The sequence below is a fragment of the Eleutherodactylus coqui genome, chromosome 8 (genome assembly GCF_035609145.1).
Source record: "Eleutherodactylus coqui strain aEleCoq1 chromosome 8, aEleCoq1.hap1, whole genome shotgun sequence".
Classification (NCBI taxonomy): domain Eukaryota; kingdom Metazoa; phylum Chordata; class Amphibia; order Anura; family Eleutherodactylidae; genus Eleutherodactylus; species Eleutherodactylus coqui.
In genome coordinates this window covers 99,931,189-100,003,277 of record NC_089844.1, presented here as the reverse complement: position 1 = coordinate 100,003,277, position 72,089 = coordinate 99,931,189, and the positions used below count along the sequence as shown (strand labels likewise).

The 72,089-nt window shown below is 45.5% G+C and overlaps 2 protein-coding genes across 6 annotated transcripts in view; one reads left to right on the top strand and one right to left on the bottom strand.

The window, feature by feature from the left end:
* Window positions 1-13,318: 13,318 nt before the first annotated feature.
* NPRL3 (NPR3 like, GATOR1 complex subunit) lies at window positions 13,319-64,341 on the top strand. Of its 5 annotated transcripts, none has more exons than XM_066576128.1 (15): window positions 13,319-13,418; window positions 14,296-14,425; window positions 17,447-17,516; window positions 20,421-20,459; window positions 25,289-25,418; window positions 26,207-26,281; window positions 30,345-30,498; window positions 32,659-32,740; window positions 36,414-36,551; window positions 45,605-45,761; window positions 47,918-48,024; window positions 50,400-50,529; window positions 52,371-52,560; window positions 55,327-55,519; window positions 64,099-64,341. In XM_066576128.1, exons 1-15 carry the CDS (start codon window positions 13,335-13,337, stop codon window positions 64,262-64,264), a joined length of 1,845 nt encoding a protein of 614 aa, XP_066432225.1. In that variant the 5' UTR covers window positions 13,319-13,334; the 3' UTR covers window positions 64,265-64,341. The 5 variants fall into 5 exon arrangements, with proteins under 5 accessions (XP_066432225.1, XP_066432223.1, XP_066432222.1 ...); XM_066576126.1 differs by lacking the exon at window positions 13,319-13,418 and adding an exon at window positions 13,439-13,640; XM_066576125.1 differs by lacking the exon at window positions 13,319-13,418 and having other exon boundaries at window positions 13,697-14,425; window positions 32,662-32,740.
* A 6,922-nt stretch (window positions 64,342-71,263) lies between these two features.
* The window catches only part of MPG (N-methylpurine DNA glycosylase), a 12,135-nt gene continuing 11,309 nt past the window's right edge, over window positions 71,264-72,089 (bottom strand). Inside the window, exon 4 of the mRNA XM_066576123.1 lies at window positions 71,264-72,089. This exon is cut by the window's right edge and continues 674 nt beyond it. The gene's annotated coding sequence lies outside the window, so the exon portion shown is untranslated.

Genomic DNA, 72,089 nt, shown 5'->3' with positions numbered 1-72,089 from the left:
TACCTGCTCTCCAAGAGTTATAATAACTCTGCTACCTTCACGTTCTGTGACACATTAGCAGGGACACAGCACAGTTATTAAACTTAGATAATTCATTCACTAGAGGCAGTGGGGCCTTTCGTTTTCCAAAAAGGGCAAAAATTATATTTGGCCTGCAGTCTTGCGCCAATTTATTTCCTGCCTGTGAAATCAAATCACTGGTAATACAGCATGCTGAGGGGTAGGGGTAGGCCTAGAGGACGTGGACGCGGCCGAGGACGCGGAGGGCCAAGTCAGGGTGTGGGCACAGCCCGAGCTCCTGATCCCGGTGTGTCGCAGCCGACTGCTGCGCGATTAGGAGAGAGGCACGTTTCTGGCGTCCCCACATTCATCGCCCAATTAATGGGTCCATGCGGGAGACGGTTATTAGAAAATGAGCAGTGTGAGCAGGTCCTGTCCTGGATGGCAGAAAGTGCTTCGAGCAACCTATCGTCTACCCGCAGTTCTGCGCCGTCCACTGCTGCCAATCCGAATCCTCTGTCTGCTGCTCCTCCTTCCTCCCAGCCTCCTCACTCCACTACAATAACACCTGCTCAGGAGCGGGAACACTCCCAGGAACTGTTCTCGGGCCCCTGCTTAGATTGGGCAGCAGCGGTTCCTCTCCCACCAGAGGAGTTTATCGTCACTGATGCCCAACCATTCGAAAGTTCCCGGGGTCCGGGGGAAGAGGCTGGGGACTTCCGCCAACTGTCTCAACAACTTTCTGTGGGTGAGGAGGACGATGACGATCAGACACAGTTGTCTTGCAGTGAGGTAGTAGTAAGGGCAGTAAGTCCGAGGGAGCAGCGCACAGAGGATTCGGAGGAAGAGCAGCAGGACGATGAGGTGACTGACCCCACCTGGTGTGCAACGCTTACTCAGGAGGACAGGTCTTCAGAGGGGGAGTCAAGGGCATCAGCAGGGCAGGTTGCAAGAGGCAGTGCGGTGGCCAGGGGTAGAGGCAGGGCCAGACCGAATAATCCACCAAGTGTTTCCCAAAGCGCCCCCTCGCGCCATGCCACCCTGCAGAGGCCGAGGTGCTCTAAGGTCTGGCAGTTTTTCACAGAGACGCCTGACGACCGACGAACAGTGGTGTGCAAAGCTCAGCCGGGGAGCCAACACCAACAGCCTCACCACCACCACCATGCGCAGACATATGATGGCCAAGCACCCCACAAGGTGGGACGAAGGCCGTTCAACGCCTCCGGTTTGCACCCCTGCCTCTCCCCCTGTGCCCCAACCTGCCACTGAGATGCAACCCCCCTCTCAGGACACAGGCACTACCGCCTCATGGCCTGCACCCACACCCTCATCTCCGCTGTCCTCGGCCCCATCCAGCAGTGTAGTTCAGCGCACCGTTCAGCCGTCGCTTGCGCAAGTGTTCGAGCGCAAGCGCAAGTACGCCGCCACGCACCCGCACGCTCAAACGTTAACCGTCCGCATAGCAAAATTCATCAGCCTTGAGATGCTGCCGTATAGGGTTGTGGAAACTGAGTCCTTCAAAAGTATCATGGAGGCGGCGGCCCCGCGCTACTCAGTTCCCAGTCGCCACTACTTTTCCCCATGTGCCGTCCCAGCCCTGCACGACCACGTCTCCCGCAACATTGTGCGCGCCCTCACCAACGCGGTTACTGCCACGGTCCACTTAACTACGGACACGTGGACAAGCACAGGCGGGCAGGGCCACTATATCTCCCTGACGGCACATTGGGTGAATTTAGTGGAGGCTGGGACAGAGTCAGAGCCTGGGACCGCTCACGTCCTACCCACCCCCAGAATTGCGGGCCCCAGCTCGGTGCTGGTATCTGCGGAGGTGTATGCTTCCTCCACTAAAGCACCCTCCTCCTCCTCCTCCTCTGTCTCGCAATCAAGATGTGTTAGCAGCAGCATGTCGCCAGCAGTCGGTGTCGCGCGGTGTGGCAGCACAGCGGTGGGCAAGCGTCAGCAGGCCGTGCTGAAACTACTCAGCTTAGGCGATAAGAGGCACACGGCCCACGAACTGCTGCAGGGTCTGACAGAGCAGACCGACCGCTGGCTTGCGCCGCTGAGCCTCCAACCGGGCATGGTCGTGTGTGACAACGGGCGTAACCTGGTGGCGGCTCTGCAGCTCGGCAGCCTCACGCACGTGCCATGCCTGGCCCACGTCTTTAATTTGGTGGTTCAGCGGTTTCTGAAAAGCTACCCACGCTTGTCAGACCTGCTCGTAAAGGCGCGCCGGCTCTGCGCACATTTCCGCAAGTCCCACACGGACGCTGCCACCCTGCACACCCTGCAACATCACTTTAAGCTGCCAGTGCACCGACTGCTGTGCGACGTGCCCACACGGTGGAACTCTACGCTCCACATGTTGGCCAGGCTCTATGAACAACGTAGAGCTATAGTCGACTACCAACTCCAACATGGGCGGCGCAGTGGGAGTCAGCCTCCTCAATTCCTTTCAGAAGAGTGGGCCTGGTTGGCAGACATCTGCCATGTCCTTGGTAATTTTGAGGAGTCTACCCAGGTGGTGAGCGGCGATGCTACAATCATTAGCGTCACCATTCCTCTGCTATGCATCTTGAGAAATTCCCTGCAAACCATAAAGGCAGCTGCTTTGTGCTCGGAAACGGGGGCGGGGGAAGACAGTATGCCGCTGGATAGTCAGGGCACCCTCCTGTCTATTTCTCAGCGCGTACAGAAGGAGGAGGAGGAGCATGAGGAGGATGAGGAGGAGGGGGAAGAGACAGCTTGGCCCGCTGCTGACGGTACACCGGCTGATTGCCTGTCATCCTTTCAGCGTGTATGGCCTGAGGAGGAGGAGGAGGAGGAGGAGGAGGAGGAGGATCCTGAAAGTGATCTTCCTAGTGAAGACAGCCATGTGTTGCGTACAGGTACCCTGGCACACATGGCTGACTTCATGTTAGGATGCCTTTCTCGTGACCCTCGCGTTGCACGCATTCTGGCCACGACGGATTACTGGGTGTACACACTGCTCGATCCACGGTATAAGGAGAACCTGCCCACTCTGATTCCCGAAGAGGAAAGGGGTTCGAGAGTGTTGCTATACCACAGGACCCTTGCGGACAAGCTGATGGTAAAATTCCCAGCCGACAGCGCTAGTGGCAGAAGGCGCAGTACCGAGGGCAAGGTAGCAGGGGATGTGCGTAGATCGAGCAGCATGTACATCCCAGGCAGTGCAACAGTCTTTAAGGGCCTGGCCAGCTTTATGGCTCCCCACCAAGACTGTGTCACCGCTCCCCAGTCACGGCTGAGTCGGCGGGAGCACTGTAAAAGGATGGTGAGGGAGTACGTAGCGGATCGCACGACCATCCTTGGTGACGCCTCTGCCCCCTACAACTACTGGGTGTCGAAGCTGGACATGTGGCCTGAACTAGCGCTCTATGCCCTGGAGGTGCTTGCTTGTCCTGCGGCTAGCGTCTTGTCGGAGAGGGTGTTTAGTGCGGCTGGGGGAATCATCACAGATAAGCGTAGCCGCTTGTCAACCGACAGTGCCGACAGGCTAACACTCATCAAGATGAACAAAGGCTGGATTTCCCCAGACTTCTGTTCTCCACCAGCGGACAGCAGCGATACGTAAGCAATACGTAGGCTGCACCCGCGGATGGAAGCTACGTTCTCTCTCACCATCCAAAACGGGGACATTTCTGCTTCATCAATCTGTGTCGAATATTCCTCCTCCTCCTCCTCCTGCTCCTCCTCCTGAAACCTCACGTAATCACGCTGAACGGGCAATTTTTCTTAGGGCCACAAGGCTCACTCAAATAATTTTTCAGAACAATTTTTATAAGTTTCAATGCGCTTAAAAGCATTGGAACTTTAACTTGAACCAATTTTTCGTTACACTGGGCTGCCTCCAGGCCTAGTTACCACTTAAGCCACATTAACCAAAGCGATTAATGGGTTTCACCTGCCCTCTTGGCTGGCCATGGCCAATTTTTGGGATGTACATTAGTACTGTTGATACAGCAATTTTTGTGGGCCCTCGCCTACAGTGTAATCAAATTAATTTTTAGCCCACCTGCATTACAGCTGACGTTACCTCAGCTGTGTTGGGCAATGCAATGGGATATTTTTATGTACCGCTGGTGGGTTCCAGGGAGCCACCCATGCTGTAGGTGCACACTGAGTTTTTAATACATCTGTACACTTCTAAAGAACCCATCTGACTGGGGCATGCAGTGTGGGCCGAAGCCCACCTGTATTACGCACGACATTACTACCTCAGCTGTGTTGGGCAATGCAATGGGATATTTCTATGTACCGCCGGTGGCTTCCTGGCACCCACCCAGGCAGTGGGTCCACAGGGAGTTTAACCTACATGTGTCCACTTGTAAAGAACCCCAGTCTGACTGGGGCATGCAGTGTGGGCCGAAGCCCACCTGCATTAAGCACGACATTACTACCTCAGCTGTGTTGGGCAATGCAATGGGATATTTTTATGTACCGCCGGTGGGTTCCAGGGAGCCACCCATGCTGTAGGTGCACACTGAGTTTTTAATACATCTGTACACTTCTAAAGAACCCGTCTGACTGGGGCATGCAGTGTGGGCCGAAGCCCACCTGTATTACGCACGACATTACTACCTCAGCTGTGTTGGGCAATGCAATGGGATATTTCTATGTACCGCCGGTGGCTTCCTGGCACCCACCCAGGCAGTGGGTCCACAGGGAGTTTAACCTACATGTGTCCACTTGTAAAGAACCCCAGTCTGACTGGGGCATGCAGTGTGGGCCGAAACCCACCTGCATTAACCCTTTCCAGTCCACTGTGTGACCTGTGAAGACATTAGGGTTTAAGGCTGTACAGCTCCGTTGTTGGTAGACGTCCGTCGGGGTTCTCTTACTGTATATTGCCAGCCTCTCTGCTGTCGGAGCCTATCCTACGTGTCAGCTCATGCAGTACTGGCTTTAGCCAGCATATAGCGCCGTTGTATAACAGCAGAAAAAGAGTAAGCCCCCTAGGAAAACCATATACAAATTGGATTGGAAAGGGTTAAGCACAACATTACTACCTCAGCTGTGTTGGGCAATGCAATGGGATATTTCTATGTACCGCCGGTGGCTTCCTGGCACCCACCCATGCTGTAGGTGCACACGGAGTTTTTACTACATCTGTACACTTATAAAGAACCCCAGTCAGACTGGGGCATGCAGTGTGGGCCGAAGCCCACCTGCATTAAGCACGACATTACTACCTCAGCTGTGTTGGGCAATGCAATGGGATATTTCTGTGTACCGCCGGTGGGTTCCAGGGAGCCACCCATGCTGTGGGTCGACAGGGACTTCACAATAGGGAGTTGTACCTGCCTGTGTCTATGAATTAAAAAGCCCGGTCTGACTGGGGCATGCAGACACCTTGACAGAATGAATAGTGTGTGGCACATAGGTTCCCCATTGCTATGCCCACGTGTGCAGCTCCTTATGGCGGTGGCACAGGATTCTATTTCTCATTGCTTCTGTACAGCATTATGGGCTATCGCTCCGCCACTTTTAAAGAGGGTCGCTGCCTAGCCGTGCCAACCTCTGCAGTGTGTGCCTGCGGTCCCTCGTCATGGCAGACGCAATTCTAAATAGACATGAGCGTGGTGTGGCATGAGGGCAGCTGAAGGCTGCCCAGGGACACTTTGGTGTGCGCTGTGGGGGGGAGGGGGGGCGGTTGGGCAGCATGTAACCCAGGAGAATTGTCAGTGGAGTGTCATGCAGGCAGTGATTGTGCTTTGTTGGAGGTAGTGTGGTGCTTAGCAAAGGTATGCCATGCTAATGAGGGCTTTTCAGAAGTAAAAGTTGTTGGGAGGGGGGGGGGGCCCACTCTTGCCGGTATTGTGGCTTAATAGTGGGACCTGGGAACTTGAGATGCAGCCCAACATGTAGCCCCTCGCCTGCCCTATCCGTTTCTGTGTCGTTCCCATCACTTTGTTGAATTGCCCATATTTTCACACATGAAAACCTTAGCGAGCATCGGCGAAATACAAAAATGCTCTGGTCGCCCATTGACTTCAATGGGGTTCGTTGTTCGAAACGAACCCTCGAGCATCCCGGGAAGTTCGTTCCGAATAACGAACACCCGAACATTTTGGTGTTCGCTCATCTCTAGTCATGACGTTTTGGGGTAGTAGACTGGTTATGTTGTCAAGATTCCGAGGGCACGGTACTTCAGTGGAATTCATTGAGCATGGATGGGAGGCTATGTTCTCTTCTTATTTCTACATGGATGTTCTAAGGAAAGTTAGCATAGATGTTGTGTAGAGATGAGCGAACGTGCTCGGCCACGCCCCTTTTTCGCCCGAATACCGCGATTTCCGAGTACTTCCGTACTCGGGCGAAAAAATTCGGGGGGCGCCGTGGCGGCACGGGGGGTAGCAGTGGGGAGTGGGGGGGGAGGGAGAGAGAGAGGGCTCCCCCCTGTTCCCCGCTGCTACCCCCCGCACCGCCACGCCTCTCCCCGCCCCCCGGCGCCCCCCGAATCTTTTCACCCGAGTACTGAAGTACTCGAAAATGGCGGTACTCGGTTGCGTAAGTACTCGAAACGAGTACGTTCGCTCATCTCTAATGCTGTGATTAGACAGCAGGGGGTGCAATCAGCGTTTTCCACAGGAGCAGACAGGGATATTCAACACATAGCAATGAAAGATTAGCAGTAAAGTGCTTGAAGGATACACTTTAAGGCAGCTCTTCACACAATATGCATTTTGTGCCGAAGACAAAAATGTATTATGGACTAGGTATAGTTTTAAATCACATAAGCAAATCTCCTACTAGTCCCTGCTGTACGGAGGAGGTGCAGTACAGCACTATTCAGCTGTAGTTCCTAATGCGACACTATGTAGGGAAAAACAGGCAAGTGGCTTCAGTGCAGAATCAGCACTGCGTCCCCTTTTATCTCAGGATAGGTGGGGTTCCTATCCTGAGATAAAAGTTAGGATAAGCTTACACTTAGGTGAGATGGAATACTCTTTAATTACCCCCAATAGGTCATTTCCAGAACCTACAACAGATATCACATTCATACATCACATTTGCAAGAACATGGGGCACATCCAACCATTACATTCTGCCTGTGTTAACTAACTAAACCAACTGTGCTGCACTAGTACTTATTGATTGGTGGTGGGCTCAACACCGGGACCCCTGCTAATCAAAACTTATAAGATGTCACTATGACATGTCAGAAGTTTTGTTTAACCTCTTTAAAGTTTGGCTTATTTTGGGCATTAGATACTAAGCACTTTTTAAAACATTTTTACCTTGTCACATTCCAAGAGCCATAACTTTTTTTTGCCCGTTTGATGTAGTTATATGAGGGCTTGCCTGCATTTTAATGGAATTCAGCGATGGAGGCTCCAAATGAAACCTTCAATACTGAACAAGTTCTTATTTATTTTGGGAACTTTTAAAAATTACCAAACGCAATTAAACTTTATCTCTCTTCTAACTGTAAAGTTCCATTAGGGGACTTCACCATAATCATTCAATGGTTAAAACCACATTGGGTCGCATTTACCGAAGACCAGCCAGCATTTTATATGCTAGCTATATAGCAGTGTGCCATAGAATAAAATCTACATATAGAAAGCAAGAAAAATATGGAAATGGTGCTCAGAACATAGGTCAAACTGTAGGCAATCAAAGATGAGTAAAACCCACTAGCTTGGTTGCGGGAAGAGAGGGAGACCAACTCTAACACTTACCCCATGATGGCTATGAAAGTTTCAATAGATGGCCATCAGGGGGTGAGCGTTAGGCTAGGTCCCTCTCTTCCAAGTAAGTGGGTTTTACGCTTTACATCTTTGATTATCTACAATTTGACCTGTGTCCTGAGCGCCATTTCCATATGTTTTTGCTTTTTACGTACAGTATGTCTGTTGCAACCCAACCGGAGGTTTGGTGTATAGGTCTAAAGGCGGCATCGGTAATGGGAAGTGATAACAGTCTGCTGATAATTGCCCCTCATGGGTGTATTGTTTAGCTCTCTTGCACTGCGTGCGGATCTCTGTCCTTTATACTGATTTATTATGTGCTCTATTCTCTATTTTAGTAGCACATGACCTACTTTTTTATTATTTTAGAGTCGAATCTACGACAGCCATAAGCTGGTGTAGAGCAGTGCTATAATTTATGGTGTAAATTGTTGTAAATGTGTTAAGCCAAGGGTGGCCACATCCTTTTCCTTTTAGGAAAAATGGTAAGGATGGCAGAAAAGGGCAATAATCACAAATCTTTGCTTAAGTATGGCTTCAGAAAAATGTGTGTCTTTTTAACGCCACAATTCCGACAGAAATGCCTTTATAAATTCCTCCTGCAGTATTCTGAAGCATTATTGCCTATCAGTGTTGACAAGCTATCTATAAGGCCCTGCCTTTAGCATGGTCTAATGTGCTAATACCTATGGCAGGCCCGGGGGGGCTTTGTTAGGCCCTTGGCTACCATGATAACTCATTGGCAACTGTTTCTTGTTGACTCCATAGCAACAGACTACAAACCATCAACATTTTGCTAAGGGGATTGTTAAAATGACTATATCATGCATAATAGTTCACATAATCTCAGATGGGTCAATAATATGATGCATTTGGGACATCAGACAATTGGTATAGTTTTGGGTCTATTTAATGGTCTAGTTGTAAGCTCAATACTGGGGCACGGGTCGCATCCCGCTGCGAGAATTCTCATAGCGGGATCTGACCTGGCCATCTGCAGGCAGTCAATGAGTGTGTTTAGCAGTTTCACAGTTAAGCCTCATTTACATGGGATTGCTGATTCACATAGTATTTGCCATAAACCAAAATGGCCTTTACCATGTTTTATATATGGAGGTTTTACGTGGATTAGGTCCATTGGAGTGTTGGGATTTGGCTGATTCACATAAAAATGACTATTTCCCGTACCTGAAAAGGACCTTTCCCATGTGTTATAAGCCAAAAAGATTGCATGCACATTAGGTGTTTTTGAGTGACGGGATCTAGCCGATTCGCATAGAAATGACTATTTCCCGCACCGCAGAAGGATCTTTTCCATGTGTAATACATGGAGAATATTTCATACTGATTAGGTCTTATAGAGTGATGGGATCTACTCGACTCACTTAGAAATGACTATTCTCCACACTTCAGCAGCACCTTGTGAATTAAGATGTTCTTTTATGCATGAAGCATTGATGTACTGTCCCTTTTCTTATACAATACGCAGGTTGAGTGGTTATCGCTTTTCTGCGTATATCTCTTTCAGCGCCATTGAAATGGAGTTCCGACTGCACATGTTCGGGCAGTGCTCTATTTGCTCTGATGTCACTGCAGGGGAAGAAGCAACTTTTACAGTGACAGGTGGTGGGAGTGAACCCAGGACCCCCAATCTCAAGATTGGTGGGGTCTCAGTGGTGAGACCCCCATTGTTCAGGAAGTTATCTCCTATCCTGCGAACAAGGGATAACTTGTGATCTTGGTGCAACCCCTTTAATCTCGCACTGTGCGCTATGCTTTAGGTTTTGTAGCTTCCATGCTTCCCAGTAGCATGCACACAGGCAAATTGCTATATAGAGAAGCTTGCACAGGTGCAAGATACCGATGACCAACCACTCACACCACATATTAGGAGGGCTGGCTGCTTAGTACTATACGTCAACACCGATACATGTAGTGTCATGCAGGCTTACAGCCTATTAGTAAGACTCAATCAACTTAAGCCCGATGGGCTGCACTTCACTTCACAAGTGAACCACCCTGGTACTCACACCCCAGGCTCTATCAGGTATGTGAACATACAGAAGTATGTAGTTATTTTAAAAACGATATAATCTTAGACATTTTTCAGGCAATTTGAATTGATGACCTATCCTCAGGAAAGGAACCCCACAGATCAGCTATTCTGGCGCTCGCTGTCAACTTCAAAACACTCAAGGTATGGAGCAGAAGCAGATTGCTCCAACCCATGTAGTGACCGATGTTCGTAACTGCAGTCTGGGGTCCCATTAAAATCAATGACAGCTGCACCTGCAGTTCCCAGTGTCGACCACTACACAGGGATTGGAGCAATCTGCTTCCACTCTGTACCTTATGTATTTTTCCAATGACAGCTGGCATCGGAACAGCTGATCAACTTGGGTCCTGCGTGACAGATCCCAGCCGATCAACTATTGACCATATGCCAAGGATAGATCATTGATAAAAAAATTGCATGGAAACCCCCGAAATACCAAAGCGTGTCAGACTAACACACATGTAAGGACCTTTGTATGCCATGTAGTAGCAGACGTCTTCCGAGTGCACGGCCAGTGACATGCCACCATATTTCGACCACAGTTTTACATCCGTAATAGGGAACCGTGTCCTGTCCCAGCCGCAGAGCTTCCTGACCCCAATCTGTCAGCATCATAGATAATAGGGTGAGGAAACCCCATGGCCAGTCCAGGACATATTTCCATATTACAGATTCAAGACTGCGGTGGGAATCTAGTGGTGTGTCATCGACCTATAGAGGAAGCACCAAAAATCTTCCAAGTCCTGGAAGCACTGGAGCCACAATGCTTTCTTGTCGATTTCAACCTAGAAGAGATCAATGCAATCAGAAATGTAATTCCTGGTCAGAAACTAGATATCTGAAGAGTTCCATATTAGATCCATATGAATACAAGTGTAGCCGCAAATTACTTATATCGATTCATTTTACCCTTCATATCCTTTTAAAGGATATTTCTGAAACTACAATATTTATGGCCTATCCTTAGCATAAGGATCTTCCGCACCCCCGAAGATCAATTGGTCCACCTGTGACAAGATCATAGGATGCTGATGGGTAGCCATGGGAGAATTGGGCATAGCGAAGGTCAGGCCTGGTATATGGATTCAGGCCTATAAAGTCATGCCTGTGGCAGAGCATACTAGGCTAACAATGAAAGCTAGATATACTACAACATAGAAATATTGTAATATATTGTACAAGTGATATGGAGTTCAAATTCCCAACTTGGACTTAAAAACAAACAAAAAAAAAGTTATATTTTAACTAATATTAAAGGTTCAAAAATTCCAGCTTTTCCGTAAAATTATCAAAAACCATAAAACTTGGAATTGCCACATCCGTAAAAGTTCAAAACATTAAAATATTGTATTATTGATGCACAATTCTAGTATGGTGCATTTTTCTCTGACAGAGCCCACTGTGTGGAATAAATGATGCATTATTTTAATAAATTGGACTTATACAGACGTGGCGATACGAAATATATACGTATTTTTTATAATCATAAGTATGGAAAAGGTGTTTATGTTTTTTTAATTATTACAAAAAAAATATTAAGTTGACACTTTTTTTGACCCCACAAGGGTCTTGAACTTGCAGTCGTTTGATTGCATATACACTATATTGTAGCATTCAGTATTGCAGTATAGTTTATTTTTGCAGGTATTTTATCTTGAGAAAAAAAATGGTAACCCTGGCGCCCTAACAAGGTCACAGGCAGCCATGACACCCACCATCTGTAATCGTATTGCAGCTGAGCTGTTCATGTATCAAATGCCACTTTCAGAAAGGATATTGGCATTTAAATGGTCAACAGCCACGATCTGAGAGCTCTCCGGCCAACATCTACCACGTATGGAGTGGACTCGGCTACCAAAACCGGTGACTGGCTGCTGTGATCACATGTTGTTGGCATGACCACAGAAGCCTTTTAAACAAGGGAGCAGTGGAGAAGCAGTGCGGGATTCAACCGGTAAGTAACCCATACTTTATTATTTTGCATCAATATCTGATCAAGTAGTGGCCGACCTCCAGCACCTCCACCAATCAGCTGTTTGCTTCTGATTAAGATCCTGTTTATACCCAGAATGCCGGACTTGTTGTAGCAGCCAATCTGAGTACTGCAGTGCTGTCCCACTGAAGTGAATGAAATGAGACCAGAGAAAGATCATAGGAAAGCAGGCAGTCGGCCACCGCCGATCACACATTGATGACCTATCCTCAGTATAGGTGATTAGTTGCGCTAAGCCACTTGGGATCCTGTAGAACAGCTGTCTGAAGTGACAGCACTACTTGAGTGAGCGCCACTATCACTTCACTGAAGACCAGGCAGTAGTGCTGTATATTTCATAGTGGCAGTAGCTGGTATAGCAGCTCAATCCCATTTACTTGTATGGGACTCAGCCGCTCTTAGCCAATGAGAATGATGAAAGTGTTGTCAAACGAATGAGAACCAACACCACAGCATTCCCCATGTGGTGGGAAGCTGGTGAGCAGACACAACTGCCTCTAGTGTACCCCCACACCGCTCCCCAGCATTCTACCATTCCCCAGTGCACCCCCACACTGCTCCCCAGCATTCTACCATTTTCCAGTGCACCCCCACACCGCTCCCCAGCATTCTACCATTCCCCAGTGCATCCCCACACTGCTCCCCAGCATTCTACCATTTTCCAGTGCACCCCCACACTGCTCCCCAGAATTCTACCATTTTCCAGTGCACCCCCACAATGCTCCTCAGCATTCTACTTTTCCCCATGGACCTTCAATGTACCCCCACACTGCTCCCCAGCATTCTACCATTCCCCACGGACTTCCAGTGTATCCCCCACACAGTCCCCAGCATTCCATTCCCCAGTGCACCCCCGCACTGCTCCATAGCATCCCACCATTCCCCATTGTACCCCCACACTGCTTCCCAACATTCTACTATTCTCCGTGCACCCCTACACTGCTCCCCAGCATTCTACCATTCTCCGTGCACCCCCACACTGCTCCCCAGCATTCTACCATTTTCTGCGCACCCCCACACTGCTCCCCAGCATTCTACCATTCCCCATGGACCTCCAGTGCACCCCTACACTGCTCCCCAGCATTCTGCCATTTTCTGTGCCCCCCCACACTGCTCCCCAGAATTCTACCATTCCCCATGACTTCGTGTATCCCCCAAACAGTCCATAGCATGCCACCATTCCCCAGTGCACCCCACACTGCTCCCCAACATTCTACCATTCCCCACGGCCTGCAGTGCACCCCCACTCCGCTCTCCAGCATCCCCCTATTAAGTTGTACCTCCACCCCAATATCCCACGGACCCACGTGCTTTTAATGCACCCCCACCAGCTCTCCATATGCCTCCTATGCACCCCACAAGCATCACTCAGACCCCCCTGTGTGCTTCTCATTTCACCCGTTGACTCGCCTCCTGTGCCCCACAGACATCACTGTTCCCCCGGCTCTCCCTGCGCCCCACGTGTTGTTCTAAACAAGCTCCTTCCGTGCGCCCCCACAGGCTCTATAATAAGCCTGACAGTAGACGCCCGCAGCTCCCTCTGTCTGCACTCCTACTACAGGAAGCACTCATGGCCTCAGAGCCCACCCTCGTCAGGGAGTCATGTGACTGGAGGATGTCACCTGACCTGCTGACGTCAGAGACTCCTTACCAGGTATGGCACTGGCCGTTACCGTCTTGTATCCCCGTGGTCCGCCGGTGCAGCGCCCGTGCACGCTCCGGGCAGCCTGCCGCCAGTGTGTACTGCGAGCTGCGGCTATATATGTCACCTAGCTGGAGTGCAGACCTGCCAGCACTGTGCTCGTCATTGGAAACAGTCAACAAGCCTGCAGGCAGACAGATCCCTCCACGTGCAATGATGTCCTTCAACAAAAGTGTTGGTTTCTGCAAATTTAAAGGCTGTCATTCAGTGTAAACCAAACCAGGGACAGCATGAGGATTTGTTGGCGTCTCATCCGTGTTATGCGGGCTTACAAATCGTTGTTCGCACGGCGTTCCATATAAACCGCCATCGTTTAGTCGATCACTAGTGAATGCAAACGAGTGGGCCAACAAAATGTAAAGGGTTTAGCGACCGTCGTCATAGCAACTAATTTATCATTCCTAGTTAAAGGAGCCTTACTCGCTTTAACTAGTATTTGTGTTGTCCGTGGCAACCAATCAGATTCCAGCTTTCCTCGGGGCATCTGGTTGCTATGAGCAACACTAACCCTGTTAGCATAGACATTACACTTCAGGCATCTTGGGTGCAAAGCAACAATACCGGATCTTCTTTTTCGAGGCCATGATTGGTGGCCACGGGCAACCTCTACCTCCAAGTGTGATCCGTACTTCATCCTCTCTCGCTCACTGAGCTGCTATTGGGTCCTAACCCTACACTGATGATAGCCGTCTTCTCAGGTGACCGGCGGGCGTCCCAGCGGTGTTACGCTGTAGGGTCCTGGCGGTTGGTGGCCGTGTTGTCCGTGTGTGATGGACTGTGTAACCAAGTGGGAAGTTGTAAACCTTGTGATTACTTCCTTATATTGCAGGGAGCGAGGAGGATGGGGGAGAACAGCAGCCCTATCAGCGTCATCCTGGTGAGTTCGGGGAGCCGAGGGAACAAGCTGCTCTTCCGATACCCCTTCCAGAGAGTCCCGGAGGCCCAGTCCTTGCAGACCAGTAAGTAGTCCTACACACTAATGGGTTTCCGAGATAACCGTTTTATCTAAAAGCAGCTCCCCTGTGGCCATAACATAAGCTTGTACTCTCCCCCGCCGTCTCCCTGGTAACGTATTGTTTACGGGCTGCAGTCAGCCTGTGACGGCCCGTTGACCCGCCGTCGATCCCTGAGCCCTCATTGGCTGTAGCAGCAGGTTTACGGAATGTCACTAGCTGACTGCAGCCTGTAAGCAATACCTCCCCAGGGACCCGAAGCCATCGGAGGAGGACATGTAGGGAGGGGGGAGTACAAGGTTTGGTTATATTGTGACCACAGGGGAGCTATTTGTAGACAAAACTGTTATCTCAGACAACCCCTGTAACCCTCCAGGTTTCTTTTTTGACGTTTTGCACCTCTCGTAGCCACTTTCAATATATGCTGTCCCATATAAGTGTATTGCAGATGTACTTTTGCGTCCGCAACCAGACAAGTGTCCTGACCATGGCTGTACTGATGATGTGAGTTTGGTTCAGGGCATCTATGGTTGAGCACGGACAATGGCCACAAAAGTGAGCCCATAATGTGCTCCTCTGATACCGGTCATATACACATAAGAGCTAAATGATAACGTTACATTCATACTAAGCCCCCAAGCATTGTGTGGTAGGCCAAAAGACTTGTGTCCATCTAGTTCAGCCTATTACCCCACTGCTATGTCAATCCAGAGGAAGGCAAAAAAGCCATAATGAGGTAGAAGACAATTTTCCTCATTTAGGGGAAAAAATTCCTTCCTGACTCCAATCTGACAATCGGCATAATCCCTGGATTACCCACCCGTAATCACTAATAACTTCAGAAGGGTCGGTAATGTTGTTGCACTGAAGAAAGGCGTCCAGGCCCCTCTTAAACTTTTATTGAGTTTGTTATCACCACATCCTCAGGCAGAGAGTTCCACAGTCTCACTGCTCTTACAGTAAAGAATCTCCTTCTATGATGTGGAAACCTACTTTCCTCTAGACGTAGAGGATGCCCTCTTGTTACAGTCAGTCCTGGGTATAAACAGATCATGGGAGCGATTTCTGTGTTGTCCCTTGATATATGTATACATAGTTATTAGGTCGCCCCTAAACTGTTTTCTAAACTAAATAACCCCAATTTTGATAACCTCTCTGGGTATTTTAGTCCGCCCATTACATTTATTACTTTAGTTGCCTGCCTTTGTACCCGCACAAGCTGTCTTATGTCCTTCATGAGTACCGGTGCCCCAAACTGTACACAATATTCCATGTGTGGTCTGACCAGTCGTTTGTAAAGAGGAAGCACAATGTTCTCGTCATGTGCCCCTAGACCTCTTTTGATCCACCCCATGATCCTATTCGCCTTGGCAGCAGCTGCCTGACACTGGTTGCTCAAGTTAAGCTTACAGTTAACTAAAACCCTCAAGTCCTTTTCCATGTGGGTGTTACCCAGTGGTTTCCCTTTTAGCCTGTAATGGTGACACGTATTTCATTTGCCACTTTTCTGTCCCCAATTTATCCAGATCCTTTTGCAGCTGTATTCTGGCCTCTTGTGTTAATTTCTTTACATATTTTTGTGTCATTTGCCAATATTGATATCTTACTGTGCAATCCTTCTACCACGGCATTAATGAATATATTAAAAAGAATAGGGCCCAGTACTGCCCCCTGTGGTACCCCACTATTAACGGTGACCCAATCAGAGTATGTATGTATGCTTTATAACCACCCTCTGCTTTCTATCACTGATCAGTTACTTACCCACTTACACACATTCTCACCCAGACCAAGCATTCTCATGTTATATACCAACCTTTGATGCAGCACAGTATCAAAGGCTTTGGAAAAGTCCAGATACACAAGATCAATGACTCCTTAAACCGGTCTAGAACTTACCTCCTCATAGAAGCTGATCAGGTTGGTTTGACAGGAGCGATCTCTCATAAACCCATGCTGCTACAGAGTTATACAGCCATTTTCCTTGAGGTCCTCCAGGAAAGCATCTCTTAGAAACCCTTCAAACATTTTACCCACAATAGTAGTTAGACTTACCGGCCTGTAGTTTCCAGGTCAACTTTTTTTTTTTTTTACTCCTTTTTGAATATTTGCACCACATTGGCTATGCATCAATCCAGTGGAACAGACCCCATCGCTATAGAGTCATTAAATAGAAGAAACAATGGTCTGTGCATCACATTACTTAATTCCCTCAGACCTTGGGGTGTAGCAATCGGGCCTGTGTATAGTTTTTGAAAGTAGACACCTGGAATATTGTCAAAGTGTCACTCAGCACTTCATGCATTCTGGCACCTTTGTGGAATTCTGTGGCAAAGTGGAATTTATTTCTAGGAATGCATAAAAATTCATTTTTGTGGCTCAAGCAGAAAATTACATGAACAATACCTCCTAAAAATAAGTTACGCCTATGTTTGTATGCACATATCTTCATAAAGTCTCCAGCAACTCAGTCATATTGTATTTGGAATATAGATGAGCGAGCACGCTCATTTAAGGCAGTTACTCGAGTAACTGCATACCGGTCCGAGCAGATTCAGGTGGGTAGTGGAGTGGGGGGGGGGGGGAGTGAGAGAGATCTCTTTCCCCCACACTAACCCCCGTCACCCCCTGCTCATCCCCCCCCCCCCCCCCCCCCACTCCACTAAGGGAGGCCAAAGCTGTAAGTAATGACAACCTGTGGCGCCCTTCAGGGTTTTGGCTGAACAGGATGAAGTCTAACTGGGGTGTGAGTGGAGATTAAAAAAACCAGAATTCATGAAACAGAGATTACTCTCCTTTAAAAAGTGAGTACACTCCCGACGCCTATAGACCTGCTGTTCACATCTGGCGGATTTTCAGTGGATCCACAGCACATTTCACTTACTCACTTGGAGGGCTGAAATCTGCGTGGATCCGCATCATAGAGTGCAGATTTTGTCAGTGTTTTGGATCAGTAATACTTTGATTCTGAAGACGTAGCGTTTGTTTCATATCTGTTCCCATATGCTTCTCCGTATATTCTTTTAGATAATCCAAGAAGCTGCTATGCTTTAAATAACACTGGAGACATCGCAGAAGATCCTGATGGAGATTCCAAGTATGATATTAATGCTACATTTGTCACATGTATTTACTTTCTACCTTAGATTTAACAACTTTTTATCATATATAAAGCACAACACACAATAAATATACATTTGGTAAGTTTCTAATATCCCTATTGGGATAGTGTGACAGTAGCCTAAAAGGGGGGCGGTGAGCCATTACAGTGAGCCTCTATCATTAATGCACCATCAGTAGTCATGGAAGAAGTTAGGGTGGTGGCTGTACAGTATGTACTTCCTTTCTAGTTTCTTACATCTTCAGTTAGAATGTAGAATAACCATAAATTTGCTGACTGCTCCCCTTTTTCTATAAAATATGGGACTATTCGGGTCATCAGTGTACCTCAAAATGGATCTATTTTAAAAGAATTGGGCAAAGAGAATAAAAGAACTGCTGCTATAACCAGTAAACCGAGAAAACTAGTGGTAGTCAGACAGACTTGTTTATAGCAGGAAATAGAAGTATATATTCTATCAATAATACTGAATTTTCAGAAAGCTTAGTATACAGTAATGCCATTGTTGGTAAGAAATGCTGACTGACCCATTAGAATCTAGGATCCATGTCCGACCTCAGCTGATGTGGACAGACCTCTTTGGCGCTGCTTGGAGCTAAACATCTTCTCTAGGTATAGTACAAGTGTCCATATGAAATGACATGATGTACATCCTTACTAGAGATGAGCGAGCGCGCTCGTTTAAGGCTGATGCTCGAGCAAGCATCGGTCTTGTCGAGTAACTGATTACTTGTCTGAGCACCATGCGGGGCGGAGCGGCGAGGAGTGGTTTGCAGGTGAAGTTCTCTTGTGCTTTCATTTTGCCGTTTCAGCAAGAATACTTTCACAAATTGTAGCATTGTCTTTTTTTGACCAGATTTTTCATAAAGCTATGGCAAAAAAACCCAGCAATTTCGAGAAAGTGCTACATTTTTGCCACAGTTTTAAGAAAATTGTGGCATAAAACAGCGATGCAATGTTTGTGTGAATTGCCCCTACCAGTTGTGTATGTTCTAACTTGAGATGCTGAATGCATGCATGTTTTTGACTTCAGTGGGATTTAAAAGCTTCCGTCTGACAAGATCCCTTTGCTGGGAAATGACTTTTATTATTCTTCATTTTCATTATTGAATGTGTAATCCTCTGAGGATGCAAGGTAAACAGAATATGATGAAGCGTCATACAGCTCCGCAGGTGGATGCCGAGGAATAGAACATCCAGTGTAGCTGTAGTGTATTTTACACGATGAGCACATTTACTGATAGAAAGCAAAACAAGAAACGGGGTAGTTGAAATAAAAAAAAAACCTGACCTGAGAGGAGAGGCGCTGTAAACTCATGAAGTGCCCATAAAACATGGCAGAGACCACGGGGCAGTGGCTCTTGGCTGATCAGTACCAAGGAGAGAACCGGAATCGCAAGTTATGCTTTATCCACAGGATAATCAGTGAGGGTCTTACCGATTAAACCCCTGCCGATCTCGAATACCAGGAACACATGTCCACCTCTGCCTGTCACAATGGGGTTGCTTCTCCCCCCACATTAACGTCAGAATGAATTGAGCGTTTGCTAAATATCCGGTCGACGCTCCATTCACTTTAATGGGCTTTCGGATTTACCCAATTGCTTGCCACTCAGCTATCTCCAGCAGTCGCATTGAAAATGAATGGAATACCAGCATGCTTATGCGACCAGTGCTCCATTCAGTTTCCTCCACACTGCATGGGGGAGCAGTAACCCTGCAGAGAGAAGGATAGGGGAAATAGGACCCCCGTTCTCAAGATCGGTGGAGGTCTCAGCAGTAAGACTCCCACCGATCAGCAAGTTATGCCCCATGCTGTGGATAGAGAGTTGACTTACGACTCTGATACAAGCCTTTACCAGAGGGCAGCCACACAGCTCTTGTGCCGGCTTATCTTTTAGGGAACAAAAGGATTGGGCATTGAAATTCAATGTCCCCAATCCTTTACCTGGACATCATCTGTCGGGGGAAAGTTGAGCCTCCCGCATGCACAACAAAAAAAATCATTCAAATCTGCAGTTATCAACAGGTGCTTTCAAAATCGTTGCATGTCCTATTCTGGTCCATATCATGGACGGGAGTAAGACATGCAATGCCCACTGCCCCTGGCACTCGGATGTGTGCTGTCCTATGCAAGTTGTGCCCAAGAATCTTGAGCACAATTCGCACACTGCCTTATGGAGTGGCGAGAATCTTCCAGATATATTCTGTTTGGCAGATCTCTGTGGAAGATAATCCCATCTGCTAAGAAAAGTCCAACAGATAATTTCCCCAAGAACAGATAGCTGATGGCATTTACCAACCTACTGTATATAGATCTAGAGCGTTGGGGCATCTGCTGACATAAACCTATTGTCTGTGGGTGGCATTATAGTATATAAATGTCACAGATCCACACCACCGCCTGGTTGGCACACTTATTTGTAAGTCAGCATATGGCACATTTGTGTATGATTAATACCTTCTTTTTTTGGTTCTCGATGCTTTCTGCACGTTCTGCAAGGTGAGCCAGTGTCTAATACTTTTTGCCTACACTGCAGATTAGGTGAGCTCTACACACAGACTTCTGAGATATATGCCTCCCTTATATCTCCTTCCAGCACTTCATGCCTTGTTTCCATTAAAATTCCATTGTGTTGCACACCACCACTAATGAGAAGAGCTACGAAATTGCATCAAGTAGTGTCTAAAAATGGAAGGTTGCTTGTAAACTACACTTTGCTGCTTAATGTGTTATACCGCGGCGGATATGTGCTAAGTCTGTGTGTAGTCTCTGCCTACAAGTTGTCATATAATGTGCTATGTCCTGTAGTTGTGCAGCGTTTACTGTCATGTTGTGTCTCCCGTTTTCTCTGTTGATGGCTCCCGTTCCTATTCCAGAGAGCCATGTCCTCTAACCGATGAGCAGTTGGTTGCGGGGTAAGACTAGAGATTCTAAACAATCCCATCTTGTTTAGAATGTGCCTCTTCCTATATGTGCTGGTGTATGTATCACCTAGTAAATAGCTGTAATATCCACATTTCTTAATGGACTTCTCTAATCGTCTACTAACACATCTTGGCACAGATCTATGCTTTACTGAATTCCAAGAAATTCTTTTACTTCACATTTGTCTTGGCGTGAACTGTTCAAATCCTAAGCGAAACTGCACAAGGAGTATATAGAATAAGCATTGTAAGGATGAATGAGGATGATGTACCACTATAAGAAAACGGGGAATGAGAGGAAACCTCTGGTTTCAAGTGGTAAGCCAATGTTCCCCATCGATTGCTCTTTGGCTCCCTCCATGTGACACCCCACCTGGTTGCAACCATTGTGTGTTATTGTGGCCATGTAGGTCATAACATTCTTGGCATCTGGGTCAAAACCATATTTCTGGCATTTAAAGGAGTATTCCCATCTCCGTTTTTGATGGCTGGGATCAGAATATCCAAGTCTGCGTGCCAGCCACCCCATCCAGGAATTACGGAAACAGCTGCAGCTAGTGCCTTACGGCGGTTGTGCTACACGGTTTCCAAAACTCCCTTTTACTTCTATGGGAATTACGGAAACCGTATAAGACAGCCCCACGCGGCTGTTCATATAATCCCAATCACCCCTTATTGGCACCCATACAGGTGGGATGGGGGTGTGGGTCTCAAGGTGGCTGTTCTGTAAGTACGTGAAGACATGCCATACCCGCCTCAGATGAGTATACCCCTTTAGCAGTAGGGTAAGAACCATATCACTTGGTTATATTTTTAATAGCAGCCTTCTCTTTCAGTATACAGTGTGGCATTGCCTGCCATATTTTAAAGTGGCTTACAAGGTACACAAGTTTGCAGAGCTCTCTTCTAAACCATTGTTTAGTAGCATCGTGTTTTGTTTTAGGAGTGATGTACAGGATAATTGTATTAAAGTAGTATATATATCTCAGACTCGCATCTATGTCAAGAATAGGAGACCCCCCCCCCCCCCCAAATCCCGCTCCAGCTTTAATACTTGGCCGCACAATTCAAGTGGAGACTGAATAGAAAGGTCCTGTTTTCTATGAGATTTCCTGAATCTGTTGAGCAAGAATGGCCTCTGCTCCATTCTTTGCCTGGATGCGGTGGCACCTCACCACTTGGGATTGGGGTCGGGAGCACGAGATTTGGCACCCACACATATAAGGCAATGTCTGAGATGGGAATACGTCTTTAATCAGACGTGAATGTATATGTTGGGGAGCTGAATATACACTGCTTGCTACTATGTTTTATACCAGAGAATAGTACATGGACACGGCAGGGAAATCACATTCCCTGCTGACTTGTCAACAGTGAACAGTTGTACCTGAGTCTTTAGGTGCCCATACACTTTTAGTTGCAGCTTGTCGAACGTTTGTTTGGCCGACAACGGTTTCCTCCAACTTTGCCCAACACATGAACGCACATTTGAGCGGACTGTCACAAGTGCACAGTGGAGAAAGCTGTGGCGTTGGCCAAAGGATCAATGGGTTTGGACAACTGCAGTCTAATGTGTATGAGGGTATTATGTCTCTTATGGCAGAAAATGGACTTCCCAGCATGGCATTCACCTGGCAGAGAACCCGAAACAACCAGATCATATTTACTGCCATTGCTAAACCAGTCTGTCATCAGATCACTCCCATTCATAATGGAGCAAATCTGCTAATAGCCATGTATTGGGGAATTGGAGTATATGCAGTCTTTCTATATATCTATATAGAAGTATAGAAGGCAATACCAATATCATTGAGCAAGAAGTTAGATGGACATGTAGTTGGACACCCGGCTATCTCTCCTGACTCCCCCATAGACATGCATGACTTGAAGTGTAGAATAGAGTAAGCCGCTGCCACTGTTCCCCCTTAATTATAAAATGATGATTCATATGAATAACTGGAATTTCTTGAATTGTTAGGAAAATGTTCATTGATGGCTATTGTGCCATCGGAGTTACCGGTGTGTTTAATCTGTCCCGTACGACAGATTAAACACGCTGGTCGGCCTGGGAAAGTAGGGTTATTAAGAACATTTTTTGTATTATAATTTGCAGTATTCTTCAATGGCCAGAGAATACATTAACAATCACGGACAGAGTACCTTTATTTTACCCATTGACTGCTGATTGCCCTGGTAAGGTGGCAGAGTATATAGAGTCCCACTGATCAGTCCTTACATTGCAGTAATAAATGCAGCCGTGAGATATGTGACTCTAGAGATAAATGGGTAGTGCAGGCTACACCCTGCCGGGGGTTACTAGATATGCACCTACAGCTTTATCTCTGGAAGCAGGTCCCTGTGCTATCACGGACATCAGGCTCTTGCCATTCTCTTGTCTGAGCACTGTATACTTCCTTAATCTTGATTATGTTGTAGGGGTTTCTTTTGATGCCTAGCATGTGCCTACTGTTAATATAAAAAGTTATATTTAAGTAATGGGCTTACACGAGGGTGCCGAGATCTGTAGTTAATGGCCAAGGCTGATCGGTGCAAACAGATGTCTATGGTAGAAAATGGGGAAAGGATTTTACCAAAACATTCCAACAATTTAGGCCATTTAAAATTTCTGTTCCGGTGTTCATTGAACAGAAGAATGGGAAAAAAAACAGCGTGGAAACCAGCGGCGCCTTGCGGAACCAGTTGACTGCAATGGGTTCTGTCTGGTTTTCGCCATGGTTTTCATCAAGAAACCGCATAACATTAACATACCGGCAGAAACATTTCTGACCCAAAATATTACAGATTAGCACTGTGAATAGAGCCTGAGAGGGCCCTTTAACACAGGATGATTGTCAGGTGCCGGAGCCCCGACCGTTATCCCAGCGGTAATCGATCCTGCGCTTTCACACATGACCTGTAACCACTTAGTGGAGCATGCCAGACATCTCTTCTGGGAGGCCACCTCCATTCACAGTAAACAGGCAGTCATTCATAGATGTACAACTGCCTGTTTACAGTTCAGTTTTCATGTCTACTTAATGAACGATCAGCATTCATACTGAACGATTGTCATGCTGACTCCTATGATTCAGCAAGAACTGAACAATTATTATCCAAGGAGTTATTTCTACTTCACATTAAAATTGCTTATTTTTGTAGATGTCTTGTCTTCCTGCTTCTACATGACCCTTCAGTGGATACACCTTGCTGGACGTACAAATAAGAGAAGGTACCTTTACATGGGACGACTGTTGGGCGCTTTACACATGAGAGTCGATCTTTGAACAAATGAGTTCCCACCCGTCCGGCTCCATTCTCAGTGAACAGGCAGTCGTTCATACTTGGCGCAACGGACTACCTGTTTACACGGCTCGACAGTTGCTTGGTTTTTAGTTCTGCTAAAAGCCAATTGACTCTTGAAAAGTGACCGATTTGTTGCTCAGTGCCCTGTCAGCAGCTGCTTGTATACGGGATGACTATTGCCTGCTTCCAGCTGTAATTCGTGTGATAATCGCCCTGTGTAAAGGTACCTGTAGCTGTCTGCCAGCCCTGCATACTCAGTAGGGAGAGAGACAAGCGGCTTATCTCAAGTGAACAATGGAGAAGCCATGTTGGAATCCTACCTGCCTGATTCTCATTTCTCTGGCCATCTATTAGGGGACACTTGTGGGCGCCTCATTCACATTACATTTTGTCAAACCTATCTGATTGCATAAAATGTTGGATGTGGTGCAATTCCCTAAAATGTCAACACCAGAGGCGTAACTATAGAGGATGCAGGGGATGCGGTTGCACCCGGGCCCAGGAGCCTTAGGGGGCTCATTCTCCTTATAGGGAACCCAGTACTATGAGTAAAGCATTCTAGTTGGGGGCCCTGTTACAAGTTTTGCATCGGGGCCCGGGAGCTTCAAGTTGCGCCTCTGGTCAACACAGTAGAGCAATGATATTGTCAGTGATTCTTATGGAGGATGGTAGGCACAGGGAATTTAGTGCAATTAAATACTGTATAGGATGTTTATGGTGGTGTGACCGAAGGGATATTCTTATCTTAAATACCGCAGATACATTTGGGACATTTTTTTTAATTTTTTTTTTAATTAATTGATAGATTTGCTAGTGGAAAGCATTCTGCAACATACTGTATATTTTAAAAAGGGAAGAATGGTGAGAAATATTTTACCAAATGCTATTGCAAAAATGCTTTTCAGAAAAATTACTTGTGTTTTAATAAAAAAAAAAAAAAATCCCCCCCCCCCCATAGCCTTTATGTTGGATAGATGTGAGTGCACCTAGGTGCGGGTCCTAACAATGAGACCCCCGTATATCAGACATTTCTTGTATACCTTTGTGTGTTACAACATTTACCAATGGTTTTCAAACTTCAAGGCAGAAGTTTTCGGCCGTGACAAATAGTAACCAAACCCTCCACCTTGTGATTTGTAAGGAGGAGCTGTTAATGCTGATGCATCAGAGTAATTACAGAAGTCCGTCCGGGGGTTCTATGACTTTATCTACACTTTCACCCTTAATTCGTGAACTCCTTTCCCACTGATAAGTACTTCTTGTGTATTGTGGTGAAGTATTTGGCTTTGTGATTAACAAGCACTCCTTTTCTCTTTAGTCTATGTGTGAATCCTGGCAGAGCATGGAATTAATTAGCATGAAGTCACTATCTGTCACTTCTTCCACCGTTTGATCACATGTAATTGCTTCAAATCCAGTAAAATGTTATTGCTTGGAATGAGCTTTACCGCGTCTTCCTGGTCACGAAGAACAGCAGAGCCGCCTCTAATACCGTGTCTCCTATTATGCTTCTAAAGATTTTCAGATGTCATACTTGCCACCATATTGGCGACAAAATCTGATATGTGCGGTAAGAAGTTTGAGCTGAAGATTGACAATGTGCGGTTTGTTGGACATCCGACTCTACTTCAGCATGCCCTGTGCCAGGTAAAGTGCCCGTCCACCACATGTTGGTATGTCACCCGCGGGTATACAATACACAGTAAAGGTACTTTCACATGGGCAGATGAACGGACATTTGGACATTTCTTTTATAAAAGGCCCTTAATAAAAATGTGTCAGAGGTTTTAACAGGGGAATTTGGTGACCTCCATAGCAATACGTATACCAGTGTACTCGGGCGCCAATGATCACAGACTAAATAGGAGACATGCAAAACACGGAATGGTCAAAGGTCATACATGTTTGTGTGCATTATATGGGAGGTTATATGTTACATCTGAAGAATCATGTAAACACAGGTAACTAATAGTACAAGGACAGTCTTATGCTATCTATAACAAGTCGCACGTTATATATATATATATATTTTGTAGTTCATATAGGTAATCTGTAAGCACACTGCCAGTTATATTCCTATAATAGTCTACAGTCAGAATCATGCCCCATTTACACGGGATGAACTGTCAGGCAAACTATGCCGACACTCGTCCCAGTGATGCTCGCTCCTGTGCCGTTACATAGGAGCGAGTATCGTCTGCATCGCTCAGAGCACAGCCAGCATGGACACTGGGCAGGCCGGGGAGCATTCTCCCACCTCCATTCACTGTAAACAGCCGTTCAAAAGTGACGGCTCGTCACTTAGTTTTCCACATGCAGAGACTGAACCATTCTCATCCAGAGCCAAACGAACACTTCTAGTAAAATGTTCTAGTTCTCACTAATAATCAGGACTGTTACGTCGTTGTATTTGATTGTTTCTGTTTGTGTTGTAGGTGTCAAAAACAGATCCTTCACCAAAGCGAGAAATGCCTACAATGATCCTCTTTAATGTCGTCTTTGCACTCAGGGTAAGAGATCGATACATTTATACATTTAGGTATTCAAGGTATGTTCACATGTTTAAGACTTGCCCGCTGAGAATCTGAGAGTATGCTAGGGTGAAGCCACACCAAAAATCTGCATATAGCACAAGTCGTGCCAAAATCCACAGCGGAGAACAGTCCACCGCATGTAAACTCCTGATGTATTATTATTCTGTGTATATGGTCACCTCCAGAAATTTTGGTTTTATTCAATTTACTAGAAATAAAAAAAAAACAAACATTCTAGTAAATGGAGTAAAACCAATTTTCTGTTTTATATGCAGTGGATTTTTTCCACCTTGGATTTTGGCGCGCCTCATATTATACGCAGGTTTTGGTGAGGCTTGGCTGCGAAGGTCACCCTCTCAGATCCCCAGTGGGCAAATCTTATACATGGGAATATACTTAAAATTTGGCCTGAGATGTTGTAGGAGGCGTCCCGAACTTGTAAAGTCTTGCTTGTCTGCGTGTGGTCCTACTTCTACAGGGATGATGAAATGGGTGTACTACCTGTAGCTCAGATGATGTTCAGGCAGGCATAAAGATCTTGTTCAGCCATCTACCGTATACATAGTTATTGCATGATGCCAATAGAAGGTAGATACCGGATTTAAAGGAATCTGCCTATCTCATACACTTATGGCATATCCACAGGATGTGGCATAAATGTCCAGCAGGCATGGGTCCCACCTTTTTGGATAGGTTCCTATCTCCAGAACCGTGATCCCCTAACTCCATCCCGGCTCACCTCGTTATCGGATTATTACGGAAGCAGTCAATGTGGTGCTTCTATGCTGTTTCCGTAACTGTGGTTCACTCCTGTCCATCATTGTATGATAAAAAAGCATGTCATTTTCTTATATATTTGGCTGACTTTTCCGGCGGTTTTCAATATCTCTGCTTACAGTCATTGAATGGAATATTTGTTTGCTTTCAGAGAGTCAAAACCTGTCCTGATCACACAGGTGCTTGGCTCATTATAACTCGGCTCTAATAACTGTTCTGTAATTGTGATCAGTGAAGGTTTCCATTCACTGACTGCAGCGGAGAACAAACCATTGCCTATTTTTCATCATAAAGTGAGCTTGATTTACTGTGGATAATTGCAGTTACTTAATATTAGTTATACGCTCCGTCTATCAGGAATACATCTGTTCGGTAAGATACGCCGTTCAGCAGACATCCAGGCGTGCAGTCTTGAATTAGCCTTTTTTAATCTATACTGTTCCTCTGGTAAATGCTGTTAGTCAGCAGTATACAAGCTGAGGGCAACCTATGGTGATAAGGCAGAATTAGGACTGTACAGAACTTATCTGTCCACCTCCTCCCTGCGTTCCTGTAATCATGAGACCCTCCCTGCAAATCGGCCCCTACAGAATCATGACACATCAGAAATGCCGGCTACACGGAATGCCGAGTCATCTCTAAGCGGACTAAATCCTATCATATGAGCCATCATTAATGTCAGCTGGCAATTACTATCATGTCCACGAGGTTATCTGGGGTATCTGACACCCTGTCTTTATGTGACCCGACAAATAAGGATAGTGCGATCATATGAATGCCTTACACATCCTTGGGGAAAGAAGAATGCCAAGATTCATATCATATGTGCTGGATACATCCCTTCAAAGGCAGGAAAGGCTCAATTATACACACTGTCAATTGGGATTTTAAAGCCACCATTACCTATCTGATCTCTGGGGGTTAGACCTATGGGACCCCCACCAGTCCAAAGAACTGGGCCAGCTGAATAGTGGCAGCACATGGGCAAATGACAGACTTGTATGTTTCCATATCTCCCATTAACCTTACTAGATGGTGACCATGCATGCATTGCTACTTCTGCACTGGAAACTCGGACCAAACACCTCTGTGCTCGGGTTCAGTTACTTTTGATAGATCGGACTTTTAGAGACGCAGCGATACCAAATAGGTTATATTGATATATGCGCTGGAAATGTCTTGCATTTTTTATTATAAATATTGGAAAGTATTCTTTTTTTTTTTTTCAAATAAGTTTTTTTTAAATCCTCACAGGCAGCTTGAACTTCCGATCGTTTGATCGCTCATGCAGTATAATGTAATACCGTAATATGCCTGCGATCTGATAGACATACCAGGCCACAGGCATGGCTTGACAAGCAATCAGCCATGGCAACGCTGGTGGTCTTCAGAAGGCTTCAGGCTGCCATGGCAATTGAATGGCACCTTGCAATCGCGTCTCGTGGGGTTTGTTCTGGACCCCAAACTTCAATCGGTGGATTGAAATGCTCTTTGCAGAATTTACTGTGGCATTTTTAGGGTTAAGAGTTGCTGTTGTGTCTCAGCTGTAAGAAACAGCAGATTGTATGGATCAAGAGCATCTTCTGATCCCCTTCAATACAAACCCCATACAAATAGGATAGAACTGTACATCCTGTGTCACTAAGGGGTTAATAGATGGTGGCCATGCATGCACTACAAATCCTGCGCTGGAAATGCGGACTAGACACCTCTGTGCTCAGGCTCAATGGGGGGCCCTGCAGTTGCAGCCCTGATGTCCAGAATTTTATGGAATGTTCCATTCAAAGTCTTTAAAAAAAAAAAGCAGCCCTTTAACCCCTCAAGGACATGGCCTTTTTTGGCCATAAAGGCGATTTTTTTTTTTTTTTTTTTTTTTTTTTTTTTTTTTTTTTGGGGGGGGGGGGGGGATTTTCATGTCCACTTTTCAAAAGCCATGACTTTTTAATTTTTCCGTCAACATGGCAGTAGGAGGGCCTGTTTTATGCAAACTGTAGTTTTTAATGTTTTTTTTGTTTGTTTGCTTGTTTTTTACAGCGTTGTCATTTATGCTGCATGATGAATACATTTTTTTCCCCTACGGGTCGGTATGATTACAACGATACAAAAAATTCTCTTTTTTTTTATACTAATAGGAATAAAGGTACAAAAAAGGGTTTTTTTATTTATTTTTTTTTTACACTATTTTAACTTCTTTTTACATTCTTATTTATTGTTTTCTTTTATATCCCTGTTGCTGCTATGATCTCTATGATAAAGCATTGCGGGACTTCTGTCCTGCAATGCCTTATCGCTTGTATTAGCGATCATAGGCACTGGCAAAGCAGGACGCCTGTATCTGGCGTCTTGTTACCATGGCAACCTGTCGGCCCTCCACGATTACATCGCGGGGGTCTGATGACGTCACAGAGGGAGCGCCCTCCCTTTGTGAACCCTTTACATGCCGCGATCTACATAGATTGCGGCGTTTAAGGGGTTAACAGCTGGGGTCGCTGTCCTGATGCACCCGCCGCTGTTGCAGCAGGAGGCCGGCTATCGGTGACAGCTGGCTCTTGCTTCCGGCTATCATGGGATCTCTTCTGATCTCGCGCTATCCACAGGGCATAAGAATACGTCCTATTGCGTTAAGTGCCCCGCTGCCAGGATGTACACTTACACCCTGTTGCGTTAAGGGGTTAAATAGAGGTTAATGGGTGCATGTTCACCTCTAAGTAAATGAAGTAGCCAGAGTTGTCTCATCCAGAAGTACTGAGTCCTTCTGGCTAAAGGTACTACTGTATGCACGGTACGACTCTGGCGCACATAAGTGCCTGGCAGCCGTGCCAGTGACTGTTGCTCCTGTGCTATACATAGGAGCGATAGTCGTTCAACTAAATGGAGGCAGAGCGGGCTGGGGATCGTTCCTGCCGCCCGCCTCCATTCACTGCATGCAGGCAGTCGTTCATACAGTGAGACAGATGCTGCTCGGCAGTCGTTCCTTTTCAGTGAGCAAGAGCAGAACGACTAGCGACAACTGAGCGACTTCTTGGGCCATAGACATGAGATTGTTTGGCTAGATCCCATTGGTGATCACATATGTCCAGATCTGGGAACCTCCGTACAGAAGTGTAAATGATATTTTTGTAATGTTGCATAGTCTGGATGATGCTTGCTGTGTCCTCCAGCATCCCATGGGACTGAGCTGCATGTTTGATCACGTCTTGCTGTTCGGCTGGCATTACACAGTTCTACAATTAATGGCTGTCTCTTCTCTTGTGTTCTCCAGGCCAATGCAGACCCTTCAGTGATAAACTGTCTGCACAATCTGTCTAGGAGAATCGCCATTGTATTGCAGCACGAGGAGCGCCGCTGTCAGTATCTGACCAGAGAGGCAAAGCTAATCCTGGCAATACAGGATGAAGTGTCCGCCATGTCTGAAAGTGAGTAGAAGGAAGGCCTTTGTGGTTACGAAGATGATGATTATTAAAGGGACTTTCCACGCTACTTACTATGGTAACATCCTCATGGCAGGTCAATCCATAGTTGATTGGCTGGGGTCCACCGCTCGGGACCCTGGATGATCAGATGATCAGGCGGCTGCTGTCTGCACCGCAATACACAAGGGTCAGAGTGGACGCAGCTCCTCGGACCTGGTGTAGTGACCGGCTTTTGTAATTGGAGCCTGGGGTCTCATTAAAATAAATGGGAGCTGCTGCAGTTACAAGCGCTGACCACTACGCAGCGGTCGTAGCTGCAGCTTGAGAATCTATTCAGTGAGCCTTGCCAATAGGTAAGTGGATAACTGGAGACTAGGAGTAATAACGGATTGTCAGGATGGTTTACAGCTTCTGCGGTGTATGGGACACTAGTACATTGGAGCTGTCTAGGAAAGCCCCTCCGCAGTATGCTGTTTGGCAGTCCCATATGTTGCACACTGAGGGGGACCACATACACATAGACTTGAATGTCCCTATAAGATTGACATGCAGCGTGCCATGCTCAGTGGGGCTGTAGGAATCCGGGCCGGGCTCACACAAACGCGTCTGATTCCACATGTGGATGTCCGCAGCGGAAGACCTGCAATCCTTTACGGAAAATAATAGCGATAGGTCTTGGATGTGTTCGGTTTTCCCGCACAGATGTCCATGCTTGATAGGCTATTCTCCTATCAAGTTGCGAGCGTTTCTGCCGCTCATATGCAATATGAGTTGTGGATCGCTCACATCCATAGACATCTATAGAGACCGTCCGCATGGAATCCACGTTATACAGCATGCTACGATTTTTCTTCCGCTCACGGAATACGTAATTTTTGTACCTGAGAATGTGAAGGAAAACTTGAAAATACATGCCTTTCAATGCCCACGTTTTAACACGGACGGAGATCGCAGAATCCACAATTCAAATCTGTTCGTATGAGATCTCCGTAATGCAAAGCCACCTTCTTCCAAAGGAGGAGGATTAATTAAAGAAAAATTAAAGTGGTTGTAAACGATTGATGGCTTGTCCTTAGTATAGGCCATCCATAGCAGTTTAGCAGGGTTTTGCTGCTCACTAATCAGCCGTTCGCCAGGTGGCACACTTGTGCACTGAACTGATTTTTGCAGGAAAGCAGACAGCTCCATTCTCACTGCAGTGGCCCAGCTTGGTATTACAGACAAAGTTCCTATTGACGTTGAGCTAGGCTGATCTACTCTACCATTAATTGCCTGTCCTAAGAATAAAGGGCCTCATTTATCAAGACTGTCAAGGAAAAACTGGCTTTGTTGCCCATAGCAACCTATAAGAGCACATCCTTCATTTCTGAAACTGCTCTGGTAGAATAAAACCGGAGCTCTGATTGGTTGCTATGCGCAACAGACAGTTGTTTTTCTTTTAGGCAGTTTTGGTAACTGAGGCTCATTCATTACAGCTTGACAACCCCATCAGTGAAATTCTGTTTTACAGTTAACATCGCCACCTAGTGGCCGATTTAAATAACTGCATATAAGGGGGCTAGTTGTTACAGAACTAGGGATGATAAGGTTGCCTGTCCACGGGCGGGTTTTCATTGCGTTCCCCGCGGCGATAATCCGGCCACGGGGAACGCAGTGAAAGCTCTCCATAGTGTTGCTATGGAGAGCGCTTCCTTCCCCTGTCCACGAGCAGAGAATCATTGCGATTCTCTGCTCGCGGACAGCAAATGACAGCATGCTGCGATTTGCCACGATTCTCCGGTCAGCCTATCTGTCAGATAGGCTGACCGGCGGAGATCCGTCTGCCGGCTCCTGTTCCCGGGCGGCGGCTCCCGCGGCCGAGATCCTAACTGTTTCTATATAACGGCTGAGTATATGTATGTGCTGCTGCTCAAAATTGTACATTGTAGCTGCAGGTCATTCTAGTATCCCTCACATCATGTTATGTGTCCACCCAGAGCATATATGAAGGGCTCTGGTCACTGGTGACATCACACTGGATTTTTAGCTTTGGAGTGGGAACGGTTTTAGAGTGATTGCGATATCAACACTATGGTATGACTATTTTTGCTGCTACAGATGTCCCTTTTGGATGCAGAGTTAGGTTTCCTGGGCAATATTAATCCGATATTTGTGCTTTTACAGCAGATGAGGGCCCCCAGTCACCCTTCCACCATATTTTACCTAAGTGCAAACTAGCAAGAGACTTAAAGGAAGCGTATGACAGGTACGTCTATTATGTGTATTTCTTCTTGAGCGAATGGTGTACATTGCCATACAGTTTGGTATAGGATGTTTTCACTATTTGTGGGTGATACCTTGTTTGTTCTTGTTTTCTTTTGAAAAAAATGCAAATCTCACATATAAAATGGTATTTGCACATAAAGAGCACCACCTAGTGGCATATGTAGATCACTACTGTACATGCTTATTCTGAATACAAAATCCTGGATAGATGGACAGTTACAGCTTGGGACCTCCCTAGAGATCGGTGAGGGTCCTAGTGGTTTTGGCCCCAGCAATCAGACAAATATCACCTGTAATGTGGTTCAGTGTAAGTGTTTTGTTTTTGTTTTTTTTTTTGGGGGGGGGGGGGATCTTTAAGGATCCCTAACATGTGAAGTCTTATTTTTAAGTCCACATCGCCACCTAGTGGTTGATTTAAATACCTACCTAGCGACTTCAGTTATAACTCTCTCTATAGCTGGTCATGAGCAGATGTTATAATTGGGAATAAGGGTCCTTTTACACAGGATGATTGTTGGGTGCTTAAGTGGCCGGCGGTCGTCTCAGCGACTATCTGTCCTGGGCTTTCACACAGGAGCGATGATCGCTCAGTGAATGGAGGCGGAGATCGCTTCTAGCCTCCGTTCGCAGTCGTTAATAGATGAATGACTGACTTTCCACAGGCCGATTATGGCTTCATTTTTTCGTCTGCACAAACTAAATGATAATCCAACGAATTATCGTTTGTCATTCAGTCACTGGCAACACTTATACTGAATGATCATTCAGATTCACACATTCCAGTGTTTGAATGATTGTTCCATGTTAAAGGGCCCTAAAACAGTTGTGAATGGAGTAAACCTAGTAAAGGCAATCCATTCTAATCTCCTTTTATTCTCTGTTTAGTTGGAATATTAGGTCCTGTTCACACTTTGCGGATTCTATCTGCATTTACGGATTCCGTCAGCAACCCGTATGAATAGGCCTTTCATTCACCATTCTTATGGTGTGAAAAACAACTGTGTGAATGAAAGGGGTTTTCAGGACTGTTACATTGATGCGTTGGGTAATGACCAATGACCTCTTACTGATGAGCTGAAGAGGTTCTGACACTTGGAGGAGCCCTGCTGTATACCGGGCACCGCAGTGACCATTGTGTTAAGGGGGGGGGGGGGGGGGAGCTGCAGAAAGGCCACTAATGGACATATTCACAGGCCAAAGAGGCCGCTGAGCTTGACCAAGCGCTACAAATGGCTGATCAGCAGGGGTGCTGGTAGTTTGAACTCTGCTTATCTGATATTGATGACCTAAGTGTCAGATAACTCATTTAACCCTTTACAATCCAATTTGTATCCTGGTTTTCCTAGGGGGCTTACTCTTTTTCTGCCGTTATACAACTGCGCTATATGCTGGCTAAAGCCAGTACTGCATGAGGTGACACGTTGGATAGGCTCCGACAGCAGAGAGGCGGGCAATATACAGTAAGAGAACCCCGACGGGCATCTTCTAACATCGGAGCTGTACAGCCTTAAATCATAATGTCTTCAGAGGTCAGACTGTGGATTGGAAAGGGTTAATGAATCTGCCCCAGATTTTACGATCTGCAGCTTGGTTATTCTTGGTGCTGATTAGCTTCAGTGAACTTCGGTAAAGCTCATTTAGTGGCACATCTGCATCTAGCAATTGGCCATCACTGCAGAAATCCTGAGCGTCGTCTGCCGATTACTCTCCAAATCTACATGCTCATGCTTCTTTCACACGAGCGCATATCGGCCGGCCGTTTTCATGGCCGGCTGATATACGCTATGTTTGGGGTGAAAAAACGGGTGCACAAATCAAACGTTTGTGCGCCCATTCATATGGCCCTGTAAGGCCGGCGCAAATGCGCCGACCTTACCAGGCCATCTCCCCCATCACAGGCTCACCACTCTTCCTCCCCGCTCGGTCGGTGCAATGGGAGGGGGGCGGGGGTGGAGCTAAGCACCAGTCTGCCCCACCACCTCCAATTGATGGCTATGGACAGGTGCAGTGAGAGGGCGGGCGCTTAGCTCTGCTCATGTCCCGCCCCTTGTCCATAGCCATCAATAGGAGGAGGCGGGGTGGATTGGCGCTCTGCCCCACCCCCTCCCATTGCATCGGCCAAGCGGGGAGGAAGAGAGGTGAGCCTGCACGGGGAAGGGGAAAAGAATAAGAGGGAGGGAGTTTAGCAGCCACGCTGCTAAACTCTCTCCTACCTACGGCCGCTGCCATGGGTTCCCATAGGAGCCCATGCAGTGGCCGACGGATTCCGGCCCAAAACATAGTTCTAGAACTATGTTTTGGGCCCGACGTAAAAATGCTCGGCGCTATATTGGCCGACCGAGCGTTTTTACTTCTCTTAAATACGCCCATGTGATCTGATGCATTGGAATCCAATGCCTCAGATCACAGCGCATGTCGGCCGACCGTGAAAATAGCCGGCCGATATGCGCGCATGTGAAAGAAGCCTCACCGTGTGAGTGACCTCTGCTCACACCAAATACATACATGGAGTGTAACGGTCCACACAAATGTCTGCGGAGTGTCTCTTTGGCATGAATTCAGGTGGGCTGACATGAACTGGTTGGATCCCGCAGTGGATGCCATCTGTGAGCCCAACCAGTCTCCCTGCATACTTGATTTTTCTGTATTGCGAAAGAACACAGTGGCTCGCTGTCAGTGATGTACAGTTTGTATTTCCCACATTGTTGCTTAGCGGTTATGCGGGTACCTGCAGCCCACTTGACTTCAATGGAGGCCATCCGCGGCGAAATAGAACATGCAGTGATTTTTCTTCTGCTTGCAGAATATGCAGTTCGTATCCGTGATTGTGAAGGAAAAATCAAAAGTTCATTCCTTTCAATCCTTGCGTTTTGCTGTGGATCCTCCGCACGGATGGCGATTGCTGATTCCGCAATTAGAACCCGTCCGTGTGAGACCTCAGTGGTTGGTCCAGCAAAAATGCTATACAGCGACATGTCCCATTAACTGTGGGCGTCTGAAAGGTTATGTGTAGTTTTCTACATTTCATGAAGGTTATCTTCTTCATACATGGGGATGTTCTCCCCTAACTTTCGGGTTCACATTCACTACCTCTCATATGCCTTTCTCACAAAGTTATTGTGCCTGTAAAGCAAAACCATACAATGTTTGCACTCTCCACTCCGGGCATTCATAGAGTGCTGTGTGCCAGTGAGTAGTTGGCTCCTAGAGAGAAGTTACTATACAACCAGCATTTGGGAGGGAGACCTGCTATACTGGACTATACCACATACATATACAGCACCATCTAGTGGCCAATGCTTGTAATTACGCATTGTTTAAAATTCCTTTTATTACATAGTAACATAGTATGTAAGGCTGAATGAAGACAATGTCCATCTAGTCCAGCCTGTCTATCCTCCTTTGTTTATTGATTGGGTCTTGTTAAATTGTACAGGAGTATAGTTCTGCCAGTGTGTACTTCATCTATAACGTGCAGATCTACAGTATTGTAGAACATGATGGTTGTATTCCAGGATCATCTATTAAACTGCATTAACAGGACATACATTTAGGGGGCGCAGAGGTTGCAGTCATACCCTGGCCCTAACACCTGAGAAGGCGCAGACCTTGCTGCTACTGTTTAATATCTCTGTACTCTTGTTCTCTTTCAGCCTCTGCACTACCGGTGTAGTCCGTCTTCATATAAACAACTGGCTGGAAGTCAGCTTTTGCTTACCGCATAAAATCCATTGTGTTGGAGCAAATTTTATCCCTCCAGAGGCAATAGAAAGAAGCTTGAAGTCTATAAGGTGAGCAGATAGTATGGCGACTTGTGTCAGTGAGGGGTGGAGAGCGCCATGTTGGTGTAGGAAGACTCGTAGGCCACGCAATGATCCCTGGGGAAAAGGTATGGAAAAGGCAGTTGAAAAAATGTTCTTGATTCTTTCGTTGGAAGTTCGTATCCCAATGTTTTAACCCCTTAAGGACGTGGTCATTTTTTTTTTTTTTACTTGTTTTTTTTTTTCTCTCCCTGCTTTCAAAAAATCATAACTCTTCTATTTATCCATAAACGTATATGTCTGAGGGATTGTTTTCCGCAGACAAGATGTATTTTTTTTTCCAGTGGTACCATATAATGTACTGAAAACTATAGAAAAAAAATTAAAAGTGGAGTGGACTGGGGAAAAAAAACCTAAATTACACCATCTTTGGGGAGACTGAGAGGGTCTTGTTTCTATGGTGCAGCAAAAATGGCATGATAACTTTATTCAATAGGTTAGTACGATTACTACGATGCCAAATTTTATATAGTTTTTTTTTTGTTTGTGTTTTTGCTGTACTATTTTTACAAATTACAATTCTTTTCTGCCGCCATCATCTGACAGCCACAACTTTTTTTATATTTCTGTTGACATAGTTGTACAAGGGCTCGTTTTTTGCAGGATGTCCTATAGTTTCTATAAGTACCATTTTGCAGTGCGTATAACTTTTTGATCGCTTCTTATTACATTTTTGTTTCTTGGAGACAGGGCGACCAAAAATAAGCGCACTTCTGGCATTGTGTTTTTTGTTTTTTTTTCTGACCACGTCCACCGTGTGGTGTAAATAATAATGCATTACTTTGATAGATCAGACTTTTATGGATGCAGCGATACCAAATATGTAATTTTATGTTATTTAGATTTTTCTTTTGTAAATATGGCAAGAGTTTGTTTTTTTTTTAATCTTTTTGGTATTTTTTTTTTTTTCATATTTAGCAAAACTTTATTGTTCTGATTTTTACTTTGACTTTTTTTCCCCAGTCCCCACAGGGGACCACAACTTGTGATGCTTTGATTGCTCCTGCAGTATGATGTAATGTCACAGCATTACATCATACTGCGATCAGGCAGGCAGTCTATCAAGCCACCCTATGGGGACGGCTTAATAGGAAGTCTTCTAAGACAGCCCTGGGGCCTTTCAGAAGGCCCCCGGCTGCCATGACACCTGCAGGGCTCCCTGCGATCTCATTGGGGCGATTTAAATGCCACTGTCAGAATTGACAGCTGCATGTAAAGGGTTAATGGCACCGATCAGCTGCGCTGCTGATTGAGGATATTGCTGAAGAGTGTCAGCTGTGATACAGTCGACAGCCATGCTATATGAAGAGATGTTGCCCCTTGATCTCTCTTCATACATACCCTGACCACGCAGGACGTAGCTGTACGTCCTATAGTGGGAAGGGGTTAATACTAAAACTTTTTAAAATTTTCACTTTTTTTTTTTTCCAAGCCCCCATAGAGGACATGAACTAGCCGCTGCAGTATGAGGTAAAGCCATAGTATTACATAATACCGCGACCTAACAGGCAACTTGGAGAAACTTAATTCACTCATTTCACAGATACAGCAGTCTGCTGATGAGTGCATTTTCCTTATGGAGGAAACTCTCTGTTTTGTCTTATATTCTTAGTCATGTTGCAAGATCTGTTAAAAGGTCGGACGTTGACTTATAGAGTTGCTACCATCTAATGGGTAGCGCTGCAGGGCATTTTTTTTTATCGCCCCTTTGCATTCTGCATAAGAAGCATGTGCACCTGCCATGTAGAAGACTGAAGTCTTGCGTCAGACCGCACTGTTACACCAGCTGCTGTTGTGGTTAAGTAGCCAAGACTATGTCTGTCGTACACCATGAAACATGTGAGCTCTGGTTCTGCTGGGAAGCCTCTCGCTTGTATTAGTCCCGCATTCAGGGCATTCTCAGGGGGTATGTAGGACTGCTTACAGTTACAGTACAGCCATCAGAACGGTGTCTTGTAACGTTACGTGTACTTGTATGTCTATCACATGAACAAGATGACAGTGAAGGTTCTTGCCAAATGACTGCAAGCAGAGATCTTGAAATCTGTAAGGAGATCATAGAATATATTTGAGATTATATGACTTCTTATCCTACAAAGAAAACCTCTGCTGAAAATGTAGAAACCGAAACACCCATAAACTGCACATCATAACTAATATGTCGCTAGATTTCCCATCAAGTCCAACAGCTCAGCCTTTTGCCCTGACTCCAGGATTGGAGAGAATACCATGAATCACAGCTTGTCCCCAGCTGATATTTTATGGTGCCCCATCATACATGGACTTATCAGCAAGTCCTACATATTAGTATGCACCAGGAGCTTCCAGGAGTCCTCTAGGGTAACCTATGCTGCAGGTCACAAGTAACAGCATTTTACCTTCATTTATAGATTCCTTTTTAAAAGTTGGTCTGAAGTAAACCATATCTGTCAATTCATTCTGATTCTCGTATTTGCCAGGATGTCTGGAAGGGATTTGATCCCTTGAATATGAGCCAGTTGACAACCACTGAAATGTGTTGCAATAAATGGCTTTATCAAAGTGATAACCCTATAGAATTCCATTTAAGATGATATAGGAATAATGTGAAGATTATTTGTTGGAATTTACATAATTGATCCTTGTCTGCGATCATTAAAGGGGTTGTCCCGTGGCAGCAAGTGGGGTTATATACTTCTGTATGGCCATATTAATGCACTTTGTAATGTACATTGTGCATTAATTATGAGCCATACAGAAGTTACTCACTTACCTGCTCCGTTGCTAGCGTCCTCGTTTCCATGGTGCCGTCTAATTTTCAGTGTCTAATCGCCGGATTAGACGCGCTTGCGCAGTCCGGTCGTCTTGTTTTCTGAATGGGGCCGCTCGTGCCGGAGACCGGCTCCTGGTAGCTCCGCCCCGTCACGTGCCGATTCCAGCCAATCAGGAGGCTGGAATCGGCAATGGACCGCACAGAAGCCCTGCGGTCCACCAAGGGAGAAGATGCCGGCGGCCATCTTCAGCAGGTAAGTAAGAAGTCACCGGAGCGCGGGGATTCAGGTAAGCGCTGTGCGGTGTTCTTTTTTTAACCCCTGCATCGGGGTTGTCTCGCGCCAAACGGGGGGGTGGGGGGGGTTGAAAAAAAACCCCCGTTTCGGCGCGGGACAACCCCTTTAACCCCTTCCCGCTCCTGGACGTACCTGGTACGTCATGGTAGCGGGATACTTCCCGCAACATGACGTACCTGGTACGTCATGTCATTAAAGTGTCGCCGCGGTGACAATCGCGGCGACACAGCAGTGATGTCTGCTGACATAGTCAGCAGACAAGTGCTGCGTCCGGGCTGGGGACCAATCAGAGCGGTCCCTCCCCCACGATCGCTGTGATTGGTCAGGGAAAAACTCCCTGACCAATCACAGCGCAGCAGCGGACTTCGCGCTGTTTACAGTAGGGGCTCCATGTGCAAGCACCGCAGTGTGTTTCCGGTGCTTGTAGAGAGAGCACGTGTGTTACATCTGTGTGATAAAAAGAGCGATTAGTGTGTAGTGTGTAGTGTAGTGTGTAGTGTAGTGTGTAGTGTAGTGGAGAGGAGTTAGTCATCAGTGTGGTGTAGTGGAGTGAGTGTTAGTGATCAGTGTGGTGTAGTGTAGTGAGTGATTGATCAGGCAGTGTAGTGTAGTGAGTGTAGTGAGTGATTGATCAGGCAGTGTAGTGTAGTGAGTGTAGTGAGTGATTGATCAGGCAGTGTAGTGTAGTGAGTGATTGATCAGGCAGTGTAGTGTAGTGAGTGTAGTGAGTAATTGATCAGGCAGTGTAGTGTAGTGAGTGTAGTGAGTAATTGATCAGGCAGTGTAGTGTAGTAGAGTGGAGTGAGTAATTGATCAGGCAGTGTAGCAGAGTGGAGTGAGTGATCAGAAGTGCAGTGTAGTGAGTGAGGGATCTGTAGTGTGTGATCAGAAGTGTAGTGAGTGAGCTGTAGCGTGCGATCAGCAGTGTAGTGTAGCGCAGCGTGTAGTCAGTGTATCCCTTGGTGTAAAAAAAAAAAAAAAAAAAAAAAGTTCCTGTTGTTCCCATTTTGTTACCTGTCCCGTCACCCGTTATTAGTTAGTGTAGCGTTTAGTTAGTCCGTCTAGTGTGTAGCGTGTCGTTAGTCCGTGTACTGTCAGTGTATGCGTCTGTGTAAAAAAAAAAAACAAAAAGTTCCTGTTGTTCCCATTTCGTTACCTGTCCCGTCACCCGTCATTAGTTAGTGTAGCGTGTCGTTAGTCCGTCTAGTGTGTAGTGTGTCGTTAGTCCGTGTTGTGTCAGTGTATTTGTCTGTGTAAAAAAAAAAAAAAAGGAAAAAAAAACCCACTTACGTGAATACACCACATAAGTTTCCGCGTTCTTTCCGACCCCCGTCCCGTGGTCACCCCATCCCGCAGTGTCCCATCTAATAAAACTTTTTCCCCGTGTGCCCCATTTTATATAAATATGGCCCGCAGGAGGTACACTTCAGAGGAACTGTATGCAATCATTGCATCAGACTCGGACTCAGGTAGTGGTGATGACGACCCCACTTTTTTGGCATTCTCCGACTCCTCATCCTCATCCTCATCCAGCGAGTCTGAGCTCCCTGCACCCCCGAGAAGGCGTCCAAGGACCGCCACTGACCCCAATGCATCAGATGCTCACTGGAGTACCCCGGAAGATTACAGACCCCAGATCCCTGATTTTATTGGGAACCCAGGGATTCAATTTGACACGGAAGGGCTCAGAGGGAAGGACTTCTTCAAGTTTTTTTTTTCTGAAGAGTTCATTGCCCAGATTGTTACCCAGACGAATTTGTACGCCCAGAATTTTATGGAAGAAAATCCCACCTCCAGCTATGCCAGACCCGATAAGTGGACCCCTGTGGATGCACCAGAGATAAAAAAATTTGGGGGGCTTATACTAACCATGGGGCTAATAAAGAAGCCAACAATCAGGGCGTACTGGTCTACCGATATTTTGTACCACACCCCAATGTTCCGCATGGCGATGTCGAGGACGCGCTTTGAGTGTATTTTAAAATTTCTGCACTACAATGACAACCAGCTGTGCCCCCCCAAGCGATCACCCCAATTACGATCGGTTGTATAAGATCAGGCCCGTAATAGACCATTTTAACGCCAAGTTTGCCCAGGCGTATGCCCCACAGATAAACATTGCAGTAGACGAGTCCCTGGTACACTTCAAGGGGAGGCTAAAATTCCGCCAGTACCTGCCCAGTAAGCGGGCACGGTATGGTGTGAAGTTGTACAAGCTGTGCGAAAGTACATCAGGGTACACCCACAAGTTCCGTATTTACGAGGGGAAGGACACTAAAATTGAGCCCCCAGAATGCCCCCCCGTGCTGGGAGTAACAGGGAAAATAGTGTGGGAACTGGTGCACCCACTATTAGACCAGGGTTACCATCTGTACCTGGATAACTTTTATACCAGTGTCCCCCTGTTTCAGTGCCTCGCTTCCAGAGGAACAGTGGCATGTGGCACTGTTCGGAAAAATCAAAAAAGCCTCCCTAAGACGCTGCTTGGGCAACTGCTCAGAAGGGGTGAGAGCCGGGCCCAATGCAGCGACAATGTATTGTGCGTTAAATATAAGGACAAGAGGGATGTCCTTATATTGACGACAATACACGGCCACAGCAGTACCCCCTGCCCAGTACGAGGTACCAGTGCAGAGACCCCCAAACCAGACTGCGTCCTCGACTATAATAAGTACATGGGAGGGGTCGATCTATCAGACCAGGTACTGGAGCCCTATAGAGCCATGCGGAAAACACGGGTGTGGTACAAAAAACTGGCCGTGCACCTCGTACAGATGGCACTGTATAATGCCTACGTGCTGTTCCGAGGTGCAGGCCACAGGGGGACATTCCTTGAATTTCAAGAGGAAGTTATCAAGGACCTAATATTTGGGGACCAGGAGGTGGGGGAGAGGCCCAGTACTTCTGGAAGCGAGGCCACAAGAATTGTACCAGGGCAGCATTTTCTCAGTGAAATTCCCTCCACTGCGACGAAGGGAAGGACCCAAAAGAGGTGCAGAGTGTGCTACAAACAGGGGATAAGAAAAGACACCATATACCAGTGTGAAACGTGCCCCACACAACCCGGCCTCTGTATAAATGAGTGTTTTAAGATCTACCACACGTCCCTGAAATTTTAATTTTTTTATTGCCCTGACGTTTTACCCTGATGTACTTCGCACAGCTTGTACATAAAGCCACATGCTAAGTCCTTCCCTTCTGAACCCTGCGCCCTAAAAACAGTTTAGATTCACATATGGGGCATTTCCCTGTTGGGTAACATCATGGGTTACGTTTTCTCCTTCTGCCCCTGGTAAAAAATGAAAATCTGGGCCTAAAGCTGAGCATTATTGGAAAAATGTGAATTTTTCGTTCTCAACTCAAATTGTTAAAAAAAATTCCTCAAATACCTGTGGGTTTAAACCGCTCACTACACCCCTTAAAAAATTCCCTGAGGGGTGTAGTTTCCAAAATGGGGTCAGTTGTTGGGGGTCTCAAATGCACTGGTACCTCAGGGGCACTGCAAACACTACACGGTGTCTGAAAATTATTCCAGCAAAATCTGCATTCAAAAAAAGCGCTCCTTTCTTTCTGAGCCCTGCCATGTGCCCAAACAACAGTTTACATCCACATATGGGGCATTTCCGTGTTCGAGAGTAATTGGGTAATGCATTATGGACTATGTTTTCTCCTTCTGCCCCTGGTGAAAAATGAAAATCTGGGCCTAAAGCTGAACATTATTGGAAAAATGTGAATTTTTCGTTCTCAACTCAAATTGTTAAAAAAAATTCCTCAAATACCTGTGGGTTCAAACCGCTCACTACACCCCTTAAAAAATTCCCTGAGGGGTGTAGTTTCCAAAATGGGGTCAGTTGTTGGGGGTTTCAAATGCACTGGTACCTCAGGGGCACTGCAAACACTACACGGTGTCTGAAAATTATTCCAGCAAAATCTGCATTCAAAAAGCCAAGAAGCGCTCCTTTCCTTCTGAGTCCTGCCATGTGCCCATACAACAGGCTACGTCCACATATGGGGCATTTCCGTGTTCGAGAGCAACTGGGTAACGCATCATGGGGTACGATTTTTTCCTTCTGCCACTGGTAAAAAATATAAATCTGGGCCTAAAGCTGAACATTATGTGAAAAATGGGGGGTTTTTTTTGTTTTTTTTTTGGATTGAACTCAAATTGTTTAAAAAATTCCTCAAATACCTGTGGGTTCAAACCGCTCACTACACCCCTTAGAAAATTCCCTGAGGGGTGTAGTTTCCAAAATGGGGTCAGTTGTTGGGGGTTTCAAATGCACTGGTACCTCAGGGGCACTGCAAACACTACATGGGGTCTGAAAATTATTCTAGCAAAACCTGCATTCAAAAAGCCAAGAAGCGCTCCTATCCTTCTGAGTCCTGCCATGTGCCCATACAACAGGCTACGTCCACATATGGGGCATTTCCGTGTTCGAGAGCAACTGGGTAACGCATCATGGGGTACGTTTTTCCTTCTGCCACTGGTGAAAAATGAAAATCTGGGCCTAAAGCTAAACATTATGTGAAAAATTGGATTTTTTCGTATTGAACTCAAACTGTTAAAAAAAAAATTCCTCAAACATCTGTGGGTTCAAACCGCTCACTACACCCCTTAATAAATTCCCTGAGGGGTGTAGTTTCCAAAATGGGGTCAGTTATTGGGGGTTTCAAATGTACTGCTACCTCAGGGGCACTGCAAACACTACATGGGGTCTGAAAATTATTCCTGCCAAATCTGCATTCAAAAAGACAAGAAGCGCTCCTTTCCTTCTGAGACCTACCATGTGCCCATACAACAGGCTACGTCCACATATGGGGCATTTCTAAAAACTGCGGAATCTGGGTAATACATTCCAAGTATTGTTTCTTTGCTAACTCCTACTGTTTTGTATAAAAAAAAGGTTTTATATTGAAAATCAGTAGAAAAAAGGAACTGTTCTAATTTTTGATGCACTTTCCTTTAATTCCTGTAAAACATCTAAAGGGTTAATAAACTTTCTAAATGCCATTTTGAATACTTTGAAGGGTGCTGATTTTAAAATGGGGCAATTCATGGGGGATTCTGATATACAGGCTCGGCAAAACTATGTCTGAACTGCATTGGTCCTTAAAAAATTTAGATTTTGAAATTTGCTAGTAAATGTGAAAAATTACTGCTAAATTTATATACTTTGTGGAGTCTGCAAAAAGTAAAATAACACTTAAAAAATGATTGCTGTGTAAAGTAGGCCTATGGGAAATGTTAATTAATAACTATGTTGTGGTGTTTGACTTTCTATCTTACAAAGAAAACAATTCAAAGTTTGAAAATTGTGAATTTTTCCAAATTTTCAGTAAATTTGGATTTTTTTTCCTAATAAGGACAAAATTTATTGATGAAATTTTTACACTAACATAAAGTACAATATGTCACGAAAAAACAATCTCAGAATCACCTTGATAAGTAAAAGCATTCAAAAGTTATTAGCACAGAAAGTGACAGATGTCAGATTTGAAAAATAAGGCTTGGTCCTTAAGCTCAAAATAGGCCATGTCATTAAGGGGTTAAAGGGAACCTGTCACTTTGGACATGTTGTCTAAAGTGCAAACCGCATGGCATAGAGCAGGAGGAGCTGAGCAGAAAGCTTTGTAAGAAAGGATTCAGGAAAACTTGTATGGTAGTTCATTCATTTTACTCTTTGGAGTCCAGTAGGCGGCCCTATCAGTGATTGACAGCTCTCTCCGTATGACTTACACAGGGACTCCGTAGACTTACACAGGGAAGGCTGTGTATCATTGATAGGCCCGCCCACTGGACTCCCAAGTCCAGAATGAGCATGTATATAAACGAGTAAATTACAAGTTATATAGTTTTCTGGGAAGAAATTCAGTATATCTGTATGCTCCGCTCCTCCTACTTCATATAGCATGTTAACAGATCAGACGGCATTTTAAGTGAAGAGGGGAACGCTAAATTGACCTTTCTCCCTTTAGGCCCTATCACGCTCTTCTGCTCCTTAAAGATGAGAAGAATTTGCTGAATGAACTTCCAGTGGATTGCTCTCCAGCTTTAGTAAGAATTATCAAGTCTGCAAGTGCTGTAAAGAACCTGCAACAACTAGCTCAAGATGCTGACCTGGCATTATTGCAGGTACTGCTACTCTATCTAAGCAGATTTTTACTTCTATTGGTCTTCCTCCGTCTCTGCTTCCAACTTCACTAACTCCCCTCTCCTGCTCTCGGACCATTACCTCCTCTTTCTCTGTCTAGCTTACTAGCATCTCCCCAGACCTTCCAACCCACCGTACTTACAGGAACCTTCAGGCCGTTCACAAAACTTTGCTGAGTCTCTACAGTCTTATCTCTCTCCTCTCCTGCCCCAACCTGGCTTCCGCACACTACAACACTGCTCTCAAACATGCCCTCGAGCTCTCCACAGCATTTGACGCTGTTGACCACAAACTCCTCTTCAGTATGCTTCGCTCCATCGGCCAAAAGGACACTGCTCTCTCCTAGTTCTCCTCCTACCTATCTGACTGCTCCTTCAGCATCTCATTTGTTGGCTCTACCTCCCCTCCTCTTCCCCTGGCTGTTGCGGCCCCCCAGGGCTCTGTCCTTAGCCCCCTCCACTTCCCCATATACATGGCCCCTAATGGACAAACCATCGGGAGATTTGGCTTTCAGTACGATCTCTATGCTAATGATACCCAGTTATACACCTCCTCCCGGGACATCGCAGCAGCATTCTTCCAGAACGCCACCAACTGTCTATCTGCTGTCTCTAACACGATGTCCTCTCTACCTAAAACTGAACCTTTTAAAAACCTACTGGTATTTCCGCCCTCTACTAACTGACCTCATCCTGACATCGCCATCTCGGTGTGTTGCGCTATAACTCCCAGACAACAAGCTGCTGCCTGGGGTAATATTCAACCCCGATCTCTCCTTTACCCCGTATATCTGATCTCTTGCCTGAACATGTCAGCTGCACCTCAAGAACATCGCAAGAATCCGCCCTATGCCTCAACATGGACATGCTAAAATTGCTCACTGTTGCCCTCATGCACTCTCGGCATGATTCTTGCAGCTCGCTGCTGATCGGCCTCCCCTGCTCCAGACTCTACCCTCTCCAATCCATCCTGAATGCGGCAGCCAGGCTCATCTTCCTGTCCAGCCGGTACTCGGACGCCTCTGCCTTGTGCCAATCACTGCACTGGCTGCCCGTCAAATACAGAATTCAATTCAAACTCACTACCTTCATCCAAAAAGCTCTCCATAGCACCGCCCCGCCCTACATTGCCTTCCTCATTTGAATCCACCGCCCAGCCCAGGCCCTCCGCTCTGCTAAATCAGACTGCGTGCCACTTTAATTTGAACCTCTCATTCCTGCCTCCAAGACTTCTCCAGTTCTCTGGAACACACTACCCCAAACTATCCGGGCAATCCCCGACACAAAAAACTTAAGGCATGCTCTAAAAACACACCTCTTTAGGGAGGCATACCATATCCCCTAAACCAAACCCTCTTTACTCCGCCTGATAACATGCTCCCTGTCCCACAGACTGCAATCCCTGCTAGCCGCAATCAACCACCCCCTGCAGTCATACCGATTCAGCCACTATAGCATCCCACACCGCCATTCCGGGCACATCTCCAGCCCCTTTACCTTCTGTATCACCCCATTATTTGTAGTATGCACTTCTACTGTCTCCATCAATCGATTACTACATGTGACCGTGGTTTTTGTATCTTTGTTTCTTGTATCTGTTCTCCCCTGTTTTGTAAGCTCTGCGGAATATGGTGGCGCTATATAAATATTATTATACTTCTCTATGGACCGGATGCTTTGTCAAATCAAATTTATCAAGAGACCCGTTTTCTGCCGAGCGCTCTTATAGGGTGTATTCACCCTTAGGCCAGACTCACACAAATGGGTTGGATTCCACTTGCGGATATCTGCAGCGGAAGATCAGCAAGTGATCGTGTAAATGACTTGTGCGTTATTTTTTTCCTTGTCTGTGTGGACGGTGATCGCAGAATCTGAAATTGAAATCCAATCGTGTGAGACCAGCCTTAGCTAGGTTTGTGTTTCATACCACAGTAGCAAACTGAAAACACTACCCGAGATGGAGCGCGACTACCATGATTACATGTTTTCCTCTGGAGGTCGAGAGCAGATATTGCACTTTATAGACAGAAAGGTTTGCGACTCTCATATCCCAGTATGAACATGGTGCACTACGATGGTAAAGATCAGCAGATTTAATGGCCTCATGTAATTCTATCTTTGTGTCACACTGTCTCCAGGTATTCCAGCTGGCCGCACACTTGGTATACTGGGGTAAAGCTATTATCATCTATCCACTGTGTGAAAACAATGTCTACATGTTATCTCCAAATGCCAATGTTGGTCTGTAAGTATAGTCCTTGTTATTTGGTTGCAAACTTTTAACTTTTGATCAATTAGTTATTAGTCCGCCTAGGATAAGGCCAATATTGTATGACTTGTGAAAGAGGTGCAGAGGAAAACAAATTGTTCCTCCTGTTGGCTTTCCTTTTTAACAGGGATCGTGTATCGGGCTGTCGTTCAATCACTATCAGTAATCTATATGAAGGATAAAATTAAACTTGGCCTGCTCTCTGAACCTGCCAACCATCTAATGTCTGCTGGAAAGTCGGGAGACCCCATAATGTCAAATGTTGGGGGAGGGAAGGATTGGTCAGTTGGGTTGAACATGACTGAACCTTTTTGTTCTTGGGGTAGATAAAGCGCCTCTAGAGGAGTCTGACAGCGACTTACTTCCCTGGATGGATACATGCTCACCCGAGCCAGGGGTTCAGGATGGGATAGCTGTCCGGTAACAGGCGTCTAACTTGTATGACCAGCTTAAGAAAGGCACAGATCTTTTGTAACTCGGCTGTACCTTTTTAGAGTTGTATACAGGTCTGATTTATCCCACACATGCACATGCCTCAAAAAATAAAGGCTATGGACACCTTTTTTCCCCCTTATAAATCAATGTATTTTTGGATATAAATAATCTCTGTAATTGGTTTTCATTAAAAATTTTCAATGTTTTTTTTTTTTAACTATACTTACAATGTAGTACCTCTAACATAATGTAAGCTGGAGTATCAAGATTCTTCTAAGATCCTTCAGTCAGGCAGATTGTTCAGCAGTGACGCTAATTACAGGAGGGGTGCTGCTGGAGATGTGAAGTTAGAAGTTTATTTCTGGGGGAAGGAGAAGAGAAAGGAGGAGATGAATGATTACTTTATTGCCTGGGGAGAAGTTGTTCAGCGCCTGCAGCATACATTGCACTGTCGGCTGCCTCAGCCCAGGAGGGAAATCTCAGTGTGATGTCTGGATCGTACAGTATGCGTGTCCGTCTCTTCTGCTCTATATGATTAAGACCTCACAATGTTAGCCATCCCTCCCAGGCACTGAACAACTTTTCTCCCAGTAATAAAGTAATGGTTCATCTCCGCATCACTGTGTTCACATTGTGAAAAAAAAGTAGCATGTCATTTGTACATTACGACAATACCAAAATGATATAGAATTTTATTAGAATTATTTATTTTTTTACGTTGCTGCATTCAAAATCCCATTTTAAAAAGAATATTTTTCCATTGACTGAGCTCTGAGGGCTTGTTTTTTGCATAACGAGCTGTAGTTTTTATTGTTACCATTTTGGCGTAGATACGGCATTTGTGATCACTGATTGTGTTTTTTGGGAGGCAAAATGAACAAAATAAGCCTTTTTTTTATGCTATGCAAGATAAACAGTTCAGTTTATTGTATGGGGTGTTAAGGACGCGATGACACTAAATCTGTGTTTTCTCTTTTAAAAAAAAAAAAAAAGTGGGTGTAAAAGGTTTAGTGTTTTTTCTTTTCCCTCCTTTTTTATTGTATGTCCCTATAGGAGACTTGAACTCACAATCATATGATGGCTGTCATAATACATTGTAGTACGTCTGTACTGCATTGTGTTATCGCTATTGCTAACGATTATATGCCAGGCGATGGTTTCCAGTTGCCATGGCAATCCATCGTCCTTCTGCGATGACATCGTGGGGCAATGACCTCACAAAGGGTGCGCGCTCCCTCTGTGAACCTTTTACATGTTGCGATCAACATTGATCGAGGCATGTAAGGGGTTAACAGCAGGAATTTGTGTTTTCACCGGTCCCTGCTGGTGCAATGGGAGGCTGGCTAGCTGTAAGTCAGTCTGCTTCTGCTGCAGATGTCCTAAGCTAAGCATGCCATAAAAACACAACTTTTTTAGGGAGACCTACCACATTCCCTGATCACATTACCATGCTTCTACATTCCACCTCAGTACCTGACCTTCTTCATCCCCCTGTACCCCCCACACCCCATACAACCTAATGCACTTCATACCTGCATATATACAGATACCGGCTCATACGGCTTTATATACCCTACCCAATTTATTAAAAGCTGGTTGAGTATATTACAGAACAAGCACTTGTACCTCTTGTGTCACCCCCTAGCTCCTCATAGATTGTAAGCTCTTGTCAGCAGGACCCTCACCCCTATTCACATTTGTCTTTTGGTTTTATACTGTATGTTGTGTCTTATATTGTCTGTGTCCCTTTGGAATATGTCGGCGCTCTGTAAATGAAGAGTATTATTATAACCATCCCATTAGGTACAGATCTTACACTAAATGCACTAACCTAGATCTCCAGATCTGTTAGTTTTGCCCGGTGAGGTATTAGATCATCAGATCATCCACAATATTCTTTTTCTTTTGTCTTCCAGTTATTCGCCTCTAGCGGAGGAGTTTTCCCATCAGTTCCCAGCACACGACCTCCCCTCGGTTCTATCTAAGTTTTCACTGCCGGTTTCTTTATCAGAGTTTAAAAATCCATTATCCCCACCAGGGCAAGAGGTAAGGGGATAGAATAAAGGACATTCGTATTATTATTTTTTTTTGTGCAGATTTTCAAAGTGTTTTTTTTTTGGTCCGGAGGTGGGGGGGGGACCCTATGTGACTGCAATGTATGTGGCCATCCAGAGTTCATGCTGCCTGTGGACCAGGCACACACATATACTAATGGAGTAAAACATTGTAAGCAATTAAAAGGTCACAGCTAGGTATTTGGAAATCAGTTCCAATCCGTTGGTGCTCCAGACACTGGTGCATAAATATTGTCAACTGCCCCTGCCCTCCAGTCTTCTGATTACACACATGACTGCTGCAGCCAATCGGAGGCACATATGTGGCCTTCTGGCTGCGTGATGTTACCTATCGCATGCCATGACACAAGAATGCCAAAAGGGTAGTCCGGCACCACAGTTAATATATTTATTCTATATAATTTTGGGCACGGGGGACCCAAAACTATACAAAATAAATCGGAAAACCTCTAATATTGTATTTTATCTTCCTATATTCTTCTCATAGCACCTGCTGGCTCATACTAGGATTTTCCCTGACTGCCTTTTCTATATTAGTCTAAAAGAAGTGATTCCTATACATTACATTGTATAACTTATGTACTGGTATTATAGGTTATTCTCTATACCATGTTTTAACCCCTTGAGTGGCACGCCCGTAAATTTTCCGGGACGAGCTCCACTGCCCATAGCAATATAGCCCGGACGATTTCCGGGCTATGTATCACTATGGGAGCTGCAGAGCACAATGCCACAAGCTGTGACAGTGTGCTCTGCCTGCACAGACCCAGAGAGAACAAAGCAAGGGCTTTGAAAAACCAGCAGAAGATATTGCCGATCTGCCGGCAATCTCCTGCTTCAGAGTCCTGCTTTGTTTATAGGTTGCCATAGAGACCATCGGCTTGTCAGAAGCAAGCCGATGGTCTCTGTGGCAGGGAGAGCTAGTGCTTGGCTGTCAGAGGACAGCTAGGTACTAGCTCTTACAGCAGAGATCAGAGAAAACCTCCGATCTCTGCTGTGTTAACCCTTTACATGCTGCAGTCTATGTGACTGCAGCATGTAAAGGGCTGTCACCATCGGACCCCTGGAATGTGATCAGGGGGTCCTGATGGGTCCCTGTGGAAGTCCCCTAAAGGGACAAAAAAAAAAGTAAAAAAACAAAAGTAAAAAAATAATAAAAACACTTGTCTCCCTTTACTTGGAAAAAAAAATCAAAAATAAAATCACACGTGGTATCCCTGCGTCGTAATGACCCAGAGAAGGAAGTTAATACATTATTTAACCCCTTAATGACATGGCCCCTTTTTTTCTTTTCCCCCCATTTCTTTTTTTCCTCCTCCCTGTTTAAAAAATCACAACTTGTCCCGCAAAAAACAAGCCCTTACATGGTCATATCAATGGAAAAATGAAAAAGTTATGGCTCTTGAGATGCAACTGCAAAATTAGTTGAAATTCAATGATTAGACTATTTTAAAAAACCTGCCCAGGTGGGTCTGACAGGGTGGTAGGAAACCCGCCACTCAAGGGGTTAATGGGCTGTTTATCACTGAGGCAAGTCGATGCCCACCAAATATTGTTATCTATATGCAGATATATACTTAAGCATCGGTAAGCTCCAGTGTGAATTTAGGGGACTATACAGCTAAAGGGGCTTTCCACCAGGGGTGATTTTTGATAGATTGGTTTGATAGAGTTGAGGGAGACGCTGCCAGGAGCAACATTGGGCTTCCTGCGTCAAAACCGTTCTAACAAAGTGTCAGTGTTGCTATGGGAAAGAATTATGCCATTTCCATTTTTCCGTGTCCTCCCTAATGTCCATGTTGGATTTTGCAGCCTCATCTTATTCAGATGGTAATTTGGATGCTTCAGCGTCAGCTTCTAATCCAGATCCACACATTTGTTTGCCTGCTGGTTCCACCCAAAGAAGATTCCACTTTGTCAAAAGATGAAGATACGCCTTTTGCCGCCCGAGTTGGTGGACGAAGTTTAAGCACGCCAAATGCACTAAGCTTCGGCTCGCCAAGTAATGTGCCCTATTACTTCTATAATATATGGGTGTAAGGTTGGCTGTCTGGGGGTAACATAGCTGAAAATGTCAGGAAAAAAAACCTATATTGGACAAACCCTCTCCAAAGCCAGTCTCCCCAGCGATCAGCTGGTCACCTTAATAATATAGTAACTGTTTATAAGGCTGCAAATAGAAAAGCACACCCAGTTCAGCCTATTATCCTGCAATGTTGATCCAGAGGAAGGAAAAAATTCCTTCCCAACTTTAAATCTGACAGTGAGAATAATCCCTGGATCAAAAACCCTTCTGAAGTAGTCAGTGACTATAAATGTAATAGTGTTGCACTCATGAAAGGCATAGAGGTCCCTCTTAAACTCTAGTGAGTTCCCAATCACCGCGTCCTCAGGCAGAGAGTTCCCTAGTCTCACTGCTCTTACAGTAAAGAACCCCCTCCTATGTTAGACGCAGAGGGCGCCCCCTTGTTAGTCTTGGGTGTAAATAGACGATGATGGAGAACTGTGTTGTCTCCTGATATATTTATACATGGTTAAGTCACCCCCTGCCTTTTTTTCCCTAAAGTAAATTACAACAATTTTGATTACCTCTCTGGCTATTGTAGTACGCCCAGTCTGTCTCTTACTTTAGTTGCCCGTTTTAGTACCCGCTCAAGGTCTGATATGTCCTCCTTCTGCACTGGGGTTAAAAACTGTCCACATTGGGGCACATTTGCTAAGACTGTCTAACTTAGACCTAGACTAGACCGTGTTTAACAGCACCATATTTATCACAGTGACACTACTGCTTTATAACTCTGGCGTATGATTAGACTATCTATTCTAAGTTCATACTACCTATTTGTTGGCTTTTTTATGACAAAAATTGCATCAAAGTTTAATGCAGCTTTAGAACAACTTTTGGAGCACCTTTTCACATTGAGGCCACAGCAACATTTCACAAAGCATATAAGATCATTTTCTGGCACAATGCGTAATCCATGTGCAGTCGATGCAGGTTCCATTCCCATGACCCAACCGACTAGGAGAACAGAGGCTGTAGCACTCACTCATTGGATCGACGTGGTCTTCCAACTGCAGTACTGAGACTGTGCCATCCATGTAGCTGTTGCTGGTACTGCTGTACAGTTCAACTTTGTTGACTTGAATGGGGTGAACTGCAGTACTAGGCACCGCCACATACCCACAGACGTCACTGTGTCTGGTTCTGCAGTGAAGAGACTACAGCAGTTACTACTGCCCCTTCATTCTGCTGATTGTTGAGGGTCCTGAGGCGGGACCACAAGATCACACATTGAGGATAAATCCAGAAAACCTCGTTACTACCCATTATCACATTAAGCAGTAAATAAAAGAAGGCAACATGAGTTGGATCAAAGAGAATCTGAGGGATTGAAGAATAGCTAGCATTTTGTACAGCGCAGTGCTGGTTTGGCTGCAGTATTTAGTAACTGCAGCGATGTGGGTGTTTTTATTAAATCCGTGTATACAGCATATATCTGCGGTGTGGATGTGCACATGTAAAAAAGAAAATCTACATCTGTAATTTGCTGCCGCCAAGATCTCAGCCCAACAACCACATCTTGACAAGGTACGAGTAACAGAATGTCAGCATTTTCTTTGCTTAACCAAAGCTATAAAGCTTTCCACGTGCTCCTGTTTAGAGCAGCGGTTTGTTCTGCAGAGCAGCTCTTCCTAGTGTATAGCAAGCTGTGACAAAGGGCTTAAGTAGAATGGTCTACTCTAGAGGCTAGCAGGGGCCTGGGTCACCCGGTCTGAATGCAGAGGGCTATGCAAAAGGACTTTCATACACACTTCTGCCATCATGTCTGCCAATCTTCTGAACTAATGGTACCTTTAGAGCTTATTCACACCAACAATAATCTCATCAGCGTTGTGTGCGATGCCCACAAATAGGAAATCCGTTCTTTTGTATGGATTCATTCACACAAGGAAAAAAATAGCAGCAATTTCCATCTTGAAGAACCATTGTGTTCAGTGGAACCATAAAAGACATTGCGTTGGCACTTGCATGCCGTGGGATGTGCACGCGAGTGTAATGCGATGTATCTCAATGGCAAACCCTTGCGATCCTATCATGTGCGTGAAAGTTGCAATTTCATAGAAGCTTTGCAATTTTTGATCAAAAACGCCTCACCGTGAAAATCCCACCTTGGCAAGAGCAGTATCGGGCCGAGTTTGTCGCCCGTGAATGTAGCCGTACATGAAGCAAGTATTATTCAGGTTGTGTACGAGCAACAGTCGTTGTACACCGAGCCATGCTTGTTCTTAGTTGCTTGCCGAGAATCTCCGCACTAATTTATCGCAAGTATTTCAAATGGAAACTATCAAAAGTTGTCTGATGTAAAAAGTTAGAATGTTTTTGGTAAGCTGAAACGAAACTTCTAGTGACTTATCACTCATCAGCCTGACGATGGCCACGTCTACACCGTAAAGGTAGCCTTATTCCCAAAGTCATACTTATGTACATTGTTTACGTATGGGGATCAATACACAAGGGGAATCCTCTCCTACGCTGAGGCAGGCATGCCCGCAGCTCAGCCCGCAAGCACCTTCTTAAGAATTCAGATGCCTCTTCTTAAGGTTTAACTGATTTTTTTTAATTTAGTTTTTCATTTACTTAAATCCATGCGGATTCCTTTCATCTAAAATCCCTTAATTTACAACTAATTGTTTATATAAATAAAATGCCAAATCTACTAAAATAGTTAGTCTTACCAAATGTCTGCACAATATTACTCCACAGCCAGCAGCGATGACATGACGCTCACCAGTCCAAGCATGGACAACTCCAGCGCCGAGCTGCTCCCAGGAGGGGACTCTCCCGTTAACAAGAGAGCGACAGAGAACCTTCTCGCGAGTCTGTCTCAGAATGAGAGGGAAGCCATTCTTAATGTTCCCGCAGCTCAAAATCAAGAGGACCTCAAAATGTTTGCAAGGTAAGGATCATGTATAGGTGGGGTCATGTGCCAAGTGCAGTCACAGATTAATATGGCTGATGCAATGAGTGCCCACTAGTCCATAATATATACCATTCCTCACATCTCCCCCCACCATAAGGAGCTATTGCCTAAAAGTTATTCTTGAAATTTAGACCTTCTAGACTAATTATGGCTAAAATTTAACCCCGTTGTATCCAGTGCATTACCCTCCTTTCTTTACCAAGCTGATTTATTCCACTTGTGGTGATTTTGTTTAATCCTTTTGCAATATGAGAGTCTCTTGTTTCGTAATTTTGCCTTCCAATGAAAACTTTGGTTTGATGCGGTCTAGGGCTGTTCATGATCTTGGCTGCCTAATGAGGGCTGCTTTTTTTTTTTTTTCTTAGTAATCTAGCATGTCTTAAGGGAATATTACCATCTCTGACATTTTAAGGTATATCCACAGGATGTGCAATAAATGTCTGATAGGTGCTGGTCTCAAAGGTGGGCTCCACATCTATCTTATAAACTGTTCACCTTACCCCTGTCCCGGCTCACTTCCTCCTGCTCTTTGCTGCCCGAGGTGGCAGAGTTTTATGGAAATGGCCAAACGGACTGCTACGCTGTTCTGCGTATGAGAGTGAATGGGAGTTCGTAAACAGCATAGCACAGCAAGCTAGAGTGTTTCCGCATCTCTGAAGTTACAGAAACTATGTAGTGTGCTGTTATGCTATTTCTATAAGATCCAGGTCAGGATGCTCTGGCCACTGCTTACAGACCTGTAAACTCATCTCACCCGCTAAGTTCATATTTAGTGCTCCTAAACCACAGACCTCCAATCTTCTACTGTGTTATAGGCATGATTTCTTTTAGAAATGTCAGGAGTCCTGCAAACATTGGACTCTCACTTCTGGAATAATAAAACAGGACGTATACAGTAGTGTTAATAAAATAGCAGTCCAACACCATTAATCTGATAAATCACTGTTTTTGGTGGAAATGATATTTGTACATAGCAAGTAACTTACTTGTACGTGTAGTAGAGTAATAGAAAAAAAACGAGCCGACATTTAGGACGTGGCGCTCATTCTGAGTAATTGAATCATTAGTTGAAAGGGGAGTTTTCAAAATAATAGCAGTGAGGAGTTAAATTGGTCCCTAATTGTGGTGTTAATTTTGGTCCTTATTTAAGGTAGGAGGCAAATGTTGCACAAGTTGAGCATTTCCTGGTGAAAATGGGTTGAAGGACGCACTTTGATTAAAAAGTTCATTGAAGAGGGAAAAAACCTATAGAGAAGTGCAGCAAATTATAGGCTGCTCAGTTAGTGATCTCAAATGCCTTGAGGTGGCGCCCCAAACCTGAGATATGTGGAAGGAAGTGGGAAACTACTGGTCGAATGGGTCAAAGAATAGTCAAAATGGCAAAGACTCAGCCAAAGATCTAACCTTACCAGTGAGTACTGCTACAATCAGAAGACGATTAAAGGGGTTGTCTCGAGGAAGCAGTGAAATTTTTTTTTTTGCCCAGTCCCCCTTATTAAGCATACATTGCTAAGCACCCGTGTAAATGACTTTTCTAGCAGGTTTCTACTTACAGTTCCAGCGTTTCAGCAACTTATAAAAAGTTTCCCCAAGATGGCCGCCGGCTCTTTTCCCGTCGCTTGCTGTAGCCCGACGTGCGCGCTCCCGAGACGCTACCAGCTGTGTCTCCCTGACAACCAGACGCCCGCAGCCACCGACTGGACCCACCGCGGCCGCCGACCACGGCATACGCTCTTGGGCCACAGTCCCCCGCGCGCCGGGCCCCCGGCGCCACAGCGGTAGTCCGTCACTCGTCACCCATCACTTACCTGGGCGGCACGGCTGGGCGGCTCAAGTTTCTGCACCTTCCTCTAAGAGAGGATGGTAGCAGAATGGCCGCTCCAGCGCGCTCCCGAGAAGTTACAGCTCGCATGCGCAGAAGAGCTGTAGCGGCGAGCACACTGAAGCGGCTCATGCTCAGAGCAGAAGACCGGACTGCGCAAGCGCGTCTAAAAAAGCAAGCCGCCAGCGAAATTAGACGGAACCATGGAGACGAGGACGCTAGCAACGGAGCAGGTAAGTGAATAACTTCTGTATGGCTCATATTTAATGCACGATGTATATTACAAAGTGCATTAATATGGCCATACAGAAGTGTATAACCCCACTTGCTGCCGCGGGACAACCCCTTTAAGTGAAGCCAAGTTACCAGCAAGAATTCCCCGCAAAGTCCCTTTGTTGGAAAAAAGATGTACTGAATAGCAGGGGCGTCGCTAAAGGCTCATGGGCCCGGGTGCAAAAGTTTATCTTGGGGCTCCCCAACTTCTCTTAACCCCTTAATGCAGAGGTGTAACTTGAAGCTCCAGGACCCCAATGCGAAATCTGTAACAGGGCCCCCAACTATAGTGTTTTATTCATAGTACTGGGCATCCTATATGGAGAAGAGAGGCTTTATGGGCCCCCTAAGGCTCCTGGGCCCAGGTGCAACCTCATCCGCTATAGTTTCGCCAGTGCTGAATAGGTTAAAATTTGCAAAGAAACACATTGAGACTGGCACAACATTTTTTGGACCCATGAGAGTAAAATTGTCCTTTTTGGGTCTAGTAGCCACAGACAGTATATCAGACAGACCCCCTTCCCCAAGCACTGAATTGAAGCCACAGTACACTGTGAAGACAGTAAAGCATGGTGGTGCAAACTTATGATCTGGTGATGTTTCTCATACTGTGGTGTTAGACCTGTTTACCACATACAAGAGATCATGGATCAGTTTGAATATATTAAAACACTTGAGGAGATCATGTTTCCCTATGTTGAAGAAGAAAATGCCCTTGAAATGAGTATTTTCAACATAATGACCCAAAACACACCAGTAAGCGAACAACATAATCTAATGCCCGAGGCTGTATTTGCACTGCGCGATCTGAAGCGAGCGTTCACCTCCGGATCCCGCAGCAAATACTCCCCACCGGACATGCTATGGAAGGCGCTTTTCCATGCCCACGAGTGGAAATCAACCGTGATTTGCTATTCACAGGGGAGAATCGCAGCATGTCCTATTCTAGTGTGAGCCTCGCATGGACTTCTTCCATTGCAGTCAATGGAAGCCATCCGTCCCGCGGCAATTTGCTGTGGATTTGCGTCATCCGCACGACTCTCTGCACAGAGTATGTGCGGTGGCGCGTCAGCCGGCAAATCCGCAGAGCAGAAAGAAGACTTCCAGACATGTACACTGGGGTCAATGCCGGGGCACGGGGTATGATTCCCCTGCGAGATTTCGCAGTCTGACCCGGCTGTGGGCATGAGACCTTACAAATAAACAGGATTGAGGTACTAGATTGTCCCGCTCATTCCCATAAAGAACTTGTGGGGTGCCACAAAAAATGCAGTTTGAGGCAAAACCAAAACAATGCAAAACTGGAATGTAGTCCAATCTTCCTGGGCTGAATTACATGTTCATCAGTTGGTAGACTCCATGCAACACAGATGTTGGGCAGCTCTCAGACACCAGGGCTGTGCCACTAAATATTAGTGCAGCAATTCAAAGCAAAGTGAAATCCTAAACAATGTTTTAGTTCATACGTGACATTTTTGGGTTTTTCTAGAACAATGCTTTGTGAACAGCCAAAAATTTCTTTTTCTTTGCTTTCTGTGAAGGATTAACACTAACTGGATACATTTAGTTATTGTTTTGGAAGTGAATGTTTAGTGTTATTCCCAGAAATGTAAGCACTAAAAGCTATTATGATGTTGCGCTTTATTAGCTTTTCCAAACTCCCTGCTAAATCTTTGAACACTACTGTAGTAGAATGTAGGATTCCAAAAAAAGAATCTGTAGTAACAAAACACCAATCAGAAAAATGTGGAATTAATATTGGATTAGAGGTATATGAATATGCCTCAAGGGAGCTAGAATAGCAGGCACAAGAGGAGAGAAACTGGCTGCAGCGTCCTTGTCAAGGGACCGAGTGAGTGGTTTACAGCATGTGGTGGCTGCTCTCCACCCGCTATGCTGACTGCTCTCAGGCGTCTTATAGATGCCATATCTGAAGTGCCACCGCATAGTGGCACTATAAAATGTAAGTTATGCTGCGTTTAAATGTAACGATTATCGTTCAGGCGAGCTAAAGTGAACGATAAATCATTTGGCTTAAACACGAGCCAACAGCTTAATGACAAACGTGACTCGTTCACTTTTCATTCTGCCAACTTGAATCGGCATAAGAATCCTCAATGGCTCGTTCCCTTCTCGATGCGTCTAAGTGCTCCCTGCTCATAGAAATGTGAGGCACTGAACGAGAAATGAGCGGTTCTCAGCGATGTTCTCCCTTCTAAATGGACTGCAATAGCGTGAACGAGTTGGCGGTGATGTCACTCGCTCGTTCAAACGAGAATCGGCTCCTCTAAAAGCGGCATTAGAAGTAGATCTTAAATGTGGAGCACGAATGGTGCACAGTTGTCAAGAAGCGACAAAGGAAGACAATCCACATATGGGTGCACCTTTATGGCGTCCACCGCTGGACATGAGGTGAGGATCCTTTTATAGAGCGCTGGATTCTAGTTCCAGCTACAGAACGTAGAGGCGATGTCAGGCTGCGGATAACATCTCTGGTAACACAACAGTATGATCTGTCTAGCATCACTGTGACAGCGCATTGTGCTGGCGGTGGGTGTTGTCTGTCTCCCTCCACGGAAAGTAAAATGTACTGGCAGCAGGAAAAACGATAATGAAAACAGGTCCGTCAGATAAAATGGACTGAAAAACAGCGTCTGCTAACTGGAAAGTATTTTCCATTACAGCTGGTCATTTATATAGTCAGGCTTGGATCCTCGGTTGTTGCAGAAAAGTCCGCTTGCAGAGTAATGATGCTATAAAAGCCCCGGTGCCGAACGCATCTTTTAGTGGGGATGTCACAATGTGTTATTCGCCCTCCCGTGTTTTATTGATAGTTTGTAAGATTAAAAAAATATATATTTTTAGGCATTTTTAATTATTGGTATTTTTATAGCACCGAGATGCAGGACTGTGGAGGATTCACTAGAAGTTCACTGCTATTCCAAATGGAGCTTGGAGAATCAGCTGTGGTAACAGCGATGGGCATAGTCTGACAGGGAACATTCCATTTGCTTTTACTGCTGTTATCGGCATACTCCCATTGAAATTGGGAGCTACAGCGTTTGCACTTAAAATACTCCAGTCCCGGAGACACAGTTGGCGTAGAACAGGAGACGGGGGTGAGGATTATATTACCTAGTGTCCTCTTTTCTTGCAGTCCTGCTGCGGATTAGGCCGGGCCCTTCTTCAGTCTTCCAAGATACCTGCAGCACTCCTCCCCTCACTGCTTGGTGCACACTTCGTATCAGTAGTCTTAGACTCCACACTGCTTTTGGTTGGCCAACACTGCTGAGCATCGCTGGCCAATCAGTGCACCATGCAGTGTTGTGGACTACTGATGCACAGTGTGGACCAGGTAGTAAGAGGAGGGGCGCTAGCTTAGAGACTGAAGAAGGACCTTGGGAACCGACAGAACTGTGAGAAAGGAGGTGACAAATTTTGTTCCAGGACCGAAGGGTTGCTTGCTAGTGCAAGTAATTGGTATACAATAGAAACGTGTGTGTATAGCAGTGCATGTCTTAAAGGGGTTGTCCAGAATTTTTCCATTGATGACCTATCCTCAGAAGAGGTCATTAGTAATTGCCAAGCATCCACAACTCAGGATTCCCACCAATCAGCTGCTGAGGACCCAGACAGAAGCAGATGGCTCTGTGGTTTGGTACGGCAGCCGCAGCTCCCACTGAATTCACCTGCTTCAGGCTCTGACTGCAATGATGGCAATAAGCTGATTGCTGGGGATCTTAAGTAGCGGTGGCCAACTTGACCTATTCTGAGGCTAGGTCATCAGTCATAAAGTCCCAAACACCCCATTAAGGCAGACGTCTCCTACATTTCCCCAGCAGGATCTTTTCTAAAGTTGCAGCCTTTCTAAAACCTTCAGTGCTGCCAAGCTAGTAGTTCCATTAGGAATGATAGTGGCCTGGGTGGTGGAGTCGGGGGGCGCTGTATCTAATTTTAATTTAGAGGCGAACATAAGCCTTGAACTTCTGGCAAGTTGTCGCATGCCCTGAGCCGAACACACAAGTTGTTTCACTTCCAGGCTTGTTAGAAGGATCTCACCGCGAGCTCGTGTTCCACCAGCAGCCTTTACATGTCGCTGAACATACTGGTGCTTGGATTACTATACAGTAATGGGGGGTGTATAGGGGAAGTGAACCCAAACCGTCTGGATATTTTTAGCTGCAGGATACAACTGTGTACTGTCAGTTGCGTTAAACATCTGCTCTATCCTACGGCTATGGAAAATCCCATAAACTAAAATCCTCAATTTGTTTATTATTTAAACAAGCGGATTCCCCAGAGGCCGAGCGCTGGCAGATGATCCCGAACGAGAAGCTAAGCAGATATTACTTTTCCCACAACAATGTTTCCACCCAGCAATTATGAAGGTACAATGGTTTGGCTGCTAGAAGTGCTGTAGTAAGCGCAGAACGAGCGTTCGCAGCTGCAGGAGACACAAGGAGGGTTATGCACTAAAGACGGGGGGCAAATGAGAGGAACCAGCGGCAGCCAATCCGGGGATAGAAGCCGGCGTTTCATTGGTCGCCAGAAGTAATACGCTTTATACTAAGGAGCCGGCAGATGTTCCCATTTACAGTGAAATATTCCAAAGCCCAAGACATCTGTTGTTTCCTGTTATCAGCCACTTTTTTGCTCCTAAGAACCTCCAGAGACCTTTAACTGCATTTCTAAATATAAAAGTTCTTATCCCATTCTTTCCATCACCCATTTCTTAGTTATATCTGTTGCTGGAAAGCTGGGTGACCTTTGATATCGCTGCTGTTACAAAGGAGATGTCATTCAGAGGAAATCAGCCGACTTGCGTGACGTCCTAACTAGAGATGAGCGAGCCTACTCGGCCACGCCCCTTTTTCGCCCGAGTGCCACGATTTTCGAGTACTTCCGTACTCGGGCGAAAAGATTCGGGGGGCGCCGTGGGTGAGGGGGGGGGGTTGCAGCAGGGAGTGGGGGGAGAAGGAGAGAGAGAGGGCTCCCCCCTGTTCCCCACTGCTACCCCCCGCTCCGCCACGCCTCCCCCCGGCACCCCCTGAATCTTTTCACCCGAGTACTGAAGTACTCGAAAATCGCGGTGCTCGATCGAGTAATTACTCGAAACGAGTAGGTTCGCTCATCTCTAGTCATAACTTTTTAAGTAGGAAATGTAAGGCTTAAAAGATCTGCAGTACGTGTTAAAGCCATCCGCTGATTTGGGGGCAGAATGCCTTTCCTTGGACTGGAGAAGGCTGTTGTTCCTCTGATCCGCTGATTCCGAGTCCTGTTTTGCGCCATCCAAGATGGCCGATGCAGTCTTCAGACTACCTAATGCCCAAAGGGAATTTGTAGTGTTACGGTCTGTTTACACCAAATGATTTCTTGTTTGTAATGAGTGAATGATGTCAGAGTTGGTTTGGGCAGCCCGATTATTATACAGGCAGAGACATCAATGGCTCATTCACATGAGAAATTGTTCAGTCATTCACGATATGAGTGAATTAAAGCGACTGAGCGATCGGTATTTAAACTGAACGATTAGTGAATGAATCAATGTTTATTTTCATGCCTGCATAGAATGAATGAAAAGTGAATGATTTGTTGTTGGCTCCATTTACACAGAACGATTTTCGTTCATTTTCGCTGGTTCCAAGTGTTAAAGGGCCTTTTGACTACCAATGCGTTAGAGCTTACCCCTCGATTGCTCACGTGATCACTGATGGCCAATCATAGGGCAGTGCACAGCATGTATTGATTGGGTAGCTAGAAAATTGCAGTGGCCATCTTGAATGGCCAAAAAAAAAACGAGATCCCAAACAAGCAGATCAGAGGGACATTGGCAGGGGAGAACAGCAGCAGGTAATATTACACCCCATCCCTAGTCCTGGAAACTGGAGGTTCCCTTTAATGATATCCTATCAACAAATTCACATTTATAGACCCAACATTGATGATTTCTGTCTAGCAAGGTTCTGAATATTTTTTTTGTTTGACCATTGGGGTACATTGGGCTTCACTGTTGGTGGACAATTGGAGCAGGCCTGTTTTGTTAGCAGCCTTATTGTTGCCTGCGGGATAGAGATCACATCTGTGTTCTGCTGAGGAATCTTATAGACATGCAGCTCTTGCATACAGTGCTGTCTTGTAAGGATGGGAACGTGACCAATTCTCTCCATCCAGCCAAAAAAAACAACTGCTATTGCTTATATTGGATTCCCTGCAGATCATTTTGTACATATTCTAATCCTACTTATTATTGTGGTAATTACTGGCCTGATGATCTAATCTGATGGATCCTTTTCAATATGACCATACAAGTCGGGTCAGTACTGTTCATGCATTGCCATTGTACATATTACTACTGGTGTACAAATGAACACTGAACTCGGTTGCAGCCTGGGGCGATACATTATGGCGTCTGGCAATAATTAAGTGATGCCTGTACTCATACCTCTCTCTTTGCTTGTAGGCTCTTACACTATTTCAGAGGTCGACATCATCTCGAAGAGATCATGTACAATGAAAACATGCGCCGATCCCAGCTACTAATGCTGTTCGATAAATTCCGGAGTGTACTGGTAGTGACCAACCATGAAGATCCAGTTATATCTGTGTTCCAGTCTGTTTTTCCTTGATTGATTTGCCAAATGCTGCTACAGTTTTACTTTTGTATATATTTTAATTTATTAAAGCACTAATATGAAACCGTGTACTGTCTGTTGTCCTGCAGCTATGATGGCGGGTTTGTCTTCACACCATTATAGATCCACTGGGCAGAATTCATACAATCAGACTATATAAATATATCTTCCAATGCAATCTGGTGAGGAAAATGGTCACACAAGGCTCTTTTAGCGAGCTCTGGTGCAGCATTCATGCCCAAATATCGCAGAAAAACGAATGCATTTAATTGGGTGACCACCTTGAATCGACACTAGAGATGAGCGAGCGTACTCGGAAAAGCACTACTTGCTCGAGTAATTTGCTTTATCCGAGTATCGCTGTGCTCGTCCCTGAAGATTCGGGTGCCGCTGCGGCTGACAGGTGAGTCACAGCGGGGAGCGGGCGGGAGAGAGGGAGAGAAAGATCTCCCCTCCGTTCCTCCCCGCTCTCCCCTGCAGCTCCCCGCTCCGTGCCGGAACCCGAATCTTCAGGGACGAGCACAGCGATACTCGGATAAAGCAAATTACTCGAGCGAGTAGTGCTTTTCCGAGTACGCTCGCTCATCTCTAATCGACACATCACATGCATCAGTGTTTCTAAACCAATGCTATGCAAGCCCTAGGACCGTGTTTCGTGGACATGCAGCTGTAACTCTCCTGCTTCCCCCACATGGAGGAAACTTGCTGCATACAGATTTATACTGCTAATATTGGGAGTGGTGCCTGCAGACGGCAAGAATTCATGTTGTAGGAATACTTGATTTAGCAACATTAAAGGGGTATTTCCACCTTTTAAAAATATTATTTTACCAGGTTCATGCTGCCCGAACCACAGGCACCATGAACCCGGGACATGAATGCCTATTACCCCATGTATGTTTTATTCCGAAATGCTGAGGAGTTTCAGAATAAACACCCTTTGAATTTGACGCTGATCTCCGAGTCATGGAGTTGGGCAGCGCTGCCTTTCCCCGCCTGCAGCATGCAGAGTGACAGCACTCTCTACACTGTTCCAAATTATTATTTTATCCTCAGCAGTTCTATTACAATGTGGATGTTATTACAAGTGGAATACTAATAACGGCAATGGATTTAATCATATTTTGAAATGAACAAAAAATATGTTCTAAATTATGCAGAATTCAGTTTTTGAAAACCTAATCACATTCATTTCCAACATAATTTTGTTAGGCTGGCTTTTACATCTGAATCGGAACCTCTGGTTGGTTCTGTCACAGATCCGGCTCAAAATACTGAAAGAAAAAGCACTGCAAAAGCTGATCAGAAAGCGGACGGAACCCGTTATAGTCAATGGGTTCCATCCAGGGCTGTTCGGTAGGGAAGTGGAATCCCCAATGCAGGTGTGAGGCCACCCTTGTTTGCTGCATGCACAGATAATTTTGAAAAAAAGTTGAAACCAAAGGGTTATATTTCCAGCACAAGTTACGTATTAATGTCAGCCCTTCTTTGACATGACTTGAACAACTCTTATCCATTGAACTTTTGTAAGTCCATGGATAGTTTCTGCTTGTATTTCATCAGAGGATGCCAGTATTACTCCCAGAGCTGATGTGTTGAGGTACACTGACACTCAAGCCACTTTCAGACGGGCAACAAAATCATGTGGTTTTTTTTGGGGGGGGGGTTTTCCCCCTCATAATGCAACAGCTCTAGAACTTTCATGTATGTGAAGCCCATGTTTTTCCCCAATGGGTTCCTTCACATTAGCAATGTCTTGTACGCTGTTACATTGCGAGAAAACAAATCCCAGCATGCTGTATACAGCTGCGATTTTCAAGGTTTTGTAGCCCATGTTTCCCTATGCCCCATTTTTCCCTGCGGTTTTCATGCAGTGCGATGCAACTTTTACAGTAGGAAATCCTGTTTGTCCCTAAAATAATCCTTAGCGGCATTCACCAAAAACAATACATTACCAAACAGGCGCTGTCCGCTCCGCCGCACTTCTCCTTCTGCAGTTCTGCGGCACTTGTCTGTAGTCTTCAGCCAGCGCTTCCTGGTGAGGGGGTTCAAAAACCTCTCCTCCAGAAATTGCTGGCGCTGATTGGTTCTTGAGCACTGATCACTGCAACACTTGATGAACCAATCGCAGCCAATTCAATGCGATAGCTGTGATTGGTTCATCAAGCGCTGCAGTGATTGGCTGAGCTGTGATGTTCGAGAACCAAATCACTGCAGCGCTCGAAGGAACCAATCACATTGAATGGCTGTGATTGGTTCATCAATCGCTGCAGTGGTTAGCAGAGCTGTGGCGCTCAAGAACCAATCAGAGCCAGAGATTCCTGGAGGTGGGATTTTTTGAACACCTTCCCCAGAAAGCGCTGGCTGAAGACTGCTAAAAAGTGCCGTGAAACTGCCGGAGGAGAAGAGCGGACAGCGCCTGTTAGGTTATGTATTTTCGTTATAAAAAAAAAAAAAAAAGTAGCAAGGGCTTATCTTTTTGGTTAGGGCTTATATTTCAAGCCCCCAGCAAAAGAGCACTACAAAGTTGCGAAATCGCTGCCATTTTCTCGGTGATATCGCTGTCACCCATATGACAGAGGCCTCACTCTCACATTCCATCTTCTAAGGATGCTCCACAGGCTCTAACTACGATTTGAGATGGGGAGATGATGGTGGCTGAATCATGATTTTATCTCCTTTTATGCCCTAGCAGCCCACCTGCATGACTCGGAGCTCAACTCTGACTCAAACTTCAAAATGTTTATTCTGAAACGTACATGTGTAACAGAATCCCTTTAAATGATGATGATATTGCTAGATTATCCATCATCACTTTATGACTGGTGGATATCCAGCCTCTGGGGATCCTGAGAACAACGGGAGGAATGCAGCACCAGTTTAGCACTTCATACCCATCGCTTTTTTTCCCATGGACAGTCGCGCCCTGGTGCTCTGCTGTATAGTGGAGTGCAATATATCCCCATTCAAGTGAATAGGGCACGCTGCAGTGCGTTGCACAGCTGGTTGATCGGGTATGCTACTCCGCTGAGAGCACCTTCATTCGCAGAGGTTGGCCTCCTAACGCAAGGTTATTTTGTATACCAGCAAGATGCGAATACCTTCTTAGTCCTCATGTCCACTTGCATGCACGGATTCCACTGCTGAATCCCGCAGCGGTATCCATGCATGCCCACGGACATGGAGAGGAAAAGACAGTTTCTTACCTCTCCGGATCCAGCGCGGGTCTTCTCCATCACTGCATCTTCTTAAGCATGGCGGATGTGTCTGGATGTACAGTGTGTTTTTTTTTTTTTTTTTTTCCCCCACATCTCCTGCTTTCCCGTGGCATGTCCATAGTGACAGCTGTGGGTGGTTTGCGGATCAGACGGCTCCCATTGACTTCCGCAGGAAAAAAGAGCATGCTGTGATTTCTTCCCGCAATCACATCTGCATACTTTTACTGCTTTGCGGGCGCCCATGCATCCCTATGGGCGACTAGATTTGTGGATCTCCCGCAAATCAAATCTGCCCGTGGACATTGCGCCTAAGAAGGATGAATAAAGACTACAGCCCAATTGTTCACATGGTACATCTAAGGGCTCCTGCACACGTGCGATTTTGCGCAAATTTGCTTGCTTAAACTGCAGACAACAGAACACATTGACTTCAGTGGGTTCCCTCACATTTCCGTTGGGCCAAAAAATACCCAAGGCTGTATAGTAGTCATTTTGCGCACCCTGTCCATATGAAATCGCGTCTAACTACATGATATTGCGGTGTTAAGTGCTAACACCAGGGACTAGTTAGGCTGGTTCAAAACCAACACTTTGGTGTCTCCCGCACCAATGTGAACAGGCCTGGTAGCGCAAAAATGAACAGTAAAATGGGAGGACACATGATCACACAATTCAAAGTGCAATGATGTCATCTTCTCACAAATGTATATACGCACACGCTGTGGAAAAGCCCTAAAGGCCTTTTTACACAAAACGATTGTTTGAAAAAAAAAAAATCACTTAAACAGGAGAAAACAAACGATAATCATTCAGTGTAAACGAGAATTCGTTTGCTTATTGTTTTTTCAAACAAGCATAAAAATCATCGTTGGCTCGTTCGCTAATTGGTTTAAACACAGCTGCTTCAGTCGTTCTCATTCACCTATACAGCAAACTGAACAATCTTGTTAAAGGAAAGAACATAAATGACTTCTCATGCAAACCGTGATACGCTCTGCTGCGGCGAACGGATCGTTCCGTGTAAAAGCACCCTAAGATGTAGTTGTAAGCAGACCGAATTAAAATGCTCCTTTATTGTAACGACTTGATTTACTGGTTTTCCAGAAGTGGCGTCTCTGTGGGTGGTCAGATAGAAGCACTACACACCCATGAGTAAAACATATGTACGTTTTATGTCACTTGTGAAAGTCACTAGACTAAGTGGTGGAAAACTGCTGTAATGGGTCGGGCGGAGGAGGGAAATCTTGGATCAGGCAGTGCATGAACAATAAGTATACAGCACAAGTAATATGGAATTAATGAATTATGTGTGAGGCATCCAAAAACAGTGAAAAATGAGAGGTCTGGGAAGAATTCCTACAACAACACGGCCTGTTACTGCCGGAATGCTTTCTTATGTTGTGAACTATAATAGCACTTCATGCCTCGGTTCGTCTGTTAATATCATGGTGTGAATCAGCATATGGCCGGCCACTGGACAGACTCTCTTTACTGTCCACTACATACAGTGTTACAATGTAATCTAGTCTATAGTCCTCATAATCGTTCCATCTAGTTCGCTAAGTGCATGGTTAATAAAAACAACAGCTGTGCAGAAAACCCGCCATCCGTGCCAAAAATGCAACTGTGTCATTTATCCCCCTGCCAGTGTTCGTTTCACAACATGTGGGTGTGGAGTACGTGACATCATACTAACGAAATCAAGAAGAGTTTAGGGAGAATGAGCAAGTTTGTTTACTTTAGAAAGAAGTGTCCAAACTTCTGCGTTACATATGGGCCAATGTTAATCCTCGAATGATAACTGTAAAGCCGGCAGCCGTGAACTGAATGCAAAGCATAGTTCAGAGAATGAGTTGTGTTCTGTCATTTAATATCACACACCCTTTAGAGCAATCTGTGGCCAGGGTGAAAGGGGAGAACATAAAATTAGGGTGTGGTAAGAAAATATGTTTCAAATAGAGCAGGATTAGGGGTGTGACCCTCCAAGGTGCCAAGCGGTTTAGAGATCTGGATTAGGAAGTTGTGGACAACCTCTGGCACTCGGTAATACTTCTTACTGTGTGATTTTACTATTCGGACTCCGGGCTGGGCCTGAAGCGAAGGAAGAATCAAATGAAACAGGGAAAACAATAATAGAGTAAAAACAGACTAATCATTATATCCCCCAACATATCCCACAGAGCAGAGACTATAGACGGTCTTCAGCTTTTGGCTGTTGCACACGTGGCTTCGAGGCACACCACGCCATATGAATCAATGCTTCTAGGGAAGAACAAGGCATATGATGGAGCATGGCACCATTTTACATGGATGTAGCAAATTTGAGGACTTTCTGCAACAAGTTATCTTAAAGTGACCCTCTAGGCCTGAAGAGACAAAGCTGGCCGCACCACTTAACTGACTACCTGATGCATACTATGCATTAGTATATTACATGCTGCTGATCCAATTTGCCAGCACTGGTTGTTCAAAGTAGGTGTAATACACTGCTTCCCCTAAAATAAGCCCTTCAAAAATAAGCCCTAGTTACTGTTAAGAAAAAAAGGTAATAGGAATGCTTAAGGTCCGTGAAAAGGGTCGTAAAAATGCAATTGCCGTATTTTTACAGCACTTTTCATGCAGGTCATCTTATTCATTTACCCAGGAGACTCGGTCCAGATCCTTCCCGCTACTCTCAAGAGCCCCAGTGTGGTTTCCACAAGAAGAACCAATCACAGCCATCGCTTTGTGGAAGCGAGATTTATGACTCCTGTAACTGAGAAGTGATCCGGTGTTGGCGGTCGGGGGGCTTTGTCGGCGTTTTGTCTGCTCAGAATACGCAGTAAAAATGCCAATAACAATGAAGGTCTGAGCACTTGTGTGAATGAAAATAAGTTGGAAGCGCTGGGTTCTCACACACAGATCTGGTAATCCTGCTGTTGTCAAAACAAGAAATCCCCTGAAAATAAGCCCTAGCACAGCTTTTGGTGCAAGAATTCATATAAGGCCCGTCTTATTTTTGGAGAAACAGGGTATATTGTCTTACACACTGTGCATTAGTATGCATCATTAGGAAAGATGAGCTAGTATACTCGGTAAAGGCAATTGCTCGAGCGAGCATTGCCTTTATCGAGTACCTGCCCGCTCGAGACGAAAGGTTCGGGTGCCGGAGCGGTGAGTAGCGGCTGTCAGCAGGAGGGAGCGGCACCGGAACCTTTCATCTAACAGACCCTGGCAACTACATCTTATGGGCACTTAAAGGGCTACTCCGGTGATTTTTTTTTTCCATTCATTATGTGGCATACCTCCCAGTATATATAAGTGAGTAGTGTTATCTTGGTTAGTTATTTTTGTTTTATCTGAAACTTCCAGCCTGTCTCCTCAGATACTCATGTGATCTCAATTCTGACCAGCTCAGAGCTACTTGGGTTTATGGATTCATTCTCTAGTCAAACTCTCAGTTTCTGTGATTTATGTTGCATGGATCTACCACAGAAACTGCTTAGAACTCCTATCACAATTACTGATGAAGATCACACAACTCCTGTCACACAGTTATAATAGAGGAGATTACAGCTCATCCTCCTGACTGTATACGTATGGCCTGTAGCTTATTTATAAGAATGTAGAAGGTAATGATAGTTAAACTGTCCCCCCAGCAAGCAAAATGATATAATCTCTGCTAATGCATCATGGGATTGATTGAAAGGGAAAGCAAAAAATCCCACATTTAAGATGGTGGCTTATAAGCATCAAGCAGGGGCTGCACTGCAGGGAAGTTGCTGGAATACACAGAGGAGACATCCAGAAAGGTTTGTATTTTATCATAGGTCTCTAATTAAAGGCAGCCATGGAGAGAAGGTACCTGCATCAAGAAAATGTACATATTAATACACTGAACCATGGGTAGTCACAGGTTAATTAGGTGTTCATAAGGAGATCAAGGGGAAGGCTGTAGATGAGTAAAGAGCACCACAAAGTTCTGCTCTATCTTGTAAGAGCAGATAAATACATTACGTAAAGGAGTTGTCCCACATTAGGCATTTATCACCCTACCACAGAGTATGTGACAAATGTCAGATAGCTGGAGCACCCACCAATCATTAGAACTGAGTTTCAGAGCTCGCTCCTCTGAATGGTGTGGTAGTCACGCATGTTCACTGTTGCTCCTTTCAATGTCTATTGGGTTCACTCCCCCCTGAAAAACTGCTAAAATCCATGTTGGTAGACAAGCCATACTGATAGGTTAGTTTATATGCTACCACAGAAGTTAACAAGAAAGAAGGAGTAGCACAGTGAAAGAGAAACAGAGGGACACACACACAGATGCTACTGCAGCTAATAGTGAGCATTTTACAGTCTCAACTACTGGAATCACAGCTACACTGCTCAGTACTGCTGTATGTCGCCCATGCTGCTACTGCCTCTCTGTATATGAGAGATAGTGATTGGAGAGCAAAATCCAATCTTCTTTCCGTGTATTCTGTATGCACAAGTTTATGGAAAACTAAGAATTAAACATGGAGGCTGCAGAGGGAAAATTCACCTGAAAGTTTAAGTACACCTTAAAATCATAAATGACGTAAGCTGTGCTCTACTTGATGGTGGAGTTTAAGGCACAG

Bases quoted from the DNA above. Each gene is read 5' to 3' on its own strand.
- NPRL3 (XM_066576124.1), top strand. From the start codon at position 14,146: ATGATAGCCGTCTTCTCAGGTGACCGGCGGGCGTCCCAGCGGTGTTAC. The intron at 30,499-32,658 runs GTGAGTAGAAGG...GTGCTTTTACAG, and splicing joins AGTGTCCGCCATGTCTGAAA to CAGATGAGGGCCCCCAGTCA. The intron at 55,520-64,098 runs GTAAGGATCATG...CTTTGCTTGTAG, and splicing joins GACCTCAAAATGTTTGCAAG to GCTCTTACACTATTTCAGAG.